Here is a 63,415-nt window from a genome sequence, read left to right as displayed (position 1 = left end):
ATCAAGGCCTTAACACCCAAAAATACTAATGGGCATGTAGTTCACTTGAAATAAATTGCATTGCATTATGCGTCAATGGGCATTCAAACATTGGTCCTCGTATTGGTAGGTGTGATTGTGGGCACATGATCTCATAGGCATGCAAACATATATGGTAACAAAGCACTACATTGACAAGGATAATGATGCAGGATGACTAGGACTGATGCGGGTAGGATAGGTAACTCAAATAGGGATGGATGAAACAGATCACAAATCAACACGATCGACTTGGAACATTTAAATATGGTGAAAATATTGATGGTGTAGCCCCTTGGTCAAGGGCAAGAGGATTGTCTTAAACCACTGCAGTGAAAACAAAGCTCTAAATCCAATATCTCGAACGGTCGATCATGAGAAGATTCGAACCTATTCAACTAAGTCCGACAACGATGGAAAAACACACAAGAAACACTAGACAAGTAATACCGACACCAGAGAGGGAAGAATGAACCTTTGACACAAGAGTAGCGCGAAGAGGCGATGTAGGAACATGTCGACACATCGTTGGCATGAGCGAATGACGTGCGCTTAGTCAGGGTGTCCCGGATCGGTGGGCGTGGGTGGGCGTGTGCACGGTGGCCGCACATGTGGGCATTGTGCGCTGTGGCGGTTACGGCGATGGTGGACAACATATGCGATGGTGGCAACTACGGGTGGAAGATCTCCTCTCGACGACGACAACGGTGGCAAGCGGCGATTGCAGCGTCGGTGGAGAGGAGATTAGGTCAAATTTCTCTTAGAAAAAAAACTTCAATTCCAAAATAAAATCACCAAGTACGTCGTTGGCCTATGTATAGGCCTTAGAGGAAAGAGAAAATTTGAAATAACTGTCAAATTTAAATCTAACTTAAATGATGCTCGGATCCCCGGTCCAAAATTGACATTGGCAATGTGTCATGGCACGGAGCGTCTCCTGTGATAGTGGTGTTACATCCGTGATGGTGTGTGGTCGTGTGCACCACCAAATAAATATAAAAAAAATATTTTTTATTGCGTAATTTGTGGGGGTCTCAAGCTTGAATCATGACTGACAATATTATGGAATGTCATGGAAAGAGGTGGTAGGTAATTGATAATGTGGCGATGTGAGATGTCATGGTACATGATGACATGGGAATATGAAATAATGTGGGAAGATATAGTTCGTAAAGACACACTAAGAAGACATGACATGATGAGTACTAGGAGTAGATACCACTGATGGAGACAAGCATGATGTGCAGCAAATGTGGTAGAGGAGGATGAGGTGGTAGATAAAATCATGTCAAAGGTGGCATGGCGAACGAATGATGCGGTAGGTGATGGCATGTTAAAGGATGATGTGTTGGAGGATTTTTCATTATTGACTATATTGGCCTAAAAGAAGTAGATATGTGGTTAACCATAGGGGTCCCAAAGTGCGGATCAACAATTGTGCAGGCAAGCCTCCAAGAAGCTAACCAGGCTGCTCTAGTGATGTGACATGGGCCCATAAGGAGTGGATTGGGACTTGGTGCCTTGCGATGGTGGGGCAAGGGGAAACAACAGCGGGACATGCATGGTAGTGGCTGGCCGGGCACAACACAGTGAAGCAACACGGCATGTCATGTAGCGACGTGGCACATCATAGTGATGGCTTGGCAAAAGTACAACCATCGGGTACGATTGGCCTTAATGGTGATGGCTCAATGTTTGGTAGTAATGATGGTCCTGGCGGCGGAGTAACATGTAGGGGAGCAACTAGGGCAGGATACAAACTTTGCTCTGATACCATGTGAATCAAAATGAACATACTTGATCAAACCACAAATGAGAGATTACTTAGTCTAATATAGACGAGAGAGAGATATATAGAGAGAGAGATAGAGGGAGAGGGAGAGAGAGGGAGGGAGAGAGAGGGAGAGAGGGAGAGAGAGAGGGAGAGAGAGAGAGAGAGAGAGAGAGAGAGAGAGAGAGAGAGAGAGAGAGAGAGAGAGAGAGAGAGAGAGAGAGAGAGAGAGAGAGGGAGAGAGAGAGAGAGAGAGAGAGAGAGAGAGAGAGAGAGAGAGAGAGAGAGAGAGAGAGAGAGAGAGAGAGAGAGAGAGAGATAGGGAGAGAGAGAGAGAGAGAGAGAGAGAGAGAGAGGGAGAGAGAGAGAGAGAGAGAGAGAGAGAGAGAGAGAGAGAGAGAGAGAGATTGAAAGAGAGATAGAGAGAGAGAGAGAGAGAGAGAGAGAGAGAGAGAGAGAGAGAGAGAGAGAGAGAGAGAGAGAGAGAGAGAGAGAGAGAGAGAGAGAGAGAGAGAGAGAGAGAGAGAGAGAGAGAGAGAGAGAGAGAGAGAGAGAGAGAGAGAGAGAGAGAGAGAGAGAGAGAGAGAGAGAGAGAGAGAGAGAGAGAGAGAGAGAGAGAGAGAGAGAGAGAGAGAGAGAGAGAGAGAGAGAGAGAGAGAGAGAGAGAGAGAGAGAGAGAGAGAGAGAGAGAGAGAGAGAGAGAGAGAGAGAGAGAGAGAGAGAGAGAGAGAGAGAGAGAGAGAGAGAGAGAGAGAGAGAGAGAGAGAGAGAGAGAGAGAGAGAGAGAGAGAGAGAGAGAGAGAGAGAGAGAGAGAGAGAGAGAGAGAGAGAGAGAGAGAGAGAGAGAGAGAGAGAGAGAGAGAGAGAGAGAGAGAGAGAGAGAGAGAGAGAGAGAGAGAGAGAGAGAGAGAGAGAGAGAGAGAGAGAGAGAGAGAGAGAGAGAGAGAGAGAGAGATCCCAAAGGTCAAATCTAACACAAACACAAATAATACACTCTCATTCCAATATACTTCCCAAAAAGGAGTCGTCGTGGCAGCGCCACGCGGCGCGCGACAAAAAACATGTCCCCGCCGTACGAATCTTTCACCTGCAACGCTGCCACACCTCAAATTACATAATCCCTAGAAAAATGCGGATATTCCCATAAATACAATCGGACGAAGGTTACGCACGTTATTTCAAAATATAATACAGGAAAGCTTGAAAAATTCACCCCCACCCCCCACAGGCCATCTCCTTGAACCCTTCCCTGCGTGTCCCTATTGTAGCGGCGGGGTTTAAGCGGCTGCGCCGACGAGAGGAAGGGAGAAGCCGCGGGTATGGACGACTACGTTCTCCATATGGCCATGGCGGCGCTGGTCGGCGCCTCCATCGTCGCCATCTCTGCCTACTCTATGCATCGAAAGACCCTTGAACAAGTCCTCGAGTACGCCCGACGGGAACGCAGCAGGCGCAAAGTGAGAAACCGCGGCCCCGACGAGGATAACTTCGAGGAGGACGAGAATTCGGAGTTGGATTGCCCATCTCCACCTGCCAAATTCGACAAGAGAGAACACCGCTCTCAGCGCTCTTCAGCCCTCGCCGATGTCAACCTCGTGAATGGTTCATTCAATGGCGATGTGGACAAGGTTGAAGATTCCAAGAGCTTGTCTTTCCCTCCGCAGTTACCTCGCCTCCAGATACATCCCGAAGGTTGTGCGCAGCTTTCCTCTGCTCTCAAATTAAAAAAAAAATAGAAATGTGAGATTTTGAAGATTGACGGGCGTCGTAGAATTGGAAAGAAATTAAGACGGCCCGTGATTCGTTTATAAACTAATAATTTTTCATTTTTCTTGGTGATTCCCCCTTGGATTTATGGTGACTTGAACTGATCTTCTGCTTCTTGGTGGCCTGATCCCATTGCCACCTCCGCCTATTTGTTTACCATAAATTATTAAGGTTAAGGAAAGGTTTACTCTTGAAGAATTCCGAGATGTTTTTTCTGGGATTGATCTGTACTTGGGAACATTCCGAAAACTTGGAGACCCAACTACAATGAGACATTCAGTATAGTACATAATTTCTTTCGTAATTTTCAACTACATTTACATTTTATTTTCAAATCGAATAAGTCTCGCTTACATCCCTTCTTAGAATGTAAAATGTGCTATTTAATCATACCACTTAACGGGTCCTGGGTGTGTCATGTCTTATTATTTAGTCGAATGATGTGTTATTGGACTCATCAGGGAACCGGCAATCACGTAGCGCGAGTGTGAGCAAGAGAGCTGAGCATGGTATCAGGTCAATATCTCCCCGGCCACCAATTTCCAGTTCCTTGGAAAGTATACAGGGTTCTGCAGATGACAACTCGCCCTCTGATTTCAAAACGGAAGAAATATATATTGATCCTATTCAAGACTCTGTAAGTGTTGTTCGGTCTCTTGATTATTGACAAGACGAGTGTAGTCTTCAACTTCCAATTAACTATAGCTTGCATAGGGATGCTGACTGCTTGCAGTTTATAATGATGGACGGGGTCTATTCTTCTGCTTTGTATTTAACTGAACTTTCGATCATTCTAAAATAAGCAGTTTTGAGCGTGCGATTAATCATGGGCTATTCTGGATGATTGCATAACTTACGAAAAAATGTTTTTACATTTGTACCCCAAAATCCAATTAACTATCATTCTTTACACATCGGAGTACCGCATATTGTTTTTTGGTTTTCAATTTTTATTTCTATTCTAAGGTTAACCTGATGAACAGACGTCACAAGCTGATGCGTTTCTTCAAGATTTGCCGGACGAAGCTGAAACAGAGGCAAACTCAAATACTTTATCTGGTGCTAATGTAATTAGAAGTCACACTGTTTCCGGAGACCTTCATAGTGTCCAACCTGATCCTGTTACTGCCGATATACTTCGAAAGGAACCTGAACATGAGAATTACATAAAATTGAAGATAACTCCTACTGGTACAGTGTTTAATTTGCTGCCTATTTCTCTCAGATGAAACTTACGTCTATTAAATGATTGAAGCTAAAAAATACTTAATCTGTGTTTATAATTGGGTAAAATTTCTATTCATTAATATGCAGAGACGCCCAGTGCGGATGAGACAGAGGTTTTTATGGTTCTTCAAGAGTGTTTGAAACTACGAAAAGCTTATGTATTCACAGAGCAAGTGACCCCCTGGGAGAAAGAAGTCATCACAGACCCCAGTACCCCAAAGCCAAATCCAAATCCCTTTGTATATACTTCAGAGAAAAAAACAGATGTATGTGACAATTTGTTGAGTAAGCGATACCTTTCTTGTGCATGTTTGGTAACTCTTTACGATTTTGCTCTGTATCATATCTTTCAGCATCATTTTCAAATGGAAGATGGCGTGGTTCATGTTTATGCAAATAAAAATAGTAAGTTGTGTTGGTATGCTATTTAAGTAATTCGTGTTCATCTAAGCAAAGTCTGATATGGACATTAATACAATTGCCTCTTTTTCTCCTGTTCCAGGCAAAAAAAAACTTTTTCATGTTCCCGATGCGACAGAGTTTTTTACCGATTTGCATCGCCTTCTGCGAATCATTGCGGCAGGTAATATAAGGACAGTGTGCCATCGTCGATTGGTACTTTTGGAACAGGTGATGTTTTCTCCTGATGCGTTCTGATGCATGTTCTTCCTAACACTTTAGACTGATAAGGTTGTGAAATTTCCAGAAATTCAACATGCATCACATGTTAAACTCTGATGCTGAGTTCCTTGCCCAAAAAAGTGCACCCCATCGTGATTTTTATAACGTGAGGAAGGTTGATACTCACGTTCACCATTCGGCTTGTATGAACCAAAAACATCTATTGAGGTTCATTAAATCTAAGCTAAGGAAAGAACCTGATGAGGTACGTATATTTATACTCATTACATGATCCGATTCTAGTGGCATGCTAATTTGAGTTTGATTTGATTTCTTAAACAAGATGGTTATTCTGGAAAAAATGGGCTTGATTTCGCAAACAAGATATTGGGTACAAAAAGAACGGATAAAAAGATTTTCCGATTTTACATTTAACGGTAGATTATATATACCATTTTATTTTATTTTAATTTTCTTTCTGTGGTGAGACTTGAATTGAAGCTCCAATTATATTTTCAGTTTTGTCTTTGTATGATTTATAGTAAGGGCAAGACATTTCGACTTGTCCCTGAAATCTCAGGAAAATTGTCTCTGCTCATAAATAGCTTTTGCAGAGGTTGTACTTCATTTGTATAGAAAGTTGCCCATAGTATCTCCATTCTGCTGGAAATCCTTGGTGCCGCAAAGATGCCAATGGGAACTCCTAGTCAAGGCAGTCTTAAACCTTTGTCAAATTCACCTTCCACATAAGCCCTTTGACCTTCATTCTTTTTCCACTATTAAGATTTCTGTTGCTACAACTGTGCCATCAACCAGTTGTCATCTTGTAATAAATATAAACTGGGATGGCCCCACCAAGTTGTTGATCACCTCCCTGGGCCAGTTGGCCAAGACCTTGGCTATGATAAGATCAAGTTGGATGGTGCAATAGGCTGAAAATCTCCACTCTGGTGACTCCTTGACATTTTGAGAGTTAAACCAAATAAGCATGGTTAATTCTTTCCAATCCAAAATTACCTTGCTGAAACTCCTGCGTCGTGGCCTCCACCATTTAGAAGGGGCGCACCAGCTCTCCCTGTTGCGCTAGCCTCAACCGAGTTGTTCCTCTTCTGCTGGAAAGCATGGTTTATTCTTCTCCTCCGCTCGTCATGGAGGCCACATTCATTCCATGAAATGCACTTTATGGGTGGAATGGATGACCCCATTCTTGCCTCTGCTCATGCAGGAATCCTGATTTCTCCACGACTGTTTGGACCCGAGCAATGGAGTCAATATCTTCTCGACCTGGCATCCTATCCATGACATCCGGTGCTATACTACCAGCCTCCTCTATGTTATCCACTTACATGGGCATCTTTCCCTTCCGACCTGTGTATCCATGGCATTAACTTGGCTCCTCTTTATGCCCCACCTCTTTCCTTTCTGTTTCCATCCCATTCTTCTCCTTTGTGTTTCTCTCAGGTAGAGTGGGCTGCTCCTTTCGGTTTGCACCCTGCTCCAAATTTTGACCTGTCCTACCCAACTCTGCTAAGCGTAGGTTTCCTCCTTTCCGGGTGACCTGCCACACCTTTACACCTGTCATCCGTTGGGTTCTCCATACAGTGCCTACACCATAACAGGAGACTCTGGTAGTCCCGGGGCATTGGCAGGGCCCACTAACACTCCGACACTCTTATTCTGCAATTTTGTCAATACTGCTTCCATTCCCTTGCATCTCTCTGTCTCTGTCCTTCGTTTCTCTGGTGGCGGCGCAGATGGAGGTTGACGTCCTGACACGCTCACCCTAATGGCATGTCAGTGAGAGGCCCCGGCCACCTCAAACTCTAGCTTTACAACATGAGCCACGGTGGTGGTGAGAGGTCCTTTGGGTATAATCCCGTTGATATAATATGCTGTAGCTTCCATGATGACTGTCTATGGTTCACTATACGATATCCCGTCAGCAGGGAGAACCTGCCACCATCTTATTTGTTCATTTCTGCTAATTCGTTGTGACCATCTGCACATCATAACATATGCTGCCTTTGACAGCCCATGTAAGAAGAGATCTCCTGTGTCCAGTCTCCAAAGTTCTGCCCCTCCCAATGTTGAGAATTTCATACATAGCCTTCTCTTGACCTCCTCGAAATTCCAGGTTCTGCCCACCACTCTGCTGACCAGACAGTCTTGGAGATAATACCCAATGCTCACGTATGTCTGCCCTCCCCTCTGTCTGGATCTCTTCGAGAGGTGTCGTTTTGCCCGATCCTTGTGGGACTACCCTGGGAGTCTCTTCTCCTGGGTCATATAGGTCAGCCCCTGGGCAGGAGAACTTTCACTGTCCAACTCCTCTGCAACTCCTACATGTCGGTGGATCTCTACAGTCCCAGGCATAGTGCCCCCAAGCGAGGCAGAGGAAACATTTTGGTTCCCAGCCTTTGTTTTTGCTTGAGCAGGTCCCTTGGTCTGGCCTTAGTGATGTTTTCCTATGGGGCCCGACCATCACCCAGCCTGCTACAGTACTGTCATTTGTCACCTCCCCAGATCACGGGCGTATGAGTTAATGTTGTTCGTCTCTCTCATCATTATTGGCCTGTCCCCCCATTCCATGGGATTCTATCTCCTCTTTGCTGGTGCATTATCTTTCTCGCTTTTCGTCTTTCTCATATCTCTATTCTCTGTCATCTCTTATCTCTCTCTAGTTGCTCATCTCACTCTCTCTGTGGTTCCTCATCTCTCTCTCATTCATCGTCTCTGTCTCTGTCTTGTTGCTCATCTCTCTCTCTTCCCTCATCTCTCTTATCTCTCACTGTGTCTTGTTTGTCTTCTCTCTATCTCTCTCTCGTTGCTCATCTCTCTCTCTCTTCCCTCATCTCTCTAATCTCTCTCTCTGTCTTGCTCGTTGTCTCTCTGTCTCTCTCTCATTGGTCATCTCTCTCTCTTCCCTCATCTATGCATGGTTTACTTGTTCCTTCCAACGCTAATTCTGTATCACGTTCTCTTATAATACCGCAAATGAATTGGTTCGTGTTTACCTCTGACGATGATATTTTTGAGAATTAGGGGCTTGAAGGGGAATCATACTCACGTAATGTATAATCAGACGTGATGAATCTGCAAGAAATTTCTAAGGCCTCTACTGCAAGAGATACAATTGTTTATCTCACACATTATAGAAAAATTTTCATTACTGACGTATTTATTAATTGTCACACTTATGCCCAACAAAGTGTATTTCACAGGAAGTATGTAATTTTCGGTGTCAATTACTGTTAGGTTTGTAATTAATCTCATGTATTCTACTAGCAAAGGTGATGGCTTTGACTGTGAACGGCCATTATTTGATTATCAATCATTAATGGGTCCCTTTTTTCCGTAGGTGGTCATTTTCCGAGATGGAACCTACCTAACGCTGAGAGAAGTCTTCGAGAGTTTGGATTTAACTGGGTAATAAAGAAAAACTTGTTTCCTCCGTTTGATTTTATCAACATTAGACACATTCTCTTTTATGTGGAAAACGATATCCTTTTTCTGTTTTTAGGTATGACCTGAATGTGGACTTACTGGATGTACACGCGGATAAAAGCACGTTCCATCGCTTTGATAAATTTAACCTCAAGTACAATCCCTGCGGACAAAGTCGGCTAAGGGAAATTTTTCTAAAGCAAGAAAATCTCATCCAAGGTAAAACTGTCATTCAATTTTGAGTGTCCTCTCCATTTCCTCTGGTTTCCGTCTTCAAAATATTATCCTCAGAGTATTCAAAAAGTGTTTTGCTTCGTATAAACATATTCTTAGTGTAAGTGATGGGAGAGAGGATGGGAGAGGAGAGAGATAGAGAGAAAGATGCACAGAAGATTGGGCAGAAAAAATGGATCATCTATTTACTTCACCAGTGCCCCCTTTTATACTTTAAACAAGAGAGAGAACAGCCTTTCCAACGGTCATATTTTTGAAAAAATATGTCCGTTGGAAAGGTTACATCCAACTGCTTTTCGCAGCTGGATGTCCAACGGTCAGTTTCCTGACCGTTGGAGACTGGGCCTGATGTTCATCAGGCCCAGTAAATGTTAGGTCCTTATTGGACCTAATATTTAGCCCTAATGGGCTCCCCACTATTGGACCCTTAATGGGCCCTTAGTGGGCTCTTATTGGGCCTCTATTGGGCCCTCTCAGTCAGCTGCTCTCAGTTAGGTTTTCCATTATCCCCCTAGGGTTATTCTATTACATATACATGGCCTCTGGCCCATAAGTTAGTACTGCGTGATCTAACACTTAGACTTGGAGTCATAGCGCCGGTTGTTTTACCATCACCATCATAAACTCGGCCTTTGACAAACCTGCTCTGACAACTATGCACAATTGAGTGCACGGATCAATCCGTCACTCAAAGAGTTCAGGGCACCAGATCGACTGAATATGAACGTGATAGTGGCACTGCTGCAACATCCCTCCTACTTCCACATCTGGGCTCCCTTTGCTGGCGTTTCCTCCTCTTCTTACTCCGTACTGACTCCACATCAGTGGCTTTGGACGCTCCGACCTTTCTTCTCTTGCAAGAAGGTCCCGGCTGCTCGGCTACAGACAAGGAAAGACATAATAATCTCTGCGTATGGCAAACCCAGAGATCTCTGGGTGTACGCGAAGATACTGGACCAGGAGTTGCAACTCATAGCTTATTTCCTTGAGAAGCGGAAGAAGCGGAAGGACGCGAAGATCAACACAGACAGATACAAATCATGGGCCCCCAGCAATAGCAGTGCCCATATTGAAAGGCGAACAGCCTCAGGGAACAACCAAATGCTTATCAAGTTACTGGACGGAAGGACACAATGTATCCAAATCCCCCGAGCCTCTATTTCTGGCAAGACCTTGAAGCAACATCTCTACAACATAACCCGAATTCCCCCACACTTCTTTTGACTGGTCTCTGAGTCCAGAGAAATCTACGAGGAGACCATCATCTGCTCGTCAAATGATGGTCTCTGCCCATCCTGCAGTCTTCTACTCCGCCTTCGTGGCGGTTCTGGCTTCAGTAGAATGCAACAGCGCAACAGGGTGACGATGGCATGCACACAACGATCCCGCAAGGAGGTAATTGCGGAGGATGCTTCAAAGCAGGGTCCGGGACAAGAAGGGGGAAGCCGGGACGACACTCACTGGGCGAGAGTGACTTGAGACAACATTATTGGACACATGATCAGGAGAGCTACACAAGGACAGAGGGGCTGCAGAGGCCAGGGTATCAGGTGGGAAGGCACCCAGGCCAGACAACAGAAAAGGTTGGGTGGACCGGTAGTCAAAAGGAGACCCTAGGCTGGCATGAGTCTTGGGTCGCTCAGCCCATACCCAGTGGCCTGGTGGGGTGCGAAGACCATCAAGTGGCAAACTCTACAATGGTGGGTATAGCCACATGTAGAGAGAGGGGTCAGTGGTACGAGAGGACCAGGAGGAAGCCCCCGAAGGCATGGAGGGGGATTGCGGAGCAACACGCTATGCTGGCTCTTTGCACCGCCCCCTTGGCAACCTGCAGAACAAGTCGAGCAGACCTACAGGAGACGATCCGCATGGGGGAGTGGGAGAAACAACACGATGGAGTCGGAGTTTCCCTCACCAAGCCAGGACGAGGCTTAGACAACACTCTGCGTCACGGGGGGAAGAGAGTCATAACAGAACAAGACGGTCAGAACCTCTCCCTGTGTCTAGCAGAATATGCACTGCTGATCAAGTGCCAGAGGTAAAAGAAGTGGAGGGGTGGGTGAGAGTCGGTCCACGAAGACAACGAGTTATCCGCCGGCCAGTGTCAACGGAGGACCTTTTGTTTAAATTCTCTTGTATTTGTCTATCTATGTAATGGGGCCCACTGTAGGCCCATAAGCCCAATGTATGTTGCCTTCCCGTGGACCCATGTTATAAAGGGTACACAGGAAAAAACCCTAGAAAAAAAGGTGAATCTCGTTTTTCATTCTCTTCTCCTTTCTCTCTTTTCCCTCTTCCTCGACCTAGGGTTTGGTCAAAGGAAGTTCCACATGGTATCAGAGCAAAGGTTGTGAGATTGAGCAGGCAGCGTCTGGGCTCGAGCTCGGGTCGTGAGGTCGTGGGATCGAGAAGAACGAGGACCTGGGGTCGTGGTGCTTCCGTGGCCGTTCGGTGTGAGAGAAGCGTCTTGGTGTGGCCTCTTCACATTCAGAAGTGCACAGTAGGCGTGGAGCATTCCTCTGGTGTGGTGTGAGCATTCTTCTGGAGCAGTGAACAGCAGGCGTGGTGTGGTGTGGTTCTAGTGAGTGTGAACGGGAATCTTCTCGTTCAGAAGTGCTGTGCATTGCTGTGAAGTGTTGGCTAGGCAGTTGTGGACTGCATTGCTGTGGAGTTCTCCTTGGCTTGCTTGTGAAGTGCGGTGGTGACCTATTGGTCAGTTGAAGATGACTAGTGACGCGGTGTCTACAGCAGCAAGTGGAGCTCATGGCGATTTGAGGGATTCTCACAGTCTTTTGCCCTCTGTAATTCCTCCTGTAGCAGAGCCGCTGAGAGATAATGGGAGGAATTTTGCACAGTGGGGCCAGTTGGTGGAGCTCACCCTGATTGGCCGAGAGTTGAATGATCATCTAAGTGAAGAAATAGATCCATCAAATCCTTCGTATAAGTCCTGGAAGCGAGATGATGCTATCGTCCATGTGCTCCTGCTCAGCAGTATGACCAAAGATCAACTCCCCAGGATGGCTTTCTTGAAGACCGCCAAGCAAATTTGGGAGTATGTTGAGAAGAATGCTCTTAAGAAGAGTAATCTTTGGAGGACGTATGAACTTGTGATTAGAGCTTGGAATCTGCGGCAGTGAGATAGAAGTGTAACTGACTATGTTAATGAGCTGCAGACCATTTGGTTGGAGTTGGATCCAATTCGTAATCCAGATGAATGGGAATATACTCTTCGAGATAGAATGTTCAAGTTTCTGATGGGTCTCAACCCTGAGTATGAGTCGGTACGAAGCCAAATTCTGAATCGAGAAAAGATTCCTGATCTGGAACAGGCTATCTACCTTATATTGGAAGAAGAAAGTCGTCTGCAAGTTGCTAGCAATACCCTTAAGGAGGAGGCAAGTTTGGGAATGATAGCCAAGGCGAAGAACCAGAGGACTGGAGAAGCAGATCTTCGAAGTGCAGATAAGGTTACTGGGCAAGAAACACATGAGACATATGAAAATCGTAAAAGTCAAGGAGGTAGAGACCATAAAAGCTCCATTGTGTGTCATTATTGTAAGCGTAGAGGCCACACCAAGGACAAGTGCTGGGATTTGCATGGGCGACCTCCCAGAGCTCAAGCTCACTCTGCACATACTGGAGTAAGTGATCCAGAAGAAGCTGAACCTTTTGAACAAGGGAATGTAAAATGCATGGGGAAGTCCAACACGGAGGAGGTTATTCATCTCAGAGAGGAGCTGGAGAAGCTGAAGGCTCTAGTCAGCTCCTCGGCCATGACCAGTACTCTCACCAGGTCAGGTAATTCATTTTCTCCAGAAAATTTAATTTACAGAGATTGGATCCTTGATTCTGGAGCAACGGACCATATGACTCCGTACAAGGCCAAATTCTGCACATACTCCCCTTGTGACAGAGGAAAGAAGGTATTCACTGCAGGAGGAGCAGCGCTACCCGTCATCGGTGTTGGTAATGTGAAAGTTGATCAGTGTGGGAATTATTCTAAATGTGCTTCATGTGCCTGATTTAAGGGCTCAATTAATTTCACCCCGGCGTTTAGCTCACGATACTGGATGCACACTATTTTTTGATAATACTGGGTGTTTTGTTTATGATAAGGCAAGGAACCGGAGGATTTCACCCTTTGAAAAACGAAATGGATTCATCTACATCAAGGGCGGGTGGAAGGCAGCGATGACGGTGGATGCTCAGATACTTGAAGAGAAGCGAAGCAAACAACTTGGAGAATCTAAATTGTTGCACTTTCGATTGGGACATCCAACTTTTGTATTGATGGAAAAAATGTTTCCTTACTTTGCTAAAGACCTTGAAATATCTACAATTGTGTGTGACTCTTGTCAATGTGCTAAGCACAAGCGATCATCTTATAACAGAACCAGTGAAAGAAGTGAAGTGGCTTTCTCTCTTATTCATTGTGATGTGTGGGGGCCATCACCTGTTGTATCTTTGACAGGAGCAAGATGGTTTCTTATCCTGGTCGATGACTGTACCAGGTTGACTTGGGTGCATCTCCTTAAACAGAAGTCAGAGGTGACTAAAGTTGTTAAAGACTTCTGCATGCGCATTCAAACTCAGTTCGGTGTGTGTGCAAAAATTCAGGACAGATAATGCGACAGATTTCTTCAACACTACTTTGTCGTCTTTCTTTTCAGAACGTAGAATTGTACATGAGTCATGGTGTGTATATACACCACAGCAAAATGGAGTTGCAGAGAGAAAGATTGGCCATGTGGTGAATACAGCTCGCACACTCCTCCTCCATCAAAATATGCCCAAACACTACTGGGGTGAAGCTATACTGACTGCAGTACACTTAATTAATCGGCTACCATCGAGGATACTGAACTATGATAGTCCGGTGGAGATTCTTTCTAAACATGTCCCACATGTTGATTTAAAGACAAAACTAAAGTCCAGAGTATTTGGCTGCACAGCCTTCGTTCATGTACACAATCCGGTGGATAAGCTCAGTCCATGGGCAGTTAGGTGTGTATTTGTTGGATACTCTCAAGAAAAGAAGGGGTATAAATGCTACGATCCTAAGTCAAGGAGGTTTTATATATCAGCAGATGTTACATTTGATGAGAAGCATGCATTTTTTCTTGGTGAAACACCAGAAAATATTCAAGCTGTGTTTCCTGCAGATGTGCCTGCTACAATCGCCAGCACTGAGTCCCAGCATTATGAAGTACTGGAGCCTAGATGTCCATCGAATGATACGAATTTGAATGACGCTGTTGATGACAATATAGCATCTGGGGAAGAGACAAGGCCAAGTGAAGATGAAGAAGCTTACCAAGGTGCACAAGGAGTAATCTCACAGAACGAAGAAGCAACTCATGATGATGAGCGCCATATAACTGAAGAAGTGATTTCACCAATCCAAGATGATGAGTTTGGGTGGCCTATTGCACTCAGGAAAGGGAAGCGGTCATGTACTCAGGGGGTGAAATATCCCATGTCCAACTTTGTGACATATGACCATACCTCTACTGAGTATCAAACTTTCCTAACTAAGATTGACTCTATCACTATTCCAAAGAATGTTAGAGAAGCCCTTGCAGATGACAGATGGGTGGAAGCAATGAACATTGAAATGGAAGCTCTTAGGAAGAATTGTACGTGGGACATTGTTGATCTACCAAAAGGTAAAAAACCAGTTGGATGCCGATGGGTGTACACTGTGAAGTTTAAAGCTGATGGATCTGTTGAAAGATATAAAGCAAGGTTAGTGGCCAAGGGGTATACACAATGCTATGGAATTGATTATGAAGAAACATTTGCACCGGTGGCCAAGTTGACCACGGTACGTATACTGATTGCAGTATCGGCAAGTTTGGGATGGAAATTACATCAGTATGATGTTAAAAATGCATTTCTACACGGGGAGTTGGAGGAGGAAATTTACATGCAGCTACCTCCTGGATACTATTCTAATGTATCTTGTGACAAAGTCTGCAGGTTGAAGAAAACATTGTATGGTCTTAAGCAGTCTCCACGGGCGTGGTTTGGCAAATTTTCACAAAGCTTGAAGCACATGGGCTATTTGCAAAGTCACGGAGACCACACTCTATTTGTGAAGCAATCATCTTCTGGGCAGGTAGCAATTTTACTGGTGTATGTGGACGATATCATTATTACAGGTGATGATGTTGAAGAAATTAAGTCACTGGGTATGCGTTTGGCTGAGGTGTTTGAAATTAAGGCTTTAGGGCAGCTAAGGTATTTCCTGGGCATTGAAGTGGCTTACTCGAAGGAGGGAATATTTATCTCACAACGCAAGTATATTATGGATCTTCTACATGAAACAGGAATGAGCAATTGTAAGCCGGCTGCAACACCTCTTGAACCTAATATTAAATTGGGTTTGTGTGAAGAGTCTGCCCCAGTCAGTAAAGAGAGATATCAGCGCTTGATTGGAAGACTTATATACCTCAACCATACCAGGCCAGATGTTGCTTTTGCAGTCGGTCTCCTCAGTCAGTTTATGCATAGTCCTCGTGAGCCGCACATGCAAGCTGCTTACAGAGTGCTGTCATATTTGAAAGGCACAGCAGGCCATGGCTTATTGTACACAAGGGGTAGTGACCTTAATCTGTCTATTTATATAGACTCAGACTATGGCGGATCACTTTCTGATCGTCGGTCAACAACAGCGTATTGTACATTCCTTGGAGGAAATCTAGTCACATGGAAGAGTAAGAAACAACATGTGATTGCACTATCCAGTGCAGAAGCCGAATTCAGGGCCCTTGCTAAAGGTATCTGTGAAGGTATATGGCTCCAGATTATCCTTGAGGACCTTCGGGTACGAAAACGCCCAGCAGATCCTCCAATTCTACTCTACCGTGACAGTCAATCAGCGATTAATATTGCTCACAATCCAGTTCAACATGATAGAACGAAGCATGTCGAGATTAATCGTCACTTTATCAGAGAGAAGATTGACCAGAAGCTAATCAAGCTGGAGTACGAGCCAACAGCCGATCAAGTGGCGGACCTCCTCACAAAAAGTGTCCCAGGAAGAATTTTTCAAAAGCTCCTATCCAAGCTGGGTGTTAGAAGTATCTACCTACCAGCTTGAGGGGGGGTGTCAACGGGAGGACCTTTTGTTTAAATTCTCTTGTATCTGTCTATCTATGTAATGGGGCCCACTGTGGGCCCATAAGCCCAATGTATGTTGCCTTCCCGTGGACCTATGTTATAAAGGGTACACAGGAAAAAACCCTAGAAAAAAAGGTGAATCTCGTTTTTCATTCTGTTCTCCTTTCCCTTTTCCCTCTTTTCCCTCTTCCTCGACCTAGGGTTTGGTCAAAGGAAGTTCCACAGCCAGAGATATATTGAGCGGGAGGGACGGAAGAGCACTGTTATCGATGCTTGAAGAGTGGCCATCGGGCAAGGGAATGTCGGGGCAAGCTGGTCTGCCTTTGATGCCGGATGACAGGCCATCATCAAATGGAACGCCCAAGAGATGGTAGAGATATGGTCAGACAGACATACCTCAACCGGAAAACTCACGGCTCCATGGGCCCTCAACCTCAACCAAAGGACGACAACATTTGGCAAAATGGAGCACCGGCAGACCACCAGGGAACCCTGATGGGCTGCCTAACCAGAGAGGTCCTGAGAGGCTCCCCAACAACAGACAAGGTTCAGAAGGGTCTCCATACAAAAGTTATAGCCCTCACCAAGGCAGAGGTATGGACCCTCGAAAGCGGTAATTTCTTTCTTCGGGGAGCATCAATGGCAGCTTACACATCACTGATCGGCTGGGAGCAAGTAGTCAGCAGGGGTGCACTAGTGAGATGGCGTAGGTTCTCCCAAGCGATGGTTCAACGAGGGGATCCAGTGTCTCACACATTATAGAAGCTCGAGGCGTCCCAATGGGATATCGGACCAGACCGGCGCTGGAGGCTTTGGTCAGACCTTTAGGCACTCTCAAACGTGTCCTTTCTTATGGATTGGAGTCGGAGCGGATCCAAGCAACCACGCCTCCGCCCATCCTGAACTTTTGTGGCCTAGAAGGAATCTATGAGGTTCGCCTCACCACAAAATTGCCACCGCCACCACCACAGCAACTGGCTAATAGACAGTGGGCCACGAGAGACAAAGGCAACGCAATAGCAACTCCCTCCGGGGGGACGTCAGTTTCCAGAATGAAGACGGTCGCTGTAGAGCTGAGGAGACAGCAAACAAAAGTCATTTCAGGGGTGGAGGATGACCCTAAAGGGATCTCACACAACAAAGAGGACACAATGCAGGTACGACAGGAAAACCAGATGCCACAAGCATCTGCCGCAAATGAGACACGTGACAGACATAGGGAAGGGGGGAGAACCCAAGAGTCAAGAGATTGTGCAGGAGCTAGGAAGCACACCACGTAGAAGGGCAATTGTTAGTGAAGGAAAGAACAAAACTGTAAGTCAGCGCCCGCGGCTTGCAAAAAGGGTCGCCAAGGTAGTGAAAGGCTTGTTTACAAACTTAAGAAGTTTGGCATCCATCATGAACGAAGAATAGTTGCATGAGCAAAGGCCGGGAAAAGTGGCCGCCTGCTGCTAGCAGCCGAATACAAGGCCTGAGGTAGTAATTGAGAGGACCAAGGATTGAAAGAGGCAGCCGAACCCCAGGCTAAATGCAAAGAGATCCTCTGCCATCCCTGTAGTGCACGCAGCAGAGTCAGCTGACGAATCAATAACCGAGAAGAACTCACCCAACCACGCCGCTTTAGAGTCGGCGGTGGACCAAGAGACCACGGAGGCCCTTCCCAACTGTGCTGCAGCCGAGTCAGTGGGCAATCAAACAATCACAGAGGACCCTCCCAATTGTGACTCCACAGAGCCTGTCGGAGAACAAACAGTGGAGGACCCTGTGACAAACCACAGGGCTAAAGAGCTCGCACTGAAGATCGAACTAAAGCTGGCACAGGGCAGTGAGGGTGGTGAGGATTGTTCTCCATGAAGTGTATCTCATGGAACGTTCATGGACTCCGCGACGAAAATAGGCGTGGAGTAATGGGTAGGTATCTGAGAGAATGGGGGGCCACTGTGGCATGCCTACAGGCAACAGGCAACCATGTTTGAAAAGTGTGAGTGGAATGGAATACATTGGGGAGGGGCTTTCTTGAAGGTTTTTTGGTGGTCAATGCCATAGGGAGGTCAGGGGGTGGACGGGTCAGTTTGCTGCGGCAGTCAAGTTAAAACGTATGAATGACAATTTTGAAATGGTCGTAGCTTCGGTCTACGGTCCAACCAGTGGTTCACGGAGAAACGACCTATGGAGAGAGTTGGCAGATCTAGTGGGCACCTTCCACGAGTACCCTTTACTGATAGGAGGTGACTTTAATGTGACATTGGAAGCGCAGGACCGACCAAACAAAGCGGGAGGGAGAGACGTCAATTCAGAGGCTTTTTGGGCTTTCATTTCAGAGTATTTACTCCACGAAATGGGACCGACCGATTGCACATATACATGGAGAAGCAGAATGGGCCATAACAGGTTGTCGAGAGTAGACCGATTTTTATGCTCAGTGGAGCTGGCAGAACGTTTCCCACTAGCAGACCTAAGATCTCTCCCAAGGCCACTATCAGATCACACTCCCATTTTGTGGGCTGGAAACGAAGCAAACTGAAGGCCCACCTATTTCAAGCTACAAGAGGCTGGCTTCAAAGACAAGATAGCGAGAAAGTGGTCAGCACGGACCCAACTCAGATCCGAAATGGAAACACTTGCAGCAAGAATTCATGGGCTGACGCACCATCTTGTGGAGGTAAGCGCATCCACGAGAACAGAAGGCAATCCAGAAAAGAAGCCTCGCATAGGATCAAAGTTTTGGATGACCTGGGGGATACTCGATTTCTGGAAGAAGATGAAGCCCATGAGCGAAGCAAATGGAGGGGTGTGGTCGCCGAAGAAGACAAGAAGCTGGAGATGGACTGGAGGCGAAGGTCTAGACAACTGTGGCTTAAGGCAGGGGATGTGAACACAAGATTCTTCCATCTAGCTGTTAATGAGAGGAGAAAGATAAACAACATTCAAAAGCTGATGGTGGGAGGCCAGGAACATGTCGGACCAGAACTGGTGGGTTGTGCCGCTGCCGAACACTTCTGCTCGTTCTACAAAAAGGGACGGCGTAACAGTTGGGTGTGGTGTGGTAAGGGTGCACGAATGTTGAACCCGGCTAGCAAGGTAGAGTTGATCCGCCCTTTCTCAGAGGAGGAGATCGAGGCAATTAAAGAACTCAATGGCGAAGGGGCGCAAGGCCCAGATGGTTTGCCGGTATTCTTTTACAAAGCTTTTTGGCCAAGGGACGGGCAGTATGGAGAGAATCAATCAGGCATACCGTTTTCTCCTTCCAAAGACACACGGCACAGATAAAATCGAGGATTACAGACCAATCTCGCTGTCCAACTCTATCTACCTAATTATTGCAAAGGGTTTGGCGAACAGGCTGAGAGTAGTGATCGGAGAGCTTGTCGGGCCCTCTCAATCAGCATTCATACCGGGCCGCTTACTATTGGATAGCGCAGTCGCAGCAGGAGAGATAGTCGCTTCATGGAAAAGGCACGGGACCAAGGGGTTCATGTGGAAAGTTGACTTCGCCAAAGCATACGACACACAGATTGGCATTTTCTTTGGGCATCAATGAAGAGACAAGGCTTCCCGAAGGAATGGATTACATGGGTAAAAAGATGCATAACTTCACACTTATTCTCAGTGTTGGTGAATGGGAGGCCAGAAGGAGAGCGTATACAACCGCAAAGGGGGTGTAAGGCAAGGTTGCCTGCGTGACCCCTTACTTTTTGTCCTTGCGGCAGATGCACTCGTCTCTTGCACCAACCTAGCAAGCTCCCACGGTCTCTTAAAGGGATATCAGACAGCAAGCCACCCCGAGGGTATTCCGCTACTGCAATACGCAGATGACACCATTTTTCCTATTGAAGGCTCGGTGGAGGAGGCGAAAAACTTGTCCACCTTACTAGATCTATTTGCAGACTTCTCTGGCCTACAGATCAATCAGGCTAAATCAGCTTTTGTGGGTAGTGGCCTCTCTCAGGAGGAGGCATCGCAATGCGCAGAGGCGCTTGGTACACCACTTGGAAGCCTACCTATGAGATACTTGGGCCTGCCACTGACCGCAGGAAGAATGACTAAGGTAGATTGGCAGCCGGTGGTAGAGAAGGTTGAGAGACGACTAGAAGGCTGGTAAGTCAGGGTGCTGCCTGGAGGAGGTCGACTAGTGCTAGTGAGGCGGGTCCTGTCATCAATTCCCATCTTCCACCTCTCGGTGTTCAAGATGCCAGTAGGAATCAATCAGAGGCTCGAAGGCCTGATGCGTCGTTTCCTATGGAAAGGCGCTGGGCTTAAGGAGGGTCGAGGGCTGGCGCTGGTGGCATGGGATATAGTCTACAGATCTACCAAACAAGGAGGCCTGGGGTTCTCCATCTAAAATGCATGAACACAGCACTACTAACAAAGTGGATAGCACGGATTATGCACCCTTGGGAAGACCTAGCCATCCAAATTTTGGGCGACAGCTATGGTCGGAGTTTAAACTTGGATGAGAAAGCAACCCCAGGCAGAGGAATGTCGCCTTTCTGGCAGGGCCTTAGACGGATTTTCTACTAAGTTAAAGACTTTTTCACTACCCGACTTGGCGACGGCTCCCTATTTCGCTTCTGGAGAGACCCATGGTCTTCAGACGGCCCATTCAAGGAGGCTTTTCCTCGGCTCTATGCGCTGGCCAGATGCCCCGATGCCACAATGGCAGAATGTTGGGACAATATATGGAATCCAACGGTAGAAGGTGCTGTCTCAGATCAAAGGGTGGCAGACTTCTTAGGCATGCAACAAGCTTTGTCTCAGTGCCGGCCAAGACATGGCGAACAAGACGGATGGACTTGGACAGACATTCCCTTTTCTGTTCGGAAGGCCTACATGATGCTATGCTAGGGAACGGAGGATCAATCAACAATCCAGGCATGTCAGGCCATTGGGCGCCTCAAGATTCCATTAAAGGTTAAGATCTTTGGTTGGCTCTTACTACGCAAGAGGCTGGTGACACATGTTTTCCGTCGGAGGATGTATCCTGATACCTCTGTGACGTGCTCTCTATGCACAAATGGTGACGAAGACTGCAACCATTTATTCTTCGAGTGCCCAGTCGCCGGTTCAATCTGAGCTACCGAAGTGCACTTGGCGTCGAATGTGACGTCAGAGGAGGTTTTTTGGGAGTTCATAAGGCAAGGGGGCCCTAGGAGGAGGGAAGAGGGAGGTCGAGCGTTGACAGTGCTTTGGGCGATATGGCTCCACCGAAATGAGGCAGTATTTGGGGGCGGGGGGGGCATGGTGTCCAAGGACGGGTTAGCCCATGAGGTTGAGGCCTCATGGCATCCTGGTTCGCTAGAGGGGTAATCAGTTAAGAGAGAGGTTGGCCAGGCGGTCAGGAGAGTTTAAATATCTCCGCATGTAACTCCGGTGGTTACCGCTTTGTCGGGTGACCACCTTAAATCACTTTTCAAAAAAAAAAACTAGAGTCACCTCCAACGGTTAATTGATCAGTTGATCCCTCAAACTGAAGGACAAAGCAGGTCTATCTATTACAGCTTCCATAGTGCATAGAAAAGGTCGGACATATGAAACCCTGGCTCGTTTTCAGTGAGAAATTGTCTCGTTTTGTTCAATGTGAGCGCGCTCTGAACTTTATGACTTCGATCTATATTCAGTAAACCTTGGTCCCAAGATCCAGGGTCAATTCCAGGTATTAATGCTAGTTAACTCTTATGTTTGGTGTTAAATTAGACTAAGAAAGTGTAAATGATACAGATGTGTATGCTGTCGGTCAGCTGTACATTTGTGTAAGCTTCAACCCGCGTACTGTTGTTTCGATTTGTCTATCACAAGGGATTCAGCTATCTCAAAAAGTTTTTGAACCTTTGTTTTTGATTTCTAACACAAACCACTTAAGTAGGCACTCTTACACATGTACTTCTATCAACCCAGATTTGGTATTTGGTTTTCTCTGCCCTTACATGTGACATTTGTTGATGGATACCAGGTCGATTTCTTGCTGAAGTGACAAAAGAAGTCTTCTCTGATTTAGCTGCGAGTAAATACCAGGTACTTCCACAATAGTCTACTGTACTGACCATTTGTCGGGTACATGACTTATGTGCTCTTTGAGTTTCTAGCACATCAGTAGTCGTCTCTAAAAGATTATTTCTAGAGTATTAATTTCAACACCGCAAGGAAATCTTGTTTAGATTTTTTCAGGAAAAAGAAATCTTGTTTAGATACCTTTTTTCTGTTATTTTTTGCTCTTGTCTTTGCTCATGGCTATTTCTAATTCTATATTTCTTCGTGGGTTTCATGTCATTTAATGGGATTTTAACTCTGCAGTAGCGATTAACACAGTTTTTCTCGTTTGTTCTGTATGCAGATGGCAGAGTACAGACTGTCGATATATGGCAGGAAACAGAGCGAGTGGGATCAACTTGCCAGCTGGATAGTAAATAATGACTTATACAGTCCAAATGTGGTTTGGTTGATCCAGGTTGGGGATCTTTCCCTCAGAACGTGATAATAAATCATTCCCTTAAGCGAAACAGGTTCATGCCTTATTCTAACACTCTTCTGCAGCTCCCAAGATTATACAATGTTTACAAGGGAATGGGGATTGTGACGTCATTCCAAAACATTCTCGACAACGTTTTTCTTCCCCTTTTCGAGGTGACGGTTAATCCAGATTCGCATCCCCAATTGCACGTTTTCTTGAAGCAGGTAAGTTCTTGGTGTTGAGTATTTTTCACTTGTTATTTAATTTTGAGAGTGCAATTAATTTGTGGCGGAAAACTTCTAGGTCGTTGGTTTCGACTTAGTTGACGATGAAAGTAAGCCGGAGAGACGACCAACAAAACACATGCCAACACCAGCTCAATGGACTAACATCTTCAATCCTGCATTCTCGTACTATGCCTACTACTGTTATGCAAATTTATACACTCTAAATAAGGTATTACTAATCATCCAAGAACTCCAGTTGATCTATCATAACTAGGGCTGTAGTGCTGAGTGTTTGATAATCTTTGTTGGCCCAAGCTCCGGGAATCGAAGGGCATGACTATAATCAAGTTTCGCCCACACGCCGGCGAGGTACTAACTAAACCCAATATTATTAGCCAAAAAAAGAATAATTAGTCATCATCTTTTTCCATTTTACTATGGTTGAATGAATTAATTTTTTCCCTCAGGCTGGCGACATCGACCATCTTGCCGCTACGTTTCTCGCAGCCCACAGCATCGCCCATGGCATCGGTCTGAGGAAATCCCCTGTGTTACAGTACCTGTACTATCTCGCTCAGGTAAGCAAAGACATGCCCATTACTCGATCTCCACTAATTTTAAAGCTTCTAGGAAGCAGAAACCTCCAAAATTCTTTATCCGTGGGTTTTAAATTTTTAATTTTTTGTGGGTGTGTTTCAGATTGGTCTGGCGATGTCTCCTCTCAGCAATAACTCTCTGTTTCTCGACTATCATCGAAACCCCTTCCCTGTGTTCTTCATGCGGGGCCTTAATGTTTCTCTCTCCACAGACGATCCTCTCCAGATACATCTCACAAAAGAACCCTTGGTTGAAGAGTACAGCATAGCGGCATCGGTGTGGAAGCTGAGCTCCACTGATATCTGCGAGATTGCTCGAAATTCAGTCTACCAATCCGGATTCTCTCATGCCCTTAAGGTTTTCTCCAAATTCATGATCTCGATCATCTTTTTTTCTCACCCCTAACAAAAAAAATTAAATCTTTTATCAGTCCCACTGGATCGGGAGGGCCTACTACAAGCGCGGGCCTGATGGGAACGACACGCATAAGACCAACGTTCCTCACATTCGCGTCGAATTCCGCGACATGGTTTGTCGTCGAGTTCCTTATTCCGAGTTTTTTGCGATGCTTTTAACAGATTCTCTAACTTACAATTACTTTCAACGTACAGATTTGGAAAGAGGAGATGCAACTGGTGTTCTTGGGTAAAGCCGAGATCCCCGAGGAGATAGAATAAGAAATGTAACTTGTTTTCGGCGTTTAGTTTCCGAACGAACCATGGCCGGGTTCCCGTCCTCGTTCATCCTTATAAACTTCACGGGAATTCAAAGTTCTGACAACCTTGGAATGACAGAAGCTGGCTTGGCTGTTCATGGCTATGAATCTTGCCCAGAGTTCAGTCTTTATCGATCCGACACGCGGAACTCGTTTCACCTGATGAACCTCATCTCTGCAACACGTCTCCATTCATCTTCAAGAAATCCATTGCCTCTTTCCATCCATCTTCTACGTCTATCACCTCATCCTCTCTCTCTCTCTCTATATATATATATCTATCTCTTGCTCAGTTTCAGGATGGGATAAGAGAAAACAGAAGTAAAAACTCGAGGTAGACGTCATAAGCCATGAAGGGAAGAAGAAAAAATGGCCTTCCTAGTGGAAAACGATAAGTTTAGGTCAGCCATCCCCATCGCCGGATGGGGACGTTCTTGGGCTCTTCTCCATCTTTACTACTTTAGCTCGTCTCCAATCGTTTGAAGAAGATTCTACCTCTTCCGTAGTAATTATGGAATTCCTTGGAAAATATCGTTCGAGGAACGAAGATGACGATTGCATGGTACTGACCTAAGCGGCGGAGGTGCGAATATCTGAGCTTGGGCTTGATTCCAAACGCATCTTCGTTGCCAGAAATGGAATCAAGCAAGTGGATGGTTCAGTGGGATAAGATCCTGAGCTGGATCCTCCTCTGAGCTTAGTCTCGTAGGGAATCTGGCGAGTTCGATTCCCACTTGCATGGCTAATACGGTTTTCTTAAGTCTGAACTTAACCGCTTCTCTTTTGTTTTAATAAATCTCGCGCGTGGCTTTCAGAAGTTTTGGCGTGCAAAGTCTGCTCTCCCTCTCTATCTCGCTACTTTTCTCTGATCTTCACCGTCGGATATCCTGCCGATTCGCCGCGCCGAGGAGTTCCAATCCGCATACTTAGTATAGATTACTCTTTGCCCATGCGCCGCGCTCACTCGGTCTTGATAAACAAATCGCCCGCCGATATGATAAACAAATCAAAGAAAAAAACAATGGGTTTTGTACCTTCTCCGCGTTCAGACAAACGAAGGTTGGATGCACACGGAACTGGCAAAAAAGAACTATTGACTGACGTAGAAGACGGTAATCACGATAAGAAAAAGAAAAGGAAGATTAAAAATAATCAGAGAAACTAGATCCTGGCATAGGAATCACGAGAATCGGAAGTGGTGAAAATATCAAAATAATCAAATGGATGCGAGTACGCGAATTTCGTCTCGAATATTCCTCCTGCGTTTTTCTCCTTCGCAGCCATCGTTACACCGGGCCTCCCCATGGCGACGATTATCGAAAAGGACGGTGGACAGCAGACGAGACCCACGGCTTATAATCACGTCATCGGCATATGGATAACCCTGGCGAAGGCCAGAGCCAACCGAAGGAAGCATCGCCACGTGGTAGAGTACGCCTCGACGCGATGGAGCGGCGCCGCTGGGGGGTCTCCCTCCTTTGCCTATAAATACGGGGATCCCTCTCATGGATATGTCATCTCCAAGCAGCGAGCTTTCTTCTATATATCCTTCTCCTTCGTCTTCGTCTTCCTCCTCGTGCAGTCGCCATGTGTGGGATTCTGGCAGTGTTGGGCTGCTCCGATGACTCTCAGGCGAAGAGAGTCAGAGTTCTCGAGCTCTCCCGCAGGCAATGGCCTTTCCTCTTCTCTATCCTCTCGCTCTTTCTTCTCCTCGTCCGTGAGCATGAGCTTCTCTCGCTCTTCGCGCTTCTTTCACGGATTCTCTTCCCCTCTCATAATCAGATAACACAAACAAGAGCCAATATAATTACTACGATTCACGCAGGCAACGGTGACAAAATCGTCCCAATAGTGACGATGATTTCATAAAAGGATTATTCCCCCGCAGTGATGGGTCGTAAAGTATATCACTCGACGTTCATGCACATGAGCTCATGGCGGTCGTTTTTGCAAACAGGCTGAGGCACAGGGGCCCCGACTGGAGCGGGCTGGCGCAGCACGGTAACTGCTTCTTGTCGCACCAGCGCCTCGCCATCATCGACCCCGCCTCCGGCGACCAGCCCCTCTACAACGCCGACGGCTCCGTCATCGTCACGGTAACTAACCCTACTTGGCCTATCCCAGAGTAAAAATATAGAGGATGACGACTGGAGAAGAAGGGACAGGACGACGACGACGACCGTATGATATAGGCTTTTATTCATGAAAACGTGTTTTCGCCTCTTGAGCAGGTCAACGGAGAGATCTACAACCACGAGGAGCTGAGGAAGAGCTTGCCCAACCACAGCTTCAGGACCGGCAGCGACTGTGACGTCATCGCCCACCTGGTATGCCTCGTCTCTCTTCTACTCTTCCGCTAGTCTTCTTCTTCTTCTTCTTCTTCTTCTTTCTCGTTTCTTGTTTTTTCTTCTTTCTTGTTCCTCCCTTGTCTCACCGCACTGACCGTCACGGGCGATGAACGAGAGCAGTACGAGGAGCATGGAGAGGACTTCATCGACATGCTGGACGGGGTCTTCTCCTTCGTGCTGCTGGACACCCGCAGCAACACCTTTCTCGTCGCCCGGGACGCCATCGGAGTCACTTCCCTGTACATCGGCTATGGAATCGACGGTCAGCTTCAACCCTGCACCTCCTCCCTCTTTCCACCGCCTTTTGGTCTCGTTATTAATGTCTGTGCTACCTCCGACGCGGCAAATCTCGCGCGTGATCAGGATCCATTTGGGTATCGTCGGAGATGAAGGGGCTCAACGACGACTGCGAGCACTTTGAGCCGTTCCCGCCGGGGCACCTCTACTCGAGCAAGGAACACGGGTTCAGGCGCTGGTACAACCCGCCGTGGTTCGCCGAGACCGTCCCCTCCGTTCCCTACGACCCTCTGGTTCTGAGGAAGGCCTTCGAAGATGTACTACTTCTCTTGCGCCTCCACTGTCCCGCGTTTACTCAAAACGAACGAAATAACCGGTGCGACCGAATTCGCAGGCCGTCGTCAAGAGGCTCATGACGGACGTCCCCTTTGGCGTTCTTCTCTCCGGCGGGCTCGACTCGTCGCTGGTGGCCGCCGTCACCGCTCGCCATCTGGCGGGTTCCAAGGCTGCCGACCAGTGGGGCACGCATCTGCATTCCTTTTGCGTCGGCATGAAGGTGATCCCAAAGAGTTCCTCTTCTTCCTCGCCATACGCTCTTTCTTGCTCCTCTTAAAGCCATTGAAAAACCGCGCTTCTTATCCTCCTTCTTCGATTCTCCCCAGGGGTCGCCGGACTTGAAGGCGGCCAAGGAGGTGGCGGACTACCTCGGCACGGTGCACCACGAGTTCTACTTCACCGTGCAGGATGGGATCGACGCCATTGAGGACGTCATCTACCACATCGAGACCTACGACGTGACCACCATCAGGGCCAGCACGCCCATGTTCCTCATGTCCCGGAAGATCAAGTCTCTCGGCGTGAAGATGGTCATCTCCGGGGAGGGCTCCGACGAGATCTTCGGCGGTTACCTCTATTTCCACAAGGCCCCCAACAAGGAAGAATTCCACCGCGAGACGTGCCGCAAGGTACCGCACTATGGTCTCATCTCCCCTGGCACGAGGACGAGTGCTGTGGAATTTTACCCATCCCTCTGACTCTGCAGATCAAGGCGCTTCACCAGTACGACTGCCTGAGGGCCAACAAGGCCACCTCGGCCTGGGGGCTCGAGGCTCGCGTGCCGTTCTTGGACAAGGAGTTCATCAACACTGCCATGAGCATCGACCCCGCCTGGAAGATGGTGAGCCTCCTCTTCAATCCCGAATCCCGCCTCCTTTTTTTTCCCCAAAACCTGTTCTTCTTCTGTGTCCGTTCCGTCCTCACAGAATTTTGCTCCCTGGTCTCAGATCCAGCCCGACATCGGTCGCATGGAGAAGTGGATCCTGAGGAAGGCGTTCGACGACGAGGAGGAACCCTTTCTCCCCAAGGTGCTGGCCCTTGAGAATCAAATTCAATCTCCTGAATTTCTGCTTTCTCACGATCTAAAAACACTTCTTCGCTCCATCTTATTTTCTTCCTTCTTCAGCACATCCTGTACCGACAGAAGGAGCAGTTCAGCGACGGCGTCGGCTACAGCTGGATCGACGGGCTAAAGGCCCACGCCGCGAAACACGTCGGTCACTTCTTCTGTCATCCGCGAACACGAACATCCCTATTCTCTCTTATTCGCTCCGGTCATCAACTCATAACTTCCTCCAATCTCTTAACTCACCAGGTAACCGATAAGATGCTGTTGAATGCCAAGAAGATCTACCCGCACAACACCCCGACGACCAAAGAGGGCTACTATTATCGGATGATCTTCGAAAGGTTCTTCCCACAGGTACGGAATAACCCTTCCCGGAGGTAAAACAGAGAAGAAAAGCGGCCATCTTGACGCTCCCTCTCCCTTGTAGAATTCGGCGAGGCTGACGGTCCCCGGCGGCCCCAGCGTGGCGTGCAGCACCGCCGCGGCGCTGGAGTGGGATGCGAAGTGGTCGAGCAACCCCGACCCGTCGGGAAGGGCTGCTCTGGGCGTCCATGTCGCCGCCTTCGACGAGAAGAATGCCCTCCCGCTCGCCAACGGCTCAGCACCTCTGGAGATTATCGACAAGAAGGAACGGATGATAGACATCTCTGCGGGGCCTGCCGTCGCCATCTCTACCTAACCATGGATGGAGCGGCGACGCTGTCGGCAGCCCCCTCCCATCGGTTCGTCCTGCTCGGAGAGCTACGTTTGCCAGGAGCTCGTAACTAGTTTTTGTATCCACTCCTCTCTTTGTCCGTGAGGCAGCGCTGTTCTGCTTATCTCGTAACTCGTAAGTGTTTCTTGTACGTTGATAAATCGAAGGACCAGCTTCAAGCTACAGTTCCTCTCTTTCTTTCTGTCTTTTTTGTCTTTCTATCACTCTCTCTACACTGGAAGGATTTGAGTGTCTAAATTTAGCTTCTAGGTTGTTAAAATAATTGCATTCATGGAGTTAAATCTATCTGGGGTGGCACCCTTTTTCAGGATGTTGGTAATGTGGTTTGGTAAACTAACGTGTTTTAGGCATATGATTCCAGTGTCAAGATTCTTTTTTATGAAATGGGGATCCATCTCTAGATGCGACCATGTTGGATGGGATTGCTGGCAAAATTGCCGAGAGCTTTATTGTTGCAATATAAATCACATGGAGATGAAATTTAGAATGTTTTAAAATCCAAAAAAGAATTCTGAAGTCGTATGGATTTTTGGGTATTTTGTTGAAATTTTGGATATATTTTCTTAGCCAAAATATATTTTATACAATTTTATATTGTTATATTCTGCCAAGTGTCCCGATCCAATTTATTTGATAACAACATTCCTAACCATTACATAAGGTTTCATTATGACATCACCAGTCACGATGCTATGATGGCAAATCATGAGCTAATTTTTCTGTATTTTCTTAATGAATAGGGATACATGGCCCAATAAAAAAGTGCCCATATAGAATCATAATAAATGTGATTTGAAAGGAAGGACAAGTGATGATGTAAAATAATTCACTAATTTTACACAAATTTCAGTAAGTATAAAAGTGCATGGGACATGTGGCCTTATCTCATTGGTGGAAAAGGAATAAACCATATCCCAAGTTGTGCTCCCATGTATAGCATTAAAACACATTATTTTATTTGTTGTTACAAGGACACTGTCACGTCTTTAGGCAGAATAAGAATGAAACAGAATTCGGAGTCAAATGTAAAACAAAAACATCAGAGATTTTAAGAACGTGAAACCCTAAAACAAGGCGATGGCATCACTCATGAAGAAAAAAGAGATGGAAAATATGAACTGCCCACATTGCATGAAATTCAAACCTTGATATCCGACGATCTAGCGAGTGATTGAGATGAAATTTTGAGGGTAGCTTTGTATTTTTCCTCTATATCTATTTGCGTGCCCTGATATATAAGCAGAGGCGTTAATCACTGTAGATTATTTTCAATACTTCCTACTTACTGAAAGAAAGTAAATCAGGAGATACATCAAGGTTTTCTTGGTCTCTTAGGTGATTAAAGGGAGAAAACTAGAAGATAAGGAGCTCTCCTGCACCTTCAAACCACCAAGGTCTTGGAAGAATATAAGGACCTCAGGTTTGTTTCCTTACCTTACTTTGTTATATTCTTTATCATCACCAATCTATCTTATATCCATACATTTCTTTTATCCAAACCACAAATAAAAATCTATCCACTTCCTGAACTCTTTAAAATATTCATTCCTCACCATTCCACATTATCCAAATTAATATTTATATTTTATATCCGCTTAGATAGATATACCTTTCCATATCACTCTATCCTCATCCCTACATCATTTCTTCACTCCATTCTTATCTTTCGTAATCACTGTCTACAATTGTTACAATCTATCTTTCCTATGAATAATTCTATAAATATTAACTCTCACCATCTCAATTAACTGTTTCCGTCATCTCTCTATATCTCATGCTATCACTTCCACCACCTTAACCACCACTTAAAGAATATTAAATTATTATTCACTATCCCTTGTGGAGATGATATTTGTTCTTCCATAACTAGCCAAAGTCCAATGCATACTGGTTTAAAAATATTATTGAATAAACTCAAATACCATTCACATAAATTAACACTAAATATAAGTTTACCAAATGCCTTTTAAGATCTTCCAGCACCTTCCATAAAAAATGTTCATGGGCCATGACCAATTGACTTCTTGCGCAGCTGTTAATGATTCAGCCTCATAACCACCAGCCATGTGCATTCCATATTCTTTGAATCTAGATTGAATCTGTCATAACTGAGTCCAAAAACCAAATTTTCAGCGATAATATCATTCTGACTTTCTAGCGGACTAATCTGTTAACCTTGTACATTAACTCATCTGCTTGATCCATAATCTCGGAACCACCATATTTACTTCTTGGGTCCTGCCATCAATTCTATAAGGACACATCATATTGAAATAAATTAAATAATATGTACAAATATAAACTCTAAATTTTTGAGAAATAAATTCACAAATACTAGAAATTATTTAAGAAAAATCAATAAACAAGGGAAAAGTCCAAAATGATTTGAGAATTTATTTAATGCATAATATTTATTTTTTTTAATCTCAAGTCATAAAATATGTTTATGCATGAATAATGGATATTTGCATAAAATATATGATAGTATATTATATTATTTAAATCAGTCACTAGAACGAAATGGTGATACATGATCCATACATGCACATTATGAATGTGTGTTATATTAATCACCTGCTTGAGTCATTGCTATCTCTTGAAAAAATATGAATCATCACTTTCAAAACTGGGTTTAAGAAAGAGAGACACTGATCAGTTCCTTGAGTATGCCACATTAACAAACTGTATGCGTAATGATTTTTCTCCATAGTTATGTCGACTCTCTAGTTTACTTCCATTTGTGATGTCAATATCTTTGTTTTGAATGTAAATATAGAATACACATCCACTCGTATCAAAATTTGATCTATGTATTTTGTCTACCTTGTAAGGAGGAAGATGATGTCTGTGACTGACCTTTATCTAGAAACTTAAATTTTAAGTTACATTGTATAATGGCTTAATCATCTTTCTTATGTTCCTTCACATTTGTCACTTATCATGGGAGGTGGTATCATGATAAATTTGTCTAAATTTCATGTTTTTATATTAATTTACCAATTTAAATACTAAATCGATCATGTTACTCGATATATTATTTTAGTAATTATTAATTCTATATTTAAATTGATTTGCTAACGGTTTGGGTAATTTTAGCAACCATATTTGATTTCTAATTCAACCAGCTTTAGTAATGACAAATACTTCCAAGTTCCATGTGCTCATAAATTTAAAGGACAATGCTATCTAGGATCCTGGTTGTTCAACCTGGTTAATATAATTTTTGTAAGTCTTACTAATTTTCTCATCCTTCTCTTGCAAAGAAAATTGCGTCGCCAAGAAAAATATTAGGGTCCATGTTTAAAAATAGGAATTGGGGGGTGTCTAAGACATAACTTTCTCATTCTATCTGCATACTGCGCACCAACTTATCACTCTATAATACAAAAAATTCTTCTCTAAGCTTTACATATTATCTCTATTTTCAACCTAAATTTTCATAAGAATTCATTCACATTCCCTTCCAATTTCTCACCCCAATTTTCTCCATTCAAATTCTGTTAAAATACTTCTATTTTTAGGTTGCATCCCACGACCTGAGCTGAATCCTTTATCCTTGGGTTTGTACTGGATCCTTTGTCTGTATCTCTTCCACCAACTACTAACACCAAAAATGTAGTTTTTGTATTTTCAGAATCTTAAAATGAAATAAAAAATAAAAATAAAATTACATTATTTATTCCTCGAAAAAACCTTAAAAGCTCTAAATTATAGGTTATTTTTATAGTTATTTTTATTTGAATTTAATTCGAGAAAAGTTATAAAAATAGCATATATATATAAATATATATCATGTTGAATATTAAAGGGCATGCTTTATAAAGTAATTGTTTTCTTACCTTTTTTTGGGAGAACAATTTTTATAGAATAAATTCCTAGAAATTGGAAATTAAATTTACTCCTCTTAGTGGATCAACCCCATAACCCATAATATTTTTATAATATAAAGTGGAAAGCCATTACAAATACCTTTTTTTAATTTCTAGCTTAAAACAGCAACATAACACCCTTAATTTAGACTCATAAACACGTGCCATTGTCAAGGATGACACGGTAAATTTTGTTTTCTGATTTTTAAAGGTTTGTAAATATTTTAAGTATTATATTTTTCATTTTTGGAGCTGACTATGGAAGTTTACGAAAATTACTAAATTTAAAAACTAATGACAAATTTGGTGATGTCCTTCTTTTCTTTTAAATACTTTTTGTTCATTATTTTTTTGAGGTGTATAAAATTATAATGGAGGTCTTTTTTTTGAACATCATATCATTATATGCTGATCTAGTTGGTGCAAATTTCCAAATTAGTATCATATCCTTTTATGTTCAGAGGGAGAGCATATTGTACGTAAATAAGTAATAGAGTACAATCATAACAGTCCTCAAAATCATCCTCAAATGTAGGGACTCATAAATATTAAGCTAAGGGAGTATTCTGACTCATCTGAGTGTGATATATCCTCTATAATGGCTGCATCTTTAGAAGGAGTACAATAGAGAATTGTCCCTTTTATGATTTGACTTCCACCAAAGTTTTATGTAGATTTGATAAATAACCTTCATAATTTCTTTGTGTTTTTACTGATACTTGTTCGACTTACAGCTACCCAGAAGTGTCCCAGGAAGAGCTAAATATGAAACTATTCCTATTTGCATTAAAGGTACAGCCAAAGATTGGTTCAATCACTCAGATAAATTTCCTTTTTCATCAATAATGTGACTTCAGGAGAGGGAGCATATGACAAGAAAAATGAGTGAAGCATTTCTCACATGTTCTCTTGGTAACTGAAGTTTTTTCAGATGCATACCTTGAAATTTCACGATTGGAGAAGTCCTGTAGGTTGGGGTTAATGTCTCAACATGGCTGGATTAAGGACATTTTTTACCTGAAACAAAGTGGTGACTAGAGGAGTATGTGATGACTGATTTGAATAATAAGATTCTTCTTCTTCTTCTTCATCATTCTGCACTAATTTACTTTGTAAAGATCATTTCGAATATGGTAAATGTCCCTCAACTATAATCAGTTTAAGGCCAACCTGCCTAACACTGAGCTACTGAGGAACTACCAGTGATTCAATCTCATAAACTTGAGCTCAATTCTCAACCCACAAACAATAGGACTATGTATTTATTATCTTTGTAACTCCAATTTTAGAATGAAAATCTGTCACGTCATGGGCTGTAAGTGCTTTAGTTGTGCACATAACCATAGCTATGTTCTTACTACCAATACTTGGGAGAAAAAATTCAGATCAGGAAGAAAATAGAGAAATCATTCCTAAATAAGTGCTTTCAGGAAAACCGTCAGGGATTTAAATCAAAGAAATAAATTCTTTAGTTAAAATAAGGAGATATTCATGCCACTCACTATAATATGTCCACATTATGGATATCCATCAAGGGCATTGGTACAAACCTTTTATGGTTGATTTAATGACCATGGGAGACACATGATGTACACAGCTAGCAGCGATGCTTTTGTCAATACATATGGAGTGGGACCCATAATGGTGTTGACTAGCACCCATCTTGCCAACAAGAAAAAAATTAAATAGACAAACCAACTCAAAAGTTAGGGGTTATGCATGCCTAACTAGCTTCTAGGTTGTTAAAAAATAATGGTATCGCTTCATTCATGTGCAGATGGACTTAAATCTATGTGGGGTCACAACTTTTCTCAGGATGTTGGTAATGTGGTTTGGTAAATGAATGTGTGTTAGCCATATGTTTCCAGTGTGGATCTAGCTCTACATGTGTGGGACAAACATGTTTGATGGGATTGTTGGGAACATTTGACAGCTTTAATGTCATAATATAACATACGTGGAGATGAGTGGGGAATGTTTAGAATCCAACAATGAATTAGGAACCATAATATATCACACATTCCATGAGCTTTTGATCTGCACTATGCGTAAACAGTGGATTACACTATCAAACTCTATTTTTTGTTTCTCCATGAAATCTTTAAAAAATCAACCGAGTGATGAAATGTAAACCTTAAGCAGAATTGAATTTTTATACAATTGATTCATTAAATGAGTCTCTTGAAGCCGCATAGATGTCTGTCCTCATTTTTTATTCACCTGGTTCTCAGTACACCAAGTCTACTTGTCTTCTTGAATAAGGCTATCAGAGTTACAAGATCTTCTGACCAATAAATTCTCTCAGAAATGGGGGTGGGCACTAAAGAAAAAACTATAAAGATGAGCATGTGACATAAGGAAAATATCCAAGAAGATGCTGTTGTGTTTGATACTAAATCAATTTTTTTGGTAAAAACTCACCCATATCATTCTATCCTCTTATGCTTAGTAAAATTTATGACTTAAAAACCTCTAGTCCCATTTACCAGTGTAGTGAATAATCTAAAAATTGAAATAACTATTTATTGGTTAACATAATTAATTCACTATATCCACTATAGAGAGTAGATAATGATGGATTAATTTAACCTATTTGATACCTCAAAGTGCAAAACTACACTATGTGATCTAAAAGGGACAAAAGAGTTTATCAACTCTTTCACAGAACCTTGCTGAAATTAATTGAGGTGTACATATAATCCTTCCTCCGAGCTTCCATCCTAGGATGAATTAGGGTATGTTCAGATGTCAAAGTCAAATACAATAATCCTATCATGTTTTTTTTTAAATAATTAAATAAATAATTATTTGATATTTCCTCTATCTCACCCAATGAACTAATTTCATTCTCTCTCTCAAATCTTTCTCTTCTATGCAATTTGTTTGATCCCATATTGACCAAATAATTATCTTTGTAGACTAGTTGATGCATCCAAGATAAGACATTTTAAAGTCATAATATTAAATACCTGTAGGTCATATTCAAAACACAATTTGAAATACACAAGGCATTGTTTGTATTTTCAGATAAAACAGAAACTAAAACAGTATTGACATGAATTGACCTGGTTGGGTACAATACCATCCAGGGACCCATACCGATCAGATAAATGGAATCTAACTTTAAGGACAACCCACTATCTCTCCTTAATGTCCACTCATGACTGGTTATAGATGAACCATATAGTGATATTCCATTTAAATATTTAATATCCTTTTCAAATAACTTATGAATATAAATATTAGAATTTATGTTTCAGCGTAAGTGATCACTAAATTATGATCTCATCAAAATACAGTAATTTAATGTGCATGTTCTATAGCTTCATTGTAAAAGTCAGATATGAATAATAATGAACATGATTTTTTTGATGAATTCAACGGAGATATGGTAATGTGATTAACCTATAGGCCATATAATTTCATTATAGATACATACATGAAAGCATCCAAATCAAATACATGATCTCAGAGTGTGCAAAATTTTCTATCAATACACACCACAAGAGATAACAGCACATGTATGTGACAAATAAGTTAGCTGCCTAATGGTTTGTACTGTAGCATGTCAGTCTTTGAACCATCATTAAATGCTAGCTGATGATGCTTTTCTGTAGGAATGCCTTACCGCCTAAAAGTTTTTTCTATGTGAAAAGGTCAAGTATACTCTTACATTGGATAAGAAAGATGCCTCCTTGTTAGCTTGGTGATTCAATCCCAAAGAATTATCTCAACGGTTTGAGATATATCACCTTCAAAATTTTATGAAAGTTTTTTTCTCCAACTTATAAAATTGTGTTTGATTAATATATCTTTTGATAATCTCATCATCATAAACAATAAGAATAACTTTTTTATTCCTATGAATTTGAAAAAAAAGTGTGTGAGAAGAACTACTTTGTTCTTCCATCCCAATAGAAACCTTAAAAAACATCTCAAATCATGTGCTCAGGTATTGTGTTAAGCACTATGATTATATATTAAAAAAAACATACTTTTCTATATATCTTTTATGTACCAAATAAGGGAAGAATTCCCAAAATACTTGTTCATAAACATCACCATGCAGAAATACAATTTTAACATCAAGTAGAATTAAATACAACATGCAAGTTTGTGTAGAACCCATATTTGAATTAGGTGTAAAAGTATCCTTACAGTCCACTGCATTATTTTAGCATATCAATGCATTATTATAATCCAACGCATTATTATAGTCCAGTGTATTTATCTACAAGTGTCTTTGGTGTTTGCATTACTAGAAAATTTGGATGATTTCTCATCTTTAGTAGTTTACCAAATCATTGATGCCATATAAATCAGGTCTTTTAGATAAAAAAAGTTTCAAATTAGCTTAGACAAATAAAAACTATGATTATGGCCTTCAAGTCCGCTAACATGGTAATTATTGGATTGATATCGTGAATTTTATAATACGATTTTCATCAAAATTATTAAAATAATATTCTTATCTGTATGGGTCTTTTGGGAAATTCTATTAAATTCCTGGATATTATATTAAGAAATATAATTTTATTTGACATAATATAAGTTTTTATATATTTATAACATTATGTTCCAAGAGGAATTGGTTTTTATGTTGGAATATAGTTTTCCAGATTTAATTATGGTTCTATTCAATTTTAAATAGTTTCTTCAAATTTATTTTTTTTCTGCCATGTGTCGCGGTCCAATTTATCTTATAGTAACCAATGATTGTGTTTTGCCAATGATTGGTGGTGCGAATAATTACAATAGGTACCATTATGAATCATACATCATGATGCAGTAATGGCTGATCCGAGCTGATGTTCCTGTAATTTTGAATGCATAGGTAAACAAGGCCTACTGAAAAAAGCATATTTAAAATCACAATTAGTGTGATTTGACAAATGGTGATGTGAAACAATTCACCAATTGAAATTTTCATAAAATGTCTTGAAACATGGAAGAGTGCATGGACACATGGCCTTATCTCATTGGGGGACAAGGAGTAAAACCATTTCTAAGTCACGTTGACACTTCAAGGATTAAATCACATTTTGAATGTAAACATATTATTTTGTTGTTATGTTAAAAGAACACATGTCACAACTTGAGACACAACATGTGCACTACCCAGTATTCAATACTAATCATAAAAAGGATTACTTTGGGAATTTAAGGACTTGAAACCCTAAATCCACGCGATATCACTGCTTATGGGAGAGAAAGAAGTATTAAACAAAATCAACAACCTAGACACAATCGATGAGAGTAATACTAGCGCATATTGAACTTCAAACATTGATGACATAATGATTCAGATGAGGTTTTGAGGGTAAATTTGTCTTTTTATACCTATCCATCATTACCATCTTATTTGTGATGTAACACGACATAATTGCAAGTGATGATGATGCAACGATGAAATCATTGAGAAGTACAAATCTGGCGTCAACGGACACCAACAACCAGTAGGCTATGGTAAGTACGACCTGGGAATGCAACTAGGCTCTCGATGATCCAGATGTCGAGTTGAAGGCCGACGATGCAAGCTCGGCTAATGTCACTTTTATGCACGCCTTCGACGGTCTCAACCAAGGACGTACTGAATGAAATCCTAATCCTCAAAACAGGAATCCTATCTATTACTAATCTAACCCAGCGGTGGGGAAAATGTTCGGAGGCACTGAAAGAAATAATATAATGCCGAGAGGGAATTGATGATCGTACCAGGAACGGTAGGCTCGAACGGCGTCTTATTCAGCAGTAGTGGAGGACGAGCAACATGTAGGCGTGATGACGATGCAGGTAGGTGCGGCGGCACAAGTAGGCGCGGCGGCTCAAGTAAGCGCGGAGGTGCAAGTAGGCGTGGCAGCGCAAGTAAGCAGCTATGCACGGAGACGGCATGCCGACGATGAGTTCAGTGGCAGTGGCCGCTGCTAGCGTAGATCCAGATGGCCAAGAAATCTACGGCCCGGTTGTCGGCCAGCGGCTACGATGGGCCACTACAGCGATCGCTAGGGTTGGTGCAGCCTCGACGGGCTGCGGTAGCTGTTAGGACTGCTGCGTGACCGAGCAATCTGCGGGGCTGCTAGGGTTGCGGTGACCGCAGCCTGTTGTGGCGGCCGCGGTTGCGATGGCTTTGGCAGCTCTGGCGACGCTGACGGCCGGGGGCGGCTGCGGTGGCCGTGGGCGACTGTGGTGGACGCTTGTTGCTATGGCGGTTGTGGGCGGCTGCAATGGACTCGGGTTGTCCTGGCGGCTCGGGGTGGTGGGTTGCGGGCGTGGCTTGCAGCGGCTGTGTCTGCGGCGGCGATGCGGTCGACTGCGGAGAAGGCGGTCGTGAGCAGGAAGGACGCTGGCAACGGCGACAGAGCTCCGGCGAAGACGGCGGCAGCGGCGGTTTCCGGCGAAGGTGACGGCGGTTCCCGATGAAGTCTAGGGTTTTTTTCCCCTCTTTCTCTCTCTCTCTCTATTATTGCAATGGCATTTTCATAAATAAGACAAAAACTAGAAAACACTAAAAAATAGGAGAAATCACTAAAAATTACATTTTCTTCAATCTTTGTTTTCTTCTCTTCCTATGGGAAGGCCCATCTTTTATAAGGGAAAATATGGGCCTTCCCCCTTAGAAATAAAGGGAAGAAGGCCCAATTAAAGTAATTAGGGCCCCCTAATAGGAGAGAGAGACACACTAACATGCCCACACATGCGCTAACACACACAAAAATTTGTAGGTCCGCACAACAGTCCAAACACATGCTAATAAATAAAAACAAACACATTCGCAGCCGACATACAAGGCCTACTAAACAAAGAAAATACAAGGAAAGATAACGTCAAACCTTTGTGGCCGTTGACGAGGCTGGGTACTCCGAAGGATGTTTCTCATGCATGGGCCATCGCTCAATGAAGTGTTTCATCGGGGCCTTCGAAGTAGGATGGTCCCCCATCAATTTGTAAGTGGAGGCGTTAAAAACGGTAAATATATTTTAACTTTATCCCTATTTTTGCAGGCTTACTTTAACTTTAAAGAGTGTAAGTTGGGATATTCATCATGGATTTTTTGGTGTCTTGGTTGATTGAAGGGAGGATAAATAAAACAGCAAGAGCTCTCTTACATCTTCAAATCACCAAGGTCTTGGTGGAACATAAGGACCTAAGGTTTGTTTTCTTACCTCACATTTTTGTCTTCCTTATCATTGATGGAAATATATGTGGCCAGCAAGCCAATCACACATTCCATATCTCGTTCTATGTTCATTAATAGAACATATTCTTTATAGCGCACGTGTGACACTTATAATGAAATCCATGAATACATGGTCAGACTTAGTGAATTATGATGATATCGTAATACGGAGATCACTAGTCTTTAAGTATATGTTCTAATTATTTCTATTCAAATGATACTCAAGGACATCAAATTATTCAGATTTAATAAGACTATCGAACCTCACTCATATGATGAATATGGTCAGTCTTATAGCCATTAGCGTGGATGCATTAATGATAGAAAATGGGTGCTCTTTAGTGGAAAGAGTTCGCTGAATTGATCTGTCTGAATACTTGAATGATATTATAACAAAATGCCGATCGTGTTGATTCAAATCAGTCTTATAGCCATTAGCGTGGATGCATTAATGATAGAAAATGGGTGCTCTTTAGTGGAAAGAGTTCGCTGAATTGATCTGTCTGAATACTTGAATGATATTATAACAAAATGCCGATCGTGTTGATTCAAATCAAAGTTGTGTAATTGGTCCCTGGAACTGAGACACCAACGACGTCTTGTGGAAGGAAAATTATACTTTGACTATGACATACGAGTCTCTAATCATGTGATTATAAATGGTCTTGGTATGGGTGCATCAAGAAGTTCATGAAGATGATTGAGTTGTCAAGATAGGATTGTGCACCCTCACGATAAGAGATGACAACTCAAGGAAAATGATGAATGAAGCCCTTCTCCAAAGCAATGAAATATTGCAAAAGAGTTCTCTGATGATTTTCAAATGCGTCAATACGAACTCAGATGATCGATTAGGGTTTGATCATTAACCATACCCTAAGTCATCCTTGGAGCATCATGTGGATGAGGGACTATTCGTACATGGTTACCACTGACAAACATGTTCCATGAGTGAGTTGATACACACTCCTTTGTATCTTCTAGAGCAGGAAGTGAAGCTCGATACCCCACGTGTTGGACACTCAACCTATTGATTGGGTTAAATTGATTGATCTATATGATTATATAGTTAATTAATTTGTTTGCATGAGTAAGTTGATACACAATCCTTTGTTTCTTCTAAAGCATGAGGTGTAGCTTCGCACCCCACTTGTTGGAGACTCAACCTATAGATTGGGTTAAATTGGTTCAACATTAATTGATCTATATGATGATTCAGTGAATTAATTTTGGAGGCCATTAAATCTTATTAGGTCTCTTGAATTGCTAATTAGACTGATGCATGGGCCTAAAGGGTCACACACAAATGGACTTTTGGACGTCAGAAGATATGCTTAAGTTTTGGGGGTTATATAAAAAATACCCTCTTAGTATAAATAGAGGAAGCCTGGAAAAAATTTGCCTAGGCCAGAATTGTTCAAGGGCATTCCTCTTATTCAACCTTCTTCCCACACCTCATCTCCACTCCCGATGCAATTGGGACAATGTAATGACGATGGCAGAGGGTGAATGGAGTTCGCAAGGTGCAGGAGGAGATTCAGCATGATGAGGATCGCGTGGATATGTCTAGAGGCTGCACACATGAGAAGATTAACTCGTCTTACTTGAGGATATGAGAAATCACTGATGTGATCCATGCATAGGTTCTTCATTTTATGATTTTAATGATGCCGTTACGATTCCATTTATGAGTATTCCGCTGCATGGAATCCTCATCTTCATCCAGATCAAAGCCTCTAGAACCCAACAATCACCACCAATCTACCTTATATCCATACATTTCTTTCTCCAAATCATATTCACAATATTGTCCACTTTCAAAACTATTTCAATTCCTCATTATTTCACCTTTCCCAAATTAATATATTACTCTATCCTCCTCCTCCCTTCATCATTTCATCACTCCATCCTTTTCTTTCTTAGTCCATCCTTATGAATTTGTACTCTAGAAATATTAATTTGGACCATCTCACTTCACCATGTCACTTGTCTTTCTATCTCTTACCTTATATCCCTTCTCACCAACTAAACCACCTTTTATTTTTAGTAAAAATCTTAATCACCATTCCCAAGGGAGACAATCTTTCCTCTTCACTAAATAAATATATTCCAGGGTAAAAAGGCTTAAAAATTTAATCAAATAAATTCGAATACCATCTAGATAGAATAATTCTCTAAATTAGAGTGTACCAAATAACTTCTAGAATCTTCTATCACCTTCCATACACAATTTTTTATGGACGTTGGTGAAGTGACTTCTTGAGCACCTGTTACTGGTTGGATCCCATAACCACCATCCGCATGCCTTCAATCTTCTTCGAATCTTGTTTGAATTTGTCATAACTGAGTCAAATGATCAATTTTTCAGCTAAAAATCATTCTTATTTCCTCTCCCACTAATCTGCTATCCATGTAACTTGGCTTGTCAGCTTGGTCATGTTACCATTTGTATAAGATATATAATAGATGTATTGTTGAAATCAGTCACTGGCATAAAATGTGTAAATACATGATAGGTAAATTATGAACACATTTGACACATTATAATAATCATATTATGGACACGTTATAATAATTACCTACAAGAGTATTGTTAGCTTTAGAAAAAAAACCGAATCATCAGTTTGGACACTTTGATGGAGAGAGACAGATAGACATAGAGAGAGAGACAGAGAGAGACATACAGAGAGGAATAGATAGAGAGATAGAGAGATATAGAGAGATACAGAGACAGAGAGAGACATACAAAGATGGAGAGACAGAGAGATACAAAGAGAGATAAAGACAGAGAGAGAAACACAGAGAGAGAGAGAGGGACAGAGAGAGACATACAGAGAGGAATAGATAGAGAGATAGAGAGATATAGAGAGATACAGAGACAGAGAGAGACATACAAAGATGGAGAGATAGAGAGATACAAAGAGAGAGGGACAGAGAGAGAGAGGGACAGAGAGAGAGAGAGAGAGAGAGAGAGAGAGAGAGAGAGAGAGAGAGAGAGAGAGAGAGAGAGAGAGAGAGAGAGAGAGAGAGAGAGAGAGAGAGAGAGAGAGAGAGAGAGAGAGAGAGAGAGAGAGAGAGAGAGAGAGAGAGAGAGAGAGAGATACAAAGAGAGAGAGACAGAGAGAGAGAGAGAGAGAGAGAGAGAGAGAGAGAGAGAGAGAGAGAGAGAGAGAGAGAGAGAGAGAGAGAGAGAGAGAGAGAGAGAGAGAGAGAGAGAGAGAGAGAGAGAGAGAGAGAGAGAGAGGAGTAGTTACTTTACTTTGAATATGCCACATTAACAAATTTTAAGCATAATATATTTTCTTCATAGTTATATCTACATTCTAGTTTTATTGCATTTGTGCTAACAATATCTTTCTCTCTAGTGCAAATATAGATTGCATATCCACTTGTATCAAAATATCTTCCATGTTGTAGTTTGTTCACCTTCTAAGGAGATAGATGTTGTCTGTGCTGTCTGTTATTTAGCAGCTTAGATGGCATGTTGCACCGTAGAATGACATACACATCTTTCTAATGTCCCTCGACATTTGTCCCACAACCTGGGAGGTGATAGCATGACTAATTTCTTCATAATTCTATGTATTTATATGAATTCAATAGTTTATAAACAAAATTTATCATGTTATTCAAAGCATTATTTGAGTAATTATGAATTTTCTATTCAAATTACTTTATACAATTTTGGGCATTTTATCTCTACCTATTTGACTTCTATGTCAAGAGGTTTTATATTGATGAATATTTTCAAATCCCATGTGTGGATAAATTTAGAGGAATTAAATGGGATGATGAACGATAGACTAGATCATTCAATGTGATTTTTATAGCTATTTCTTTAGGATATTGGGAAAATTAGAGATATTTTGGTTTTGAGCTTTTAAGGAAAAGTTAGAGGGATGTGGATAAAATCCTGGACACCTTCAGATTTCCCTCTTACTTCCAATTATAGGGATCTCAAAATGCAGATGAAGGATCTTGAGAAATTAAAATTCAATCAATGAGAAAAGTGGTAGGATTGGAAGGAGAGAAAAATGAAAGAAGAAAGGGCATTTTGGATCATGCCCCAGGTATAAATATTATCTACCCTCTCTTTTTGTCTGATTCTAGACATTCACTAACAATGGCATTCCAGAAGGAAAAAGCTCTCTTGGATCTTGGTTTTTTAATCTGATTAATGTAAAAGTTTTACTAGTGTTCATCATTGGGGGGTTACTTTTGATGCATAAAAATGCACGAGCCTAGAAAAATAAGACCCAATATATCACTTCTCTCTATCTTCAAATCATGTACCACTTTCTCACTTTTTAATCCAAAATTTTCCCTCTCTAAGCCTTGAACCCCATCTCTAGTTTATACACCTAAAATGTCATAAAACATTCATCAATTTACCCTTCCAATATTCATCACAATTTTCTGCATTCATATTATGTTAAAATAGATTTCTATTTAGGTTGCATGAAATGCCATTTTTTCTTTGGAGTTAGCTAATTTTTTTCTAATTGTAGGTGTGATAACACCCTAAATTCGGTCTTTATTTCATGCTATTAGCACAATTTTATGCATTTAAAGAGCTTAAAATGGGGTTGTTATCATATTTTTAAATAACTGTAATGTTTCCAAGTGATTTATGATTTTTTCCTAATTTTCTGTTAATGTTGTGAATTTATGAGATTTATTTGAGCTTGAAATAGTTATTTTTAAATGAAAATGGCAGGTTTAAAATTTAATTTCGAGCTTAATTATTATGGGGATGAAATACTGAATTTTCTATAATTCTATGGAATTTTCTAGAATTTATTTAGGATTGAATTGGATTTTTTGAGATTTATTTAAGTGAGAAATGAATTTTTAAAGAGGAAAAGGATATATTTATAATGAGAAAATGAGTTTTAAAGCAATTTCTACTCTTCTAGGGGCTTTTCGTAAATTTCAGTTGCAATTATGCCCTCAAAAACAGCTCTCGTGTCGTGTATGCAGGCATAAATCTGTTATTTAAACAGTTACAGGGTTTTATTGCAATTATTTACCATTTTTTAATGGTTTTTATGATAAATCAGAGGAGAGAGAATGCGCAAGGGGCATATACACAATTATTTTTGGGCGGCGTTTAGCAGCAATTCCAAGCTGTCTAAAGGACTTTTCCGCAAAAAGGAGAATTCAAAAAGTGCCCGCCAATGAGAGGACGACACGTCATGCCGTGTTAAAAAAGAAATGAATAAATAAATGAATTTAAATCCAATGGCTTAAATTGGTTTAAAATTCATTTATTAATAACTTTTGATCCTGAAGTCCGATTGAGATTATTTTTTTATGGATTTGCTCGTCTTGATCCCTCTTTCTATCTATATGTTGGATCATTCATATCAAGCCTACATTGATAGATAAAAATTAATTACTAAACAGGGGTAAAATGATGATTTTGACCATGTAACCTAAGTATAAAAGCTAAATTTTGAGAGGGGGAGCTCATTCTTGATGGTGCTCTATCACAGCTGCAAGACAGAGGAGCTCCAGATTGGATCAACCTATTTGGTACTTTTTCCTTCTTTGTATTTGAATTTTTGGTGTATTTTGGATGATGTTAGTTTAATTTCTTGATTGTTCTTCTTGATTCTGGTCTGAAATTCTAAATCGCTTGGGTTGAGCGGCATGTACAAGCCCGTACTAGGATTGAGAGGAGAAATTGAGAGATTTACCTAGCTATTCCAAGTGCACATTAAAAAAAACTATAAAAGACTTCAATTTCTAGGAGATTAAATTCCCCATTTTATTATCCAATAGAGTAGTTATTTTTGAATTATCAAGCCTAGAGAAACAACTAAAAAAAATCAAAATTTTCTCCTCTCAACCTCTCAAATTTACCCTTTTGACCCTTTTCTTTGGATCAAAGAAGCCAATTTAGAGCCCCATATTCTTCTATTCCTCTCATCTCTCCTACCTCCCTTTCTAAATTTCTCATTTAACTAGGGCGATTTGATCTTCATTTAAGATCAAATTAACTTTAATTAGTGTCACATTATTCAATTACATCATCAATTGAATTAAATTACTAGCTTCCCTTGGACGATACCCTTTACTTATCACTACACATCTTAAGCTGGGTTTTATAAATTTATTGTATAAGCTAAAAGTAACAACGACAAGGGGTTTAAATAATGCAAAATTTACCCCTATTTTTGGCTTATCAAGGTGTGTCTAGGGTGATATGAAACCTGCATGTGCTTGTCCTAGAGTCTATGCCAAGGAGCCAGCACTGAACCACCCTCTCCCCCACCCGCGAACTTCCCCCACTGATTACCAATGGTAAAAAGGTAATTTTCATAATTTTGGGATTTTAAATTGAAATACAAATTTTAGAATGTTTCAAGTCATGTATTTATCTCTAAGGAATGTAACCTTAAAATCGATTCTAAAAAGTCTGTAAAGAACATTTTAGTATTTCTATTAGTCTTTTCTTAAAATGAAATGTGGGAAACATTAGGAAAATACAATTTATTAATAAATCGTAATTATTTCCAATATTAACAAAACCACATTTATTAGAAAATATTTTAAAAATATTTTGTGAATATGTAAATTAAAAATCCCGATATATTTTTTGTTTTAATTGTATTTATTTCATATTCAAGCTTAGAAAAAAATCAGACTTTAAAATTCTACCTCGGTGTGGATTGACCTCTTATCATATATGGAGCAAATAGCACTTTATAGTCCCATTAATATGGTGAGTATGGCTGACCCCATAGCCATTAGTGTAGATTCATATAGATAGTTGGTGCTCTTTTGGGAAATAATCAATTAAATTTATTCCAAATAATCCCTGAATGCTAATATAATGGGCATCAACCAGAGGGATTCATGTCTCCAATATGTAGGTGGTGCTTAGACACCAAAGATGCCTTGTGAGCAGATAATTGTGTTTTGACTATGAAATATGTGTCTCTAATTGGAGAATTCCAAGATTTCCATGCTCAGATGTAACAAGTTTACAAATGTGTTTGTGTGGTCAAGATTGGATCATCTGCTTTCATTATTAGAGGGAATGGAATTTAGGAAGATGATGTGGTAAACCCCATGTCCATGATAGTATAAATATCAGAGAAGGTGTTCTCTGACGATTTTAACACACATTAGAACTATCGAGAATGAGTGGGTAGGCATTGATAATTAACCTGGTCTAAGTCATTCAAGAGCCTCGTGTGGATGAAGGATTACAAATACATGGAAAATGAAGATGACAAATGTTGCATGAGAGCATTGACATACTCCCTTGCATCTTTTAAGACGTGAGATGTAACTTGGCACCCCACACATTAATGACTTAACCAATCTACTAGGTTTAATAAATCCAGGATTAATTAATCTATATGTAATATACTTAATTAATAAGGTGTACCAAATAAAGGCTGTTGGGCCATATAAGTTATTTACATAATGATATATGGCCATTGAGGGTTGTAAGCATAACTTTGATAAATTTTATAAAATATTTCTAGAGACGCGGATTTTTATGAAAAAATCCCACTTATTTTTATGAAAATTTACAAAGTAATAAATAGAGGGGGCACCCTCATGTGATACCCATGAGTCAATTTGAGTGCCCAAGTTCCTCTCTTCCTTTTCCAAGGTGTTGCCTCTAGAGGAAATAGATGGAGGTAAATTGGATTCCAGTTGTAGAGTTTTAGGGAAAGAGGAGATCTAGCCCTTTAAAGATCGCATGGCTACGTCTATATGCTGAACATCGACACAGCTTGAAGATTCTATCTCAAGGAACCAATAAATGATAGATTCGATCCATACAAAGGTGATGTTTTTGGATCAGATCCATCTTCGATGCAATATTTGATTGCTCAGTCAAGTTTGGATCATGTTGATTGAGGGTCAAAGTCTCCATCATATTATTTTTAGATTATTAAGCAAAAACATTATTATAACTGTATGTATGTTTAAATTCAAACAGTAATATAAATCCAATAAATTTAGACTTCCCAACTAGTGGCATTTCTGGGATCAACACGGTCAATTTTTGATATTAGTTTTTTTAAGGTTGGAAATTTTTTTTATGGCATTTTGTATTTCTTGATTTGACTATGAAAGTGAAATGTAGAAGAGAATACACATTTCGTGATATCATTCATTTATTTCAAATAATGTTTGTGCATTATTTTTGTTGTGGTTTGGAAAATTCCAACAGTTTTTTTAGGATGAGTCTTATTAGAAACTGCAAGAGTTCTTTGTATCCTGATCTAGTTGGTCCAATTTGATAAGGAAATCTCACAATATAGGAGCATATCCTTTCAAGTAGAGAGGGGAGAACATTACGCTAGAAAAAGTAATAAAATAAAAGCTTAACTGACATCTAAAACAACCATCTGATAGTCAAGTTTACAACATAATTAAAAAGAAGCGACCCTATATGATTTTACTTTCACCTAAGTCATAGAGTAAATCTGAGGTTTTACTGATCTTTGCTCCACATACAGCTAACCAAGAATATATGGTAACATGCAATTTACAGTATTAATTGCACTTATATTTGATGGCGCGGCCCCGACAGCGACCCCAGAAACGTCTTCGGAGACGTCACCGTCGTCCCTGACGACACCAGCCGCAGCCCCGGATACGTCTTCGGAGACGTCACCGCCGCCCTCGACAGCACCGGCCGTTCGCATTCAGCCCGCTCGGCAAGCCAAGGCGTCGGTACGCACACCCGGATTCAAGTATTCCGGGTAATGGACACCATATCGCTACCTTTATGTCTTTGTTTTACCGTCGTCTTGATTTCAGTCTTCGTCACTCATTGTTTTCTTACGCGTCTTGATCATCTGTTTGTTGTTGTTCCCTTGGTTTCCCACTTCGTTTCATGTTCTAGGAGATAGGAATGTCTGAGCTCATTGTAGGGTCATTTTGGTCAAAGGGCCCCCACACCCCCTCTATATAAAGGGAGGTTGGGTGCCCTAAACACTCACGTTTGATGAATTTGAAAAAGTATGGGCAAATGCTACGAAACTCCGTTTTTAGTTCAAAAAGTAGCACAAACTTTTAGTTTTGTTCAAAATATAGCACGCGCCAATCAGAAGACGCCATTTGGCGTCTTCTTTTTTATGTTTTCCAGCGATGGTCCAGAAGCTGACGTGGAGTCCACCTGGTAGCCAGGTAGACTCCACGATGGCATCCACGCCAGGTGGACTCCACGTCAGCTTCTGGACTTCGCTGGCCGTTGCCGCCGCTGCCCGTCGCGGACCGCCACCGCGGGCTCCCCTCCCCGGCCGCCGCCGCCCGTCGCCGGCCGTTGCCGCCGCCGCCGTCCGTCTCCGGCCGCCTCAGCCGTCGCCGGCCGTCCGTCTTTTTCTCGCCCTCGCTCACCCTTCCCGTTTTCTCCTTCTCATCGTCTCTCCCTCTCTCCACTCGTTCTCTCTCTCTCGACCTCTCTCCCCCTCTCCTGCTCCTTCTCTTTCCCTCGTTCTCTCTCCTCTCCGTCTCACCCTCGCTCCCGCTAGTTCTCCGTTTCTCATCCCTCTCTCGTGCTCTCGTTCTCTCGTGCTCCCTCTCCTTCTCTTTCCCGTTCTCTTGGCCTCCCGCGGTCGTTCTCTCCCCCAAACTCTTTCTCGCCCTCTGTCTCTCATCCCCTCTCTCTTTCTCGTTCTCTCTGTCTCTCATCCCCAAGAGAACGAGAAAGAGAAGGGGGAGAGGGAGCACGAGAGAACGAGAGCACGAGAGAGGGATGAGAGACGGAGAACTAGCGGGAGCGAGGGTGAGACGGAGAGGAGAGAGAGCGAGGGAGAGAGAAGGAGCAGGAGAGGGGGAGAGAGGTCGAGAGAGAGAGAGAGAGGGCGGAAAGAGAGAGAGCGAGGGAGACAGAGGAGATGAGAGACAGAGAGAACGAGAAAGAGAGGGGGGGGGAAAGAGAGAGAACGAGAAAGAGAGTGGGGATGAGAGACAGAGAGAACGAGAAAGAGAGAGGGGATGAGAGACAGAGGGCGAGAAAGAGTTTGGGGGAGAGAACGACCGCGGGAGACCAAGAGAACGAGAAAGAGAAGGGGGAGAGGGAGCACGAGAGAACGAGAGCACGAGAGAGGGATGAGAAACGGAGAACTAGCGGGAGCGAGGGTGAGACGGAGAGGAGAGAGAACGAGGGAAAGAGAAGGAGCAGGAGAGGGGGAGAGAGGTCGAGAGAGAGAGAACGAGTGGAGAGAGGGAGAGACGATGAGAAGGAGAAAACGGGAAGGGTGAGCGAGGGCGAGAAAAAGACGGACGGCCGGCGACGGCTGAGGCGGCCGGAGACGGACGGCGGCGGCGGCAACGGCCGGCGACGGGCGGCGGCGGCCAGAGACGGGCGCCCGCGGTGGCCGTCCGCGACGGGCAGCGGCGGCAACGGCCAGCGAAGTCCAGAAGCTGACGTGGAGTCCACCTGGCGTGGATGCCATCGTGGAGTCTACCTGGCTACCAGGTGGACTCCACGTCAGCTTCTGGACCATCGCTGGAAAACATAAAAAAGAAGACGCCAAATGGCGTCTTCTGATTGGCGCGTGCTATATTTTGAACAAAACTAAAAGTTTGTGCTACTTTTTGAACGAAAAACGGAGTTCGTGACGTTTCGTAGTAAGCGCCCAAAAAGTATTGTTGTTTTGAGAAGAGATGATTTCTACCCGTTGAGTTAGGGTTACGACCAGCTGAAACAGAAGAAGAAGAAGAAGCAGAGGAAGAAGAAGGAGAAGAGGAGGGAGCAGCGGAGAAGGCCAGAGGAGGGGCAGGACGCAGCGCCTTGCGCCCCTCGCGCCGTTCGCGCACGTCCTCGGCGCGCCGCAACGCCGCTCTCGCCCGCTACCCGCGCGGATGCGCGGCAGCGCGCCGGCCACGCCGCAGGGTGCTGTCCGACCACCTCGGCTCTGTTGCACCACCGAGCGGCGCCTCCGCCCTCGTGCACGTCCGCACGAGCTCTGTCCCTGATCACTCGGCTTTCCCGCAGCTCCCACGACCTGCTCGTAGCTGCACCGCTAACCTCTGCTTACCACCACCGCCGCCGTCGGTGCACCTGCTCTCGCGCCACTCGGGTGGCCGGTCCCTCGACCCGCCCGGTTCCTCTCCACCGGTCGACCTGCTGGTGGGATTGTTCCGCCGGTACTCCACCTCCGACTTCGCGGTTGTCAGTAGAGGAACTCTACAGCGGACGCTCCCCAACAGTTCGCACCGCGACTCGTGACGTGAACGACTCTGCTGCTGGCGCTCGCGGCTCCTGATCTTGCCGTTGGCCTGAGGCGCAACCCGGGACCCCGGCCTAGGCTTTGCGCGCACTGCTGTGTCGCTCGGCCTACCGCCACGCACGCCCTCGGTGCGCTTGGGCCTCTCCACACTGCGCGCGCGTGCCGTGCCGCCCGCCCTGGGCTACGCCGCGCCAGCGCCTGAGCCGCGCCCTGTACACGCGCTGCGCCCGTTGCCTAGCGCTGCGCCTTTCAGCCGCACCGCGCGCCACAACGTGCTGCAGCCGACGATTCCCTTGCCGCTCCCGTATCGGTCGCGCCTTCCTGTAGTGGCGCCTGCCCGCCTCGTTTGCACATGCGACCACCGCTCCGTCACCGCCAAGCCTCCGAGGGTCGGCCGAGATTGCGCGGATTATCGTCGGGCGACTACAAGGTACGCCGTCCCCTATCATCTCGTCATTTATTCCTTTCAGTACGCTTTCGTTTGCCTATACCGCGCTCGGGTTAGACGTAGGTGAGTGTGAAAGGACGAGTGAAAGTCACGACATATTGAGTGTCTCTCCTGGTTCGGAACGAGTCGGTTTGCCCGCCTCGTGTGAGCAAACCCCGGCGGCAGTCCTCCCGTTCGGCGCCGTAGCAACCTCGTCCATCTGGACGAGGGTCAGAAGGTCCCCAACCCGTCTCTGGGCGACCCCGTCGCCCCCCCGGTCGTCGGCTTCTCTCTGTTCGTCGACAGCTGCACGTACGACATCCCTACCCGATCATTTCATTCTAGGTCATCCTCGTAGGAGACCCGTGCCCGACGAACCCCCTCGAGTGTCCGTCGCGCACCGACACAGTCTCGACACCGAGCGTCCTCCCCCCCTCTCGGTGACGGCCAGACCTCGTCTCGGACGTGGTCCTGCATCAATATTTGCTTTAAAATGATTATAATTGCAAGTTTTTCTTAATAAAAGAAAATGAATTTAACGTTAGTGTATTTTCCAGAATTTTCCAGAATTTTCCAGATTTTTATGGATTTTTCAAGAAACTATTTAGTGGAGAACATGAAGAAAAGGGTGTAAAACTGCTCTCAATAGTTTTTGCAGGTGCAAATCTCCTATTTTATTGAAGTTTTTGGTATTTTAACTTGTTTTGGAAGAACACAGGCATTTTTTGCAATTCTCTAGGTGAAATAGCAGTAGAGGGGCATATATCCATATAATTCTAGAGCGTCATCCAAATAAATTTTTGCAAAAGTGGCGGGGTTTTTCTGCAAATTTCATGGAGAGAAGACCAAATGCCTTAGACTGTTCCATATTGAAACATTAATATCTGAAAATCCAATCGTTGGATAGAGCTCAAATTTAGAGGGCTAGTTATTCATTGTATCCTCCTTCCATCTGTATGGATGAATTGACAAGAAGAGTCGCAAAAATAAAAAAAATTAAGGAATACTAAGGGGCAAAAGTGGAATTGTCTCACCCCTCTACCCCAAGTACAAATCCCTAAGTTTCTCTCTTTTTTCATTCTTGGATACTCGACCACAGTCTGCAGTCAGAGGGGAGATATCCTTGGATCATTTTTTATCGTGGTATTTTATTTGAGTTTTTGTTTCTTTCATCGTTGATCTTGATTTGCGTTCATCTAAATTGTTTTGTCTACGGCGAAATGTACAAGCCCTTGTCCTGATTATAGAAGGAATTGGCTACTGATCAGATTCTATTATCAGATATAAAAATACCCTAAAATTAGATATATTATCTGTCCCATACCTTCCTTTAAATCTACATTCTTCACCAACCATTATTGTTTTAAAAAATTTATATTAAGTATTCTTCTTCTCTCAATACACTTCTAATTCTGGATCTTCTTTTGAGGATCAGGTTGAATCAAGTGAGGAGCTATATTATGTTCATATTCTCTCATCTCTCCCACCTCCTTATCAATAATTTTCCCTTTTGATATCTAAAGATGTATCCTTTTACTTAGAAGGTAAATTAGTAGAGATCATCCCTGTTTAATCTTGGAGACCTAATCTTGATGTAACATGACTGCCGGGATCAGATGGCTTGTGTTACACCACAGGGGAGAGTAGTGGAAATGAATGCAACAAATAGAGATGAATGCAGAAGCTTTTAAAATTCAATGAGAAATAGATGTCAACCACTGATTAAGAGTTGATCTATTCATGTCACGAAGGGATCTAGGCAGCGATCAAGCTCCCATTGACCAACTAGACGACCTACGTGGAAGGGGACAAAAAAGTGTCCAAGGGAGTCCTCGAGCTTCAGTTATAATGATCCTAATTGATATATCAAAGAAGATCCTATCTCTCGACAAGGTGGTGGCTAATCCTATAAGTACGCAAGTCCCCGTCGTGTCTAAGTAGTGGAGGAAAGAAGAAGACGGCATTGAAAGTAGTAATAATACTATAAAATATGGGGAAGCGATAGAACCTGATGGGTCAAAACCTGATAGTCTGTGGCGAAAGGTTGATGCAGAACAATACATAGTGGTTGGTGCGGACAGACAACCAGAGTGCAGATAGATGGAGGTGTGAGGGCGGCTGGCGATGACGGGCGCAAAGACACAAGAGGAAGGGTAGACGAATGGATAGAGGTCGAATTGACGCACGGCTAGTGCGGTAATGTGCTGTGGATGGGCACATTAACGTCAAGGTGTGGCCGCGCGTTGGCCCACAATGGGTGATAGAGCAAATGACGAGCTGTCTCAAGATGGGAGTGGGGGGCACGGCTCACTGGTGAGCGCTAGAGTTCACACTTGGTGAGGGCGCACTAAGGGGCACGCTGGCGGGCAACAGGCATCGGCGTGCGACAGCGGGCAGTTTGGATGTGACATGCTGAGGGCGTGCTGGCGCGCAAGATCACGTGTGTGCAGATGATAGCAGTTGCTCATGGAGGGGCACCTGCATGCGGGGATGAGCGATCTGGATGTGGCACGGTGAGGGCGCATTGGTGCACAAGATTGCGCAAGTGTGGCTGGCAGCATATGCGCATGGAGGGTGCTGGCATGTGCGGAGAGCGGCCACACGCGGACGATGATGATTGATCAATGATCGGGCACTTTGCGGCACGGGCAGGTGACAGGCGGCGGGATCTTCCATGAATGGACGACAACCAGGTTCTTGAATGTAAACAAAGTTTTCAAGAAATATGATATTGAAGGCACTTCAAGAATCCCATGAAAATTCTAGGGGCATCAAGAAATGGGCATCGGCGACGATGACGTTCTTCCAATGGAGAAGTGGCTCGACGTGGTGAAACTAACGACAGAGCAACGGGCGGTTCCGCACAATCTAGTCTAGAAATGATAAATGGATAACTCCAAAGGGAAGGAGGGCAGGAGCCTAGATGAAGATGAAGACAACTTCAAATTTTCATTTTCAAAATGAACTCCAAATGGCTCCTTGGGATGCCTCCCTTTATATAGGGTAAGGAGGATGCCCAAGTGAGCCAAGTTATTCATTTATCGTTTCTAAAAGTCCAACACTACATGTAGAAATAAAATGGTAACGGACAAGGCTCGAAACACGATGGCCTATCCAACAATTCAGAAAAACAAAATACATAAAATAAAGACAATCATGGCGATCTGTTTCTAGGCCATATACTTGAAGCTCGGGTCTCTGGCATCTGCTCGAGCTTCGCACCGCAGTTGTTCATGAACAATCATCTTGCTAGTTGGATGGTCCCCCATCAGATCGTCTCTGGATATCATATCTAATTCAGTTTAATCTAAAAAAATCTATTCTAATTATCTTGAATTAAGTCCTTGAACTCTGCTTCATTGTGACAACCCGGCTACTCATCAATTACATCTTAATACACAGGGTTCATAATAAATATTATTGTGTAAGTTGATTACATACAACGATAGTAATTATCCAAGTTAATTACAATAAAATTCATCTTATCAATATCCCTGGAAATTATAAAGATGAAAATATTCCCTTTTCATTGAAAGAGAATTTGAAATATAGTTTCAATGTCACAGATAAAATAGGGGGATGAAAAACAAAAAAAAGTTTATTTGAATTTGGATTTTCCACGAAGACTTGACTTTAGAAGTAGGAGCATAAAGAAGAGCAAAGGAGTGAATTTTTTTCACATGTTTTCTAGGTAATAAAATATTAATTATTATACCTTAGAACCATATGAATCGAGAAGTCCTCTAGGTGGGATAACAAATGTTAAAATTTTTTGGCTCAGCAAGGAGGGTTTTTACCTAAAACAAAGGGGAAAATTCAGGAAAAAGTTATGATCTATTTTGATCTGTAGGTTCTTCTCTTTGATTTTTTTTACAATAAATTAGTTTGTAAATTTCATTTTGAAATTAGAAAATATCCACAAACCTACAGTTAGTTAAAAGCAACTACTCTAATACTGAGCTACATAGGAACTATAAACGATTCTAGTCATAAAGTGGAGACTCTGATTATTAACCCAGAATTTGAATTTATTTGCTTTGTATCATCCATTTTAGAGTGGAAATGGATCACATAGTGGACTTCAAGTCTTATCATTGAGCATGTAACCAAAGTGATGCCATGATTATGTATAGTGGGGGGATAATTTTCCATCTGGGGAAAGAATAGAGAAATTCTTCCATAGTACATTCTGTTAATTTAGGAGGACAACTAACTTGAGCAAAGCCATCTGGGATTTCACTTAAGGAAATGATCATTTATTGAAACTTGGGAGACATTCATGTCGCTAACCAGAAGATGTCTAGTTAATTGAAATCCATCAAGGAATTGGTCCTTGCCTTTAATTGACGACTTTATGAGAATGGCAGAAACATGATGGACATACCTTCTGGGGGTTTTTTTTGAGACATGCTGAAAATTGCCTGCAGTTCATAGATAGACTAGCAGACAATCGGACCTATCAGAAAAATTTTTCTAATGATGGAAGGAATCTAGGACCAAAACATGGAGGACTCTTTTATGTTAAGGCAATGAAACTAAAATTAAAGATAGAATTAATGGATGGATAAACTAATTGAGAATTTACAATCATTAATGCGGGCTCCTCAAGGGCAACCAAATACTTTGAGCCCATTCAAAATAAAAATTGTCTTTTCTTTGTGTTTTAATAATAATTTTTTGATAAATATTGTACAATGAGTGAATTTATAAATATCTTTGGAAGATTGGATGAAGCCCACAACCCCTAGAGACCAAAGGGTAACTATGAATGCCAAATCTGGAACACGGATGAAACAAAATCTTCCAAGTAAAACTACTTATTTCTCAACTTGAAAAAAATATAACTTACCAGTCTAAACATTTTATTCCTCATTCTTATTCTTCTAGTGATCAAACTAACAATATCTTGATGGAACTTGTTCGGACATATCATAAACATAAGAAACAGAATTCAAAGAGGATTGAGTAATGACAAAGCTGATGGAAGAAATGAGGATGTATATTAAAGTCTTGAAGGACTAAGGAGTACAATACCACCCACGTACATCAGAGTGAGATAAAAGGGGTGATTGATATAAAATTAGGAAATTAAAAATAAGTTTTCCTTGTATTTGAATCCTAATACTGAATCAAGTGAGCGTGTATTTGAATAACATGATTTTGATTTTTATCCACACATTGTATGATTTATTTACTCTTCATGATGATTAGTTGCTGAATGAACAGTTACATGAAACACCAAAAAGTTTACCATCCTCAGATCTTGAGTGAAAATGTTTCCTTCTACTCTTAAGTTTGCTTTTTATTTGTAAGATATTATATAAAGACAAAAAGAATCCAAATATTTAAAAAGGTATTATTCCACTAATATGCTAAACTTTGCTCACCACATATAGATTATCATGTAAACACTATTCAGAGATGATGAATTTTCTTAGAGAAGTATTTTATAAATTGATACAATTAAATACATGAATGATTTTAGATCTAAATTTTAATCTGGTTCATTCACGTCACAGTTGTGTAATTTTTTCTTAGGCCTGAAACTGAAAATACATATTGGGATAGGTGGTTGGTTTATCATGAACTATGAGTTCTGAATCATGAAATTTAAAAATTCTTAGGATTTGATGTAAGAAGTATGCAAAGGTGACACAATATAAGAGGGCATGATGCATTCAAGTCCTTGGCCAAAGTAGCCAAACGATATGAGAAATATTTCTACTTTGGTCTTCCAATTTACGAATTCTATAAATAATGATTGACTACGGTTTGGTAGTTGGGTTACAAATATATGTGGCATGGAAGAAAATTACAAATTCACATTTCTTTAAAAGATTTATTGACAAAATATATCCATTCTAAGGCATGTGTGGTGCTTATAATTGAAGTACATGAATACATCCAATGAAAAAAAAAAAGTGAGATTATAATACAGTGTTCATTATTTTTTATATATATTATTAAAAGTCATAATCAATGATTACTCAAGAAGGAAATTTTATATTAAAAAAGAATAACAACATACTGTTTGCTCATGTTATGAGTATGGCTGATATCATGGCCAATAGTGTGGAAACATGAGGGGTAGATAGTGGTACTGTTTGGGAAAATAATTAACTTAATCGACCTGTATGAATCATTTAATGAGATTGTACCTAATGTCAATTCATGTCATAGTTGTCTAAGTGATGCATAGACCTGAAACACCAAAGAAATATTGCGGTGACATCTTATATTTTGACTATGATATACCATATTCTAAAATGTCCTAACTTGGATGCAAATAAATCTTCAAAGGTAATTGTCTGTTTAAGATAAATATTTCTCACATTCATAATATTATTTTCACTATTTGTATATCATTTAAGTGTATTTAATTTTATACAATGAATACAATGACACTTTAAAAATTTAATTGTAGTCTATGTGAAGTTGACCCTTATTCACTTAGTGCATGTAAGTAAACTTATCAAGAGTTTTTCATTATTTAGAAACCTTAAACTTCATATTCAACCCTTATGTCTAATTTATGAATAGTCAAAAATTGAATGGCAAAATTATAGATAAAATAATGTTAACAAATGAGTGGAAGACTTCAGAAATAGGCAAATCTTGCGTTGGAACAGATCGAGAACAGATCAGCTTTCAAAAATGAATCAAGAAAAATATAAATCAATGAAGATAAAATTTCATCTTACAATTTTAGTTGATTCAAGTAAATTTAGCTAGTTATGAGTGTGGTTTGTTTCTACAGGAAATCATAATTAACAATTTAATAATCTATAAGTAGTGCTTAATGAGATGAGAAACATATGAAATATTAGACTGAGAGACAAGACAGTGTATGGTTATAAGGGGGTAATTATTCATAATATTAATAATATTATAGTAGGGAGTGACGATAACAAGACAAGCAAGTACATAAATGGGAGTGATGTGATAAAACGATTAAGTCATGGAAGATGGATGATGCATGAGATGATGAAGACATAGTGATGTGAAAGACATGAGACATCATCAAAATTTGCAAAGGCATGAAATTAGGGATGAAAAAGGGACCTAACCTAATGCTGTTCATGAGAAGAAACAATGTGAGGCAATGATGTTTGCTGTAGTTTCTTATGTTTTGCCAAGGTCTCCATGATTTGTGAGTATAGGTGACCTTCCTCTCGTCTTTTTTGCCTCGTATCACACACTCCAGACAAGGACAAGCTTGATGGATCTCAGAAACACACTAGCTTTCAATCATGCCCACAAACTTATGATGCAACTTTAATGATGCATTTTAAAAAGTTCCACATTTCAATTTATATTTCAAAAATAATGGATGGAAAGAGGGGTTGAAGACAAAGTGAACCTCAAAATTTCAGCCCAACTTACCTTCTAAATTGTTAGATATCAATCTTTGAATGTGGGAAAAGCTTGGCCCTACAATTTTCTCTCTCCTTATCATCAGCGATTTTGCTTCCTACTTTTTGTTGATGGTTAGAATCTTAAATATTCTTTTATTTAATGATTGGTATGAATCTTTTGTCTTCCATGAACACCAACTCTAAGATTTCCATGTGTACCTGCAAAGAGGAAAAATACAAAAGAAACATTTTTTTATTCTTAAATGACACGATGACTAATTTTTGTTATTTTTGCCACATTTGGCCCTACAATTGCCACATTATTCTTGATAGAAAGAGAAAAAGTCTTTCAATCATTGTGTGAAATGGGGATCCACTGCTGTATTCCATGTCAAAATTTTTTATCTTTTGTAAAATCTATGAATAAATAAGGAAGAAAATGATAAATGTCTAAAAAAAGGGTAAGGGTAGGTAATAAATAACGATGTCCAAGATATACTAATATATTTTACTCCTAATAATAGATAAATGAGCATAATGCACCAGAAGGTTGTGGAGAAAATAGGAATGTAAAATATTTTCAAAATGGTGGACTATATAGATGTGCTTCCACCTAACCAAGGGATGATAATTGCATTGATCAAAAAACTTTTTTTTCGTTTTTTGTTTTCTCTTCTCCTAACACGGAGTTTATTAAACGTGGAAGAGGTATTGATAAAATAAATATTTTCCCTGTAAAGAAGTCATATCATGCTTGGACAAAAATGATGAAATAGAATGAGAATGATGTTGGATGAAAGCAAGCAAAATATATCATGAAAGCATGATATCACAAAGAGAAAGATGATAAAAACATGGGAGTAAAGTGTATCATAAGTAATTAGGGGTAATGAGGTATAGATCGGTTTCTATAGGGATAAAAAATAATGGGTCAAATGGTGTATGTTTCAAAAATAGCTTTAGGTGGCTCAAGGAAAAGTGATTTCATGCTTAAGATTTGAAGAAATGAACACCCTAGCTAAGTAAGATTCCAGTTAATGGATATACATAACAACCAAATGGAGTTAACTTGTGGAAGGTGGCATGATTAGTAGTTCACTCAATGCTCACCGTAGGAAAATAGTACTTCAAACCTTTGATTTTAATGTCTATTACTCAGCCTTCCAGATATCCTAACAACTGAAGATGAGACCAAAAGGTTGAGATCACGACTCGTACCATTAAATGGTGCACTTGAACAACTAAAAGAACCTATGTTCAGTAGCTATGCATCTAGCTCTTAAAAGAAATTAACATTCCAAAATGGGGTTTGAAGATCTATATTTTATGAACCTAACTTCAGTTCATGAAAATCTATATTTTTAAATCCATTATTTTTACAAAACTACCCACTGATTTGAATTGAAGCATGGATACAAAAAATAAAAAACACAAAGATTTTTATCACCCCCAAACTAAAACCTGCGTTGTCCCCAATGAACAAAAAATTAGGCGACAAGAAATGCAAACATGATTTTTCATGCTCATTTAATAAATGTTTAGTGCTCCTGCCTTGAGTCCACATTAAGCCCACTTTGTGCTTATTAACATGCTGGTAAAAGTTAAATATCGAGAAAGAGAATTTTAGAGATCATATCAGTGATATAAAGTAGCCATTTTTTTGTTTGAATACATTATTATAATTAGAATCAACTTACTGATGGAAGATAATATTCCTAGCTCATCATGAAGGTACACCGCAGCATTTATCAGTTGAGATTTTGGTCCCAAGTATGGCTTCAATATTTGTCCATTTACCTTTAACTGTCGCCATGTCTTTGGATAATAAATAGTCTATCCCAGTTTTTCTAAGCTTCCTTGGAAACAATTATAAGAGAGAAATAGAAAGCCATAATTTTTTTCGTAGACATAACTGAGCATAATTATAAGAGATAAATAAATAGTCTATCCCAGATTTTTTTCGTCGGTGACATCATCCGGTTGGGTATCGAGATGATGCTCAGTTGTCTAGATGATGTTGGATGTCGTCGGTGACATCATCCGATGGATAGTTCCCTAACGGGATGTAACTACGTGATGACGTAAACCCTAGGCGGATGTACGTGCTGACCCCAACTCGTGGGGATTCGCCAAGCTCCGAGCTCTAGGTGGGTGACCGGTGATGGTGACAGTGACGTTGTCCTTCTGACCCTCGTCGGAGTGACGACAACGACTACGACGTCAAATGAAATAATTTTGTTGACGCTCGCACGTAACGGACGGGCTCAACCCATTCATGGGAATTCAATCGTGACGTAGCTTTCTTGATAGATATTACTCTCACCTAATTCTAACCCGAGCACGGTGGAGTGCAGCCAAATATATACTGAAAGATGTAATATAACTGACGAGCAAGGGGAACAACATACCTCATCAGTGGTGGCGTCCATTGTCGGGGTCTTCAACGGTGCATGGGCCAGTATGGGCAGGTAGGCGATGGACAGGCATGACTTGGCTCGATTAGCGGCGGTGTCATGGTGCAGGAGCGTGATGTCAGAGAGCGGAGGCGAGGAACGGAGAGGGGAGGCGATGGGGCGGCTCGGGGAGCGACCGGGGCTTGGTGAGTGCGATCATAACAATAGGTTGGCATAGGCGGAGCGCGTTAGAATATGCACCAAACTAGGGTGCGGCGGCCACGGCAGGTCCCTCTTGGTAACACAATCTAATGGGCGCTGCGTTCGACGGCCGTGTGGTGACCGGCAGCTATATCGAGTGAGTGAGGCTCCGGATCCGAATCACGAGCAGCACTTTCCCCACGTATTCGATGGATGGTTCGAATCGTGGACAGGAGCGGTACTGGATGTGTGAAGTCATGGTTGCAATGCGGAGGCTGTAAGTTGTGATCTGGTCATCAGGTTGCACAAGAGTGCATGGTTACCACGCGATGACGCTAGGCTCATGTCGCGGCACACGTCAGAAACAAATGTTGGGGCTCGTGACATTCGACCGACAGATCACCATGGACTGGTCATTGGGTCGCACAAGGGTGCTTTGACCAGATTCATGGCGATCCGGAGGAGGCCGCGCGGGTCACATGAAGATTGCGACCTCACAAACAAGGGCGTTGGCGGCCTATGTCGGGGTCGGCTTCGTGCGACGCGTTCGCTTGACACATAACTGGTCGGTCGGGCACTGTGTTGGGCACACGGGAAAGGTTGCGCACGATGTTGCGGAACGCTGATCATGGCTAAATGCCTCAATGTTGCAAGTTAATGCTAGATCATTCGGACAACAGCTGGTGAAGGTAGCGGCGTGTCAGACCGATGTTCAGGCGAGCGTGAAGTTCAGCAACTATGGGACACACACAGACAGGACCGAGGCGGCGCAACAATGTCTCTTCTTTCCCTGGCTTCCTCCTTTCTCCTCTCCTCTTATCCCTCTTCCTTCTCTTCCTTCCTCTTCCTTCCTATTCCTCCCTCTCCTTATTCCTATTGGTGTGAGATCTGGTCGAATGTAATTTCCAAAATGGAAACACCAGATCTGAACTGTTTTGGTGCCCATCATGGCCTTATAGAGGGCCATGATGGGCCCTTACAAGAGGGTCCATTATAGGGTCCATTAAAAGGCCTTATACATGGGGTCCCTTGACAACAAAAACAAATAAGCTAATGAACATAAAGATAGGCCACACGACACACGATGAACACAACATGACACAATGAACCGACACGATGAAAATGAAAACACAAGCATGGTAAAACAAGGAATAAAACGAGCATGAGCTGGCGAGAAATTCAAATCAGTCGATGATGCGATCATGCCTTTCATATATTTTTTTGAGTCAAAGTATATCTTTATATGGATTTTTTGGACCTTTTTTTATTAAATACGATTTTTAGAACTTAGCTTTGAATATCTAATTTTGCGCCGCTACGTGTTGCCGTTCGATCCGTTGAACTGCGACAAATCATTGCTAGCTGTGATGATTGGCGACAACAAACCATTAACTTTGTTAATGATTGGCGTCAGCCAATCATTTAGCTAAGCAGTCATCGCATCAAGATTAGCAAAGCCATGATTACAATTAATGATTAACAAAACAATTTTTGAATTTTTCAGGTGAAAGGTGATGTGGACGAATAAAAAAAAGGAGTCCTTTTTTCCAATATATGCACGGGTTGAATGACAAAAAACAATTTTTTCTTCTCTTTTGGAACAGTCAACAATGGTGGCTGGGCGACGTGACCGCACAACACAGCGCTACGTGTACATGTGAGATGCGTGCGTACACATTACGCACGTCTGTCAGCCAGTGATTGGACAAAAATTAGAAAATCTCTAACATGGCCTGCGTTGACACAACTCCATGTCAAGTGCGAGAATATTTAAGTGAAAATCTATTTAAATAGTCATTATTCTCTTTTGCCTTTTTCCCCATGCATGTACCCTTGGCCGCTTTAAAAGACGTGCACGGTAGACGATGTGACACGAAATCCTATTGACCT

General features: G+C 42.3%; 2 protein-coding genes across 2 annotated transcripts; both read left to right on the top strand.

The window, feature by feature from the left end:
- Positions 1 to 3,002: 3,002 nt before the first annotated feature.
- FAC1 (AMP deaminase, putative / myoadenylate deaminase) lies at positions 3,003 to 24,308 on the top strand. Its single transcript, XM_078579157.1, has 18 exons — positions 3,003 to 3,481; positions 4,018 to 4,193; positions 4,540 to 4,747; positions 4,871 to 5,049; positions 5,137 to 5,188; positions 5,286 to 5,413; positions 5,490 to 5,669; positions 8,763 to 8,830; positions 8,925 to 9,067; positions 22,155 to 22,216; positions 22,536 to 22,649; positions 22,736 to 22,876; positions 22,956 to 23,108; positions 23,195 to 23,248; positions 23,347 to 23,457; positions 23,579 to 23,833; positions 23,907 to 24,005; positions 24,088 to 24,308. Exons 1-18 carry the CDS (start codon positions 3,109 to 3,111, stop codon positions 24,151 to 24,153), a joined length of 2,562 nt encoding a protein of 853 aa, XP_078435283.1. The 5' UTR covers positions 3,003 to 3,108; the 3' UTR covers positions 24,154 to 24,308.
- Positions 24,309 to 25,698: 1,390 nt separating this feature from the next.
- On the top strand, positions 25,699 to 29,077 carry LOC144706226 (asparagine synthetase [glutamine-hydrolyzing]). Its single transcript, XM_078579158.1, has 12 exons — positions 25,699 to 25,858; positions 26,149 to 26,287; positions 26,423 to 26,518; positions 26,660 to 26,801; positions 26,903 to 27,093; positions 27,171 to 27,332; positions 27,439 to 27,741; positions 27,819 to 27,953; positions 28,060 to 28,140; positions 28,239 to 28,325; positions 28,428 to 28,535; positions 28,609 to 29,077. Exons 1-12 carry the CDS (start codon positions 25,779 to 25,781, stop codon positions 28,858 to 28,860), a joined length of 1,776 nt encoding a protein of 591 aa, XP_078435284.1. The 5' UTR covers positions 25,699 to 25,778; the 3' UTR covers positions 28,861 to 29,077.
- Positions 29,078 to 63,415: the final 34,338 nt, after the last annotated feature.

Source organism: Wolffia australiana, chromosome 1 (genome assembly GCF_029677425.1).
Source record: "Wolffia australiana isolate 7733 chromosome 1, ASM2967742v1".
NCBI classification, from domain to species: Eukaryota; Viridiplantae; Streptophyta; class Magnoliopsida; order Alismatales; family Araceae; genus Wolffia; species Wolffia australiana.
This window is presented reverse-complemented; position numbering and strand designations above follow the sequence as displayed.

What these genes read in the sequence shown, in the direction of transcription:
- FAC1 (XM_078579157.1), top strand. Translation starts at nt 3,109, where the DNA reads ATGGACGACTACGTTCTCCATATGGCCATGGCGGCGCTGGTCGGCGCC. An exon ending in ATTGAAGATAACTCCTACTG is followed by an intron (nt 4,748 to 4,870) that starts GTACAGTGTTTA and finishes ATTAATATGCAG; the next exon opens with AGACGCCCAGTGCGGATGAG. An exon ending in GCAAGAAAATCTCATCCAAG is followed by an intron (nt 9,068 to 22,154) that starts GTAAAACTGTCA and finishes GATGGATACCAG; the next exon opens with GTCGATTTCTTGCTGAAGTG.
- LOC144706226 (XM_078579158.1), top strand. Translation starts at nt 25,779, where the DNA reads ATGTGTGGGATTCTGGCAGTGTTGGGCTGCTCCGATGACTCTCAGGCG. An exon ending in ACGGCTCCGTCATCGTCACG is followed by an intron (nt 26,288 to 26,422) that starts GTAACTAACCCT and finishes CCTCTTGAGCAG; the next exon opens with GTCAACGGAGAGATCTACAA. An exon ending in AGGCCCACGCCGCGAAACAC is followed by an intron (nt 28,326 to 28,427) that starts GTCGGTCACTTC and finishes TTAACTCACCAG; the next exon opens with GTAACCGATAAGATGCTGTT.